This window comes from Arachis duranensis, chromosome 7, assembly GCF_000817695.3.
Source record: "Arachis duranensis cultivar V14167 chromosome 7, aradu.V14167.gnm2.J7QH, whole genome shotgun sequence".
Lineage (NCBI taxonomy): Eukaryota > Viridiplantae > Streptophyta > Magnoliopsida > Fabales > Fabaceae > Arachis > Arachis duranensis.
In genome coordinates, this window is record NC_029778.3 from 21,161,589 (window position 1) to 21,225,268 (window position 63,680).

Below are 63,680 nucleotides of genomic sequence, written 5' to 3' on the forward strand. Positions count from 1 at the left end.
TTTTATGCCAGTTCCAGCGTTAAACGCTGGAAATTCTGAGGCTGATTTGCCACGCCGGTTTGGGCCATCAAATCTTGGGCAAAGTATGAACTATTATACATTGCTGGAAAGCCCAGGATGTCTACTTTCCAACGCCGTTGAGAGCGCGCCAATTGGACTTCTGTAGCTCCAGAAAATCCACTTCGAGTGCAGGGAGGTTAGAATCCAACAGCATCTGCAGTCCTTTTCAGTCTCTGAATCAGATTTTTGCTCAGGACCCTCAATTTCAGCCAGAAAATACCTGAAATCACAGAAAAACACACAAACTCATAGTAAAGTCCAGAAAAGTGAATTTTAACTAAAAACTAATAAAAATATACTAAAAACTAACTAGATCATACCAAAAACATACTAAAAACAATGCCAAAAAGCGTATAAATTATCCGCTCATCAATATTGAAGTTAAGAGTGTTGATTCTTGAGGTACAGGAATTTAGAGAAATATTATGGTTTCTCTAAATTAAACAAGAAATTAATCCTTAAAGAAAAATAGATAGCAAAAAGAAAAAGAAAATAAAAAGTAAGGTCCAAGGCTCTGAACATCAATGGCTAGGAAGGTCAAATGTAATTAAAAGCTCAAAGAGTTGTTTTCCTAGCCATATTCTTGTGGTGTGAATGTGTCAAGGAATTCTTGAGACAGAGCACTAAGAGTCGAGACCAATTGTGAATAAAGACTATACCAAAGGCTCTGAGCACCACTAACTGGAAAAAATAAAAAGAAAAAAAATTAAAACTCAAAGAGTTCCCCATTTAAGTGCTTGTGGTGTTTTTATGTCAAATGCAGCTTGAGACAAAACATTTAGAAGCCAGGACTAGGCTCAAGGTGCAAAGAACCAAAGAAGAGATAAGAAAAAGTTGTCTTCAAGGATTAATCAAAGGTTAAAAAGGAAGAGAATTCATAATATTATCCGAGTTCTAGTTCTAAGAGACATTAACTATTCTGAACTTCAAAGGATAGTGAGATGCCGAAACTGTTCAAGAACACAGTGTCATTAACCCCACTCAGTGAATAGACAGGAGCTTAATTAAAAACTCAATTCTCGAGCAAATTCACTTCTCAGTTTTATATTATTTTCAATTGTTTGAGAACAAGCAACAATTCAAGTTTGGTGTTGTGATGCGTGAGCATCTTCTCTTTGTTTTCTTATTATTTTAGATATGAATTTATCGAGTTTTCTTGAGATTTTAGTGTCTGAAGCCTATCTGGATGCTACTTTAAGGCGTACTGTAGTTTTATTTATTTCGAAAAAATAGGGGCGAGTTTGACAGAGTTTTACAGAAGAAAGATTGAAGCTGCCAAGTTGGCGCTAAATGCCGAACCTGTCATTTGGCGCCAGGAACGTCGTAATTCATGCAACAATCAGGCGTTGGTGACACTAAACGCCGAGGTTGGCATTTAGCGCTAGAAAGACAGTAACGCTCACAACTTTCTCTGTCTCATCGACGCTAAACACCGAACCTGGCGTTTACTGCCAGCACTGCATACACGAATTTCAAGGACGGCTTCATTCGTGGAGATTTGAAGAATAATTTACTTTATTTTATTTTCTCTTGTTTATTTTTATTCCCAAAACACAATCTTTTAGGCTTTAGTAGTTTTATTTTATTTTATTTTCAAATCAATTAGGTTAGATATAAAAAGAAAAAAATTTAGCCCTTCGGGCTTCTTCTTTTCTCTTCTTCCTCATGCTAGATTTTACACACTTTTTACAAACTTAATTTTTCTCTAAGTCATGAGCAACTAAACCTCTCCTGTTAAGGTTAAGAGCTCTGTTTATTTCAATGGAGTAATACTATTGATATTCTACTTCTAATTAATGTATTGATTCAAATTCAAGGATTTGCTTTCATTTTTCATCTTAGGGATCGGGGTATATTTGAAGATAACCCTTGTTTTACTTGAGTTCTTGTTAAATTTTGGAAAAGTAATTTACTTGAACATAACTTGAAAGTAATTCCTCCTAAACCACTAATTGTCTGGACTAATTAACGTGATATGTGATATATAATCATCTTATATTTGGTAATTAGGATTTTTGAGGCTAATAAACTAGAATTGGACTTAACCCTTTAATCCTAAATTAAGTGACCAAGGAATTGGTGGTTAATTAGGTTAGAAGACATTAAATCACTAAGGAATTAGGGTTTAATCAATTAAGGTTTGCCATGAATTGAATCTTGCATGATTAAAATAGTTGGTAAAGATTATTAATCCGAAAAAAAATAAATATCTCTCAAACCTTAACTGTTTTCTCATATAATTTTCATAACCCGCTCATTGCTTGCTTTATTAATTCTCGAATTACTATTTAATGTTCTTGAATCCAAAGCACTATTTTTGGCTTGTCTGACTAAATGAATCACTTAATTATTGTTGCTTGGTCCATCAATTCTCGTGGGATCGACCCTCATTCACTTGAGGTATTACTTGGTACGACCCGGTGCTCTTGCCGGTTCAATTGTGGTATTCTAATTCTGCACCGGGTTTCTCAACAAATTTAAGCTTTGAAAATAAAATTAAAAGAGGACAAGATTCAACCCCCTCTCTTAGCCATTGATATTCATCATGTAACTAAAAGAGTTACACATAATAACTTTTTGGACTATGTTACGTGGAAACCAAAATTAGCCACCAAAGTCAGCCACTAGTATAAAATACATGTTGGAATATAAATATACATTAAAAATAAGTTAAACCAAATATGTATTGATACACAAATAGATTGGTGTCTGATTTTAGTAGCTAATTTTGATGTACAAATAGCATTTTTGTAATTTTGTTGTAAACACGGCAATAAATATAATTAAAGTTAGGAAGAAAGTATAAATTTTTTTTAGTTATTGCAATCAATTTGATAATGTTGAGCTCTCTGGCACTACATAATGATTCAATTCTACAAAGAAATTGAGTTTTAAAATTAAAATAACCTGCAAACCTACCTGATTTTTGGATTTGAATCCTTTAAATTTTGAAATTTACTTTAGAGTGTAAAGTGTAATCTCTCACCATTTATTTTATAAGTGGAACCAAGAGAAAATATGAGAGAGAAATCATTCAAGGGTGAAGGATCACACTTTACCTTCTAAAATGAAAATTCAAAATTTAGAGAATCCAAATTCCTGGTATTTACTTCCACCTTAATTTGAAGATACTCAAATAATTATATCTTGGAAGTTGGAACAAATCTAGAATCCATCATACTTGTAGATAAATAGAAGCCTCCCTTCCCGAGACCGAAGACCCAAAGAAACCCTATTACCCTACATATTAAGCACAGCCAGGAAAAGAAGACTGATTGCTTAGACCCTGATGCATAGTCCTATTATAGCTTCCATTCCGCGCGGTCGCGTCAGGCACGCGATCGCGTCACTCTGATTTCTTCCATTTCACGCGGTCGTGTGATCCATGCAACTGCGTGACTTCTCACTGGTCATCTCCTTAATTTCTTGTGTTCCTTCCATTTTTGCTAGCTTCCTTTCTAATCTCCAACTCATTCATGCCCTATAAAGCCTGAAACACTTAACACACAAATTACAGCATCAAATGGAATAAAGGAGAATTAAAATGCATAATTAAAAGTCTCTAGGAAGCAGTTTTCAATCATGTAATAATTTCAGGAAGGAAATATAAATGCATGCTAAATTAATGAATAAGTGGGTAAGGATCATGATAAAACCACACAATTAAACACAATATAAACCATAAAATAGTGGTTTATCAACCTCCCCACACTTAAACATTAGCATGTCCTCATACTAAACTCAAGGAGACCAAATAAATGAGTAAGGAAAGGCAAGACTCATGCAATGCACCTATGAATGTGAATGCAACTACATGCTAAAATGATTCTACCTACTTGGTGAAAAAGTAAATAAATCTTTCAAGAATAAATATGAACTGGATTTCACTAATTCAAATCACAAAATACAATACAAATAACTTGCAAGAAGAAGATAGCTCATGAAAGCAGGGAACATATAATTAAGCGCTTAACCCTTACTTGGTGGTGTATATCATTCTAACTCTCAAGTGTCTAGGGTCAATTCTCTCAATTTTCTACTAATCATGCTTTCTATAGCTTGCTCTTCATATAAAAATCAACAAAAATTTAATGCACCAATACACAAATCAAGAGGTCTTTTAAGGGTTGTAATGAGGTTAGGGTCAAGGTAGGATTGTATTTGGCCAAGTGGACTAAAATCTGAACCCTTAATTAACATAAACTTTCCACCTAACTTAAGACAATCCATTTAATTAAAATGCAAAATCTAACTTCCCATTAACTGTGCTTTCCACATGTTCATGCATCCTAAAATTGAGTTTAGTACATATGCATTGATACCAACACTTACTTTGGGGCATTTTGTCCCCTTTTATTAATTGCTCTTTTCTTTTTCTTTTTCACTTTTTTTATTTATTTATTATTTTTTTCTTTTTCTTTTTATTTTTCTCAATGCATATGATTGAGGTATTGAATGCAATAATATGTGCTCAACTATTATTTTGCATATTTTCACTAAAATATACAACACCCAATTATTCAAACCAAATATTTTCAAACCCAACTTCCCCACACTTAAATCATGAGCACTTTTACTAGTCTAAGCTAACCAAGGATTCAAATTAAGGACATTATTGTTTTCCTCTTAGAGTTAGTAATGAGCTAAAGTAAAGAACAAATGGGTATATTAGGCTCAAATTGGTTTGCAAAGGATAATGAAAGGGTAAGGCCATATGGGTATGTAAGCTTAGTGAAACAAGGGCCTCAATCATATCAATGCATGCATACATCAAACAATGGAAATATAGAATTAAGCAAGACAAAGATCACAATTTTAGAGAGAAAAACACACCAAAAATAAAATATTGGTTGATAAAATGCAACCAATCAAATAGGCTCAAAATCTCATTGGTTTTGTGTGTTTAGTGAAATACTATAAAAATTTCTTGAAAAAGAAAATATTACTTTAACCAAGTAGTAACTAAATGCACAAAATCAAATAAATATGCAATCAAATATGCAAATGCAACAACTAACAAGAAAAATAAACCATTGGTGTTGAGGTAGAAGAGTAACTAACCCATGAAGATCGATATCGACCTCCCCACACTTAAAGATTGCACCGTCCTCGGTGCATGCTAAGATGTGCAAGTGGACGGGTTGTGGTTCCTCAGCTAGTGCTCTTTTTGTTCCTTTCCTTGCCGGTAGTTTTGGGGGTAGCTTTCTCTTTGCCTTTCTTAGTGGCCATTCTGAAAAAGGGAAGAGAAAGTAAATTAAATTCTAAGGGATAGAGCAAGGAAGAGGAATGAGTGAGTGATAGTCAATGCACGCTATAGATCAATGAAGGTTACACATGGTCATGACAACATGTGAAAAGTTCATCAAAGGGAATAGAATAAGTGCATTAAAGGGTAAGTAGATGCAGGATGTTTATTGGCATGCCGGCAAGGGCATGAGTAGCATAGATCAAGCATCACTCCGTAACAAACTATCACATTTGTATTGACAATTAAAATCAATTAATATAATAATAAATGGAATTTGTGAAAAGCAGGCATTAAATAGAATAATGTAGAAAAGTGCATGATGCCATACGGGCTTTTTCACAAACACATAGCATGCATGGTAAATAAGTCATTGAAAGTATTAAATTGAACATGCAAGCAACCTTTTTTTTTTAAAAGTTATATAATTGTCAAACAATTCTTTGAATAATCCACAAGCAAATTAAATAAATATCTAACACCAATGAAGATAATGCAATGAATGAAACTATACAAATAAATTTAATGGAAGTGAAGAGGGATGAGAAGAAGAAAGTAAAAAAAGGAAGAAGAAAGAAGAAAAGAAATAAGAAGGGAAGAAAAGAAGTAGATATAGGGAAGAAAAGATAAGATATTTGGCGGCTTTGGATAAGTTGTGCGGCGCAAGCGACGCAAACGCGTGAGGGACGCGTTCGCGCGGTTGGCGCTATTGTCAAGTGACGTGGCCGCGTGAGGCACGCGATCGTGTGAGTGAAATCGTGCTACTAGCGCGAGTGCAGCCGCGCGCTCGCGCAACTTTCTGTTTGAAACTCATTTTGCCAAGATTTTGGGTGACGCGGTCGCGTGGGTGACGCGATTGCATGATAGGCCATATTATGGGGATTGATGCGGACGTGTCGGGCACGCGTTCGCGTGGCAGGGCTGGTGCTGCTAGCACGAGTCCAGCCAATTCTAGCGCAACTCTCGGCCATACACCCTTTTTTACGTCGAATTTGAGGCACGCGTTCGCGTGGGTGACGCGGACGCGTGGCAGGCATTGTTCCCACATGACGCGGACTCGTCAGCGACGTGGTTGCGTGGATCAATTTGTGCCAAAGGCACGCCTCCAGCCACGCTCTCGCGTGACTCTCTGTTTAATTATCCTTTCTTCAAAACGCACTGGTGACGCGGACGCGTCAGCGACGCGCTCGCGTCGCATGCGGATTTTTTTTATGATTATGCAGTATGCAGAGTGCAATGCTTAATATGAATGCTATGCATGATTCCAGGTTCAATAAAAATTCAAAAACAAACAAAACATATTAGAATTAAAACTGAAAAGGGACGATCATACCATAGTGGGTTGTCTCCCACCTAGCACTTTTAGTTAAAGTCCTTAAGTTGGACATTTGGCGAGATCCTTGTCATGGTCGCTTATGCTTGTACTGATCCAGGAATCTCCACCAATGTTTGTATCTCCAATAACCTCCGGGGTCCCAAACTAGGCATGTAAAGCCCTTAAGAAGCTTCAAACAGATTCTTAGGCTCCCGGGGTGACAAATGTCAGAGCAGATTCCAGGATCCCAAATCTTACTTTTACACCCATTTGTGTCGGGATCTGTATCTTTCCAGCTGGGTGATAAGTAATTTGAATTCTCACTGCAGCTACCAAACAGCTTCCTAGACCCATTCAGTTGAGCTTTACACCAACCTTTGCGTTTAAACTTAAAGCTTCCAACCATGATGAACCTTGCAGGACAATTCTTACCACTGACCATCTTCCTCTTACTCTTAATGCCACAAAGAGCTCTAAGTTAACCATCCATTTTCAGTAGCCCATATTCAAGTGGCATTAGAAAGCTAAGGGATATAAATTTTACCCACTTGAATGTTGTGAAGGATGATGGCAACTTAGGGGGAGGTGTTTCTAATGAATTTGCAAGCTCCACTCCCTTGTGCTCTTTTCTGATAACTACCACCTCTTTGCAAGCTTCTTCAATTTCAACCTCTTCCTCTTGGTAGCTTTCTTCCAATTCAATCTCCTTTTCATTGCTTTCCAAGGGCATGGGAGGTTGTGCTTCTTCTTCTTGAATCTCTATCTCTTGATCAACCTCTTCTAAGTCTTCAATTGTGATATGCCTTGGAGGTTGTACACCCTCCTCAGCATCAATTTCGAACGTCTTGGAAGGGGGTTCTATGACTGGACTTTCCCATGGAGGTTCTGCATCTCCTAAGTCTTCAACCACTTTTTCTTCTTCAATAATTCCGGCTTCCTCCACTTGTTCCAGTACAAAGTCATGCTCCGTATTATTCACTGGAGTTTCTAGTATCTCCTTCATGCTACGTTCTTCATTAGATTGTCCACGTGAAGCCATGGGGGTTCCTTGAGTGTTTGAACGTCGGGAAGCTAATTGATTTATCGCTTGCTCCACTTGATGAAAGGTTGCCTGAAATCGATCCACCGTTTCCTTGAAACGATCTTTTGTCTCTTGATGCGCTCGGCTATCATAAATAGGATCATAGTGCTCTTGGATTGATGGATATGGAGATGGTGAATATTGAAGTGGTAGTTCTTGTGAGTAATTGGGTTGGAATTGGGGTGGTTCTATATATGGTTCATATGGCTCATAAGGTGGTCGGTATGGTGGTTGAGGGTTAGGGTTATATGGAGGTGAATGGCGGAAAGGAGCTTGTGAGTATGGTGGTCCAAAGTCATGTTGAGGAGAGGGTTCATAGGCATATGGTGGTGGTTGTTGATAGTCCATTGGAGGTGGTTGTTGCCATGAGGGTTGATCAAATCCTTGTGGCTCCTCCCATCTTTGATTATTCCAACCTTGATGCCTGTTCTCATTGTAATTTCTTCTTCCTGCAACATAATTGTAACTAGACTCATAGCCAAAGGGGTGAGAGTTCATAGTAGTGAGAGAAAATAAAAATAAAAACTAACAAAAAGAAAATATTTTGAAAAAGAGATGATTTAAAAAAAAATTGAATTTTGAAAAATAAGATAAGATAAGATAAAAATTTTAAAATAAAAATCTGGAATTTTTTTTTAAATATTTACAATAACCAATAATAAGGCACATGTTTGCAATTCCCCGGCAACAGCGCCATTTTGATGAGAGAACTTTTGCGTGGTCTAGAATTCAGAATAAATTCCCCGGCAACGGCACCATTTGTAAGAAAGGTTGATTGCTTGGTTTAGTAACTATACTTACAACGAGAGTTTACTATAACTTCTAAACCATCAATCTTCAGTTCTTCAAAATGGCGCCGTTGCCGGGGAATTTATTCTGAATTCTAGACCACGCAAAAGTTCTCTCATCAAAAACCACCTTTGATTGCTTAGACCCTGATGCATAGTCCTGTTATAGCTTCCATTCCGCACAGTCGCGTCAGGCACGCGATCGCGTCACTCTAATTTCTTCCATTTCACGCGGTCGCGTGATCCATGCGACCGCGTGACTTCTCGCTCGTCATCTCCTCAATTCCTTGTGTTCCTTCCATTTTTGCTAGCTTCCTTTCCAATCTCCAACTCATTCATGCCCTATAAAGCCTGAAACACTTAACACACAGATTACGGCATCGAACAGAATAAAGGAGAATTAAAATGCATAATTAAAAGTCTCTAGGAAGCAGTTTTCAATCATGTAATAATTTCAGGAAGGAAATATAAATGCATGCTAAATTAATGAATAAGTGGGTAAGGATCATGATAAAACCACACAATTAAACACAATATAAACCATAAAATAGTGGTTTATCAAAGATCAACAAGGTGGAAAGCAATGGAGCAAGGAAAGAGAAGGAAGAAAACTTGGTTATGATGACAGCTGAATGGGAACCAGGTAACTGTATCATGGCTGAGGAGGCGGGCCTATACATGCCCCAACCTCAGCCATGATCATACTTAGCTGGAATCGTCGTGGAATGGCGGTATCCTCGACAATTCTAAACTTTTAAATTTATGTAAACAGAAAAAGCCGTCTATTGTTTTTTTGATGGAAACCAGAGCTAAGGATATTAAGATAAAAAGGATTAGAAGAAGGTTACATTTTGATAAGTACTTTTGTGTAGAATTTCGGGGCTTGTCCGGTGGTCTATGTATTTTGTGGAAAGATAATGTGAATATTAATATTTACTCTTGGTGTGATAATTATATTAAAACTAAAATTAGTGATAGCAAAGGCAATGTTTGGACTTGTAACTTTTTGTATGGTAATCCTATCTTTAGGAATAGAAAGAGGCTGTGGAAAACACTAACTGAGAGTAATATTAATCCAGAGGAACCATAAGCCTATTTAGGTGATTTCAATAATATTTTTACACAAGAAGAAAAGATTGGGCTGCACCCTAAACCTAAGGAACAGGTGGAAGAGTTTAAAAATTTTGTTAACACTAACCGTTTAATGGACCTTGATCTAAAGGCAAATGAATTCAAGGGAAATGTTTCAACATGCCACTTTAGAATCCCTCCCAGCTATTAGCTCTGACCACTGCCCTTTAGTACTTAATCTTAATCCGGTTAAAAAAGTAAATAAGTGTTTTAGATATGAAGCATTTTGGGACGACCACGAGGAATGTAAAGAAGTTATTCAAAAAGGAAGGAATAGGATAAGTGCACAAATATACAACTGGAATAGTTTTACTCAAAAAATTAAGCATTGTAAAGAGGATTTAAAAAGATGGAGTAGAAGGACCTTTGCTAAGGCTGATTTGGAAATAACCAAGTTAAAGGAGAGGCTAAAAGAGTTACAAAACTCTGAGTTCACAGAAGATAAGCAACATAGCATAGCACAGATTAGGGATAAGATTAGTAAGCTGTGGATGCAAGAAGAGAAATATTGGGGCGTAAGATCTAGACTTAAATGGGTTAAGTGGGGCGACAAAAACACATCTTTCTTTCACGCCACAACTATTCATACAAGAGATAAGAATAGAATTGATAGAATTAACAATGAAGAAGGACAATGGATTTAAGGAGATACTGAGATTTTGAGTTTAGTAGAGGATTATTTTTTAAGATTATTCAAAGCCTCTTATAAGGTGAACATGAGAGAGTGCATTAAGAAAATTCCTAAAAGAGTAACTGATGAGATGAATAAATGCCTTATAGAAGATATAAGTGATGAGGAGATTAAGAAAGCTGTTTTCAGTATGGGTGGTATGAAAGCACCTGGTCTGGATGGCCTCAATGGTAGGTTTTATCAAAAGCATTGGGATATTATTAAAAGGGATGTTTGTGAAGTGGTGAGGAATTTTTTTGTTGATGGAGTCATGCCGGATGATATTAGTGAAATCACCCTAGTTTTAATCCCTAAAATTAAGAATCTTGAAAACCTAAATCACCTCAGACCTATTAGCTGTTGTAACTTTATTTATAAAATTATATCCAGGATTTTAGTATTAAGATTGAGAGGTTTTTTAAGGAATATTGTATCTCCGATACAAAGTACTTTTGTAGGGGAAAGACTTATTCAGGATAATACTATTATAGTACAAGAGGCTTTTCATAAAATAGAAAGGAAAGAGAAAAATGTTGTCGATATGCTAGCCATTAAACTAGATATGAATAAGGCTTATGATAGACTTGAATGGAGCTTTTTGGAAAAGGTGCTCAAAGCTTTTGGTTTTGATGTGAAATTGATTAAGTTGGTAATGAGTTGTGTGAGGAGTGCAAACTATAGGATTAAAATTAATGAAAATTTATCAAAAAGGATAGTTCCACAAAGAGGTTTAAGACAGGAAGATCCTTTATCTCCCTATCTGTTTATTAATGCTGCAGAAGTGTTTACTATTTTGATGAATGAGGCCCAGAACAAGAATATTATCTTAGGAATAAAATTAGCTTCTAATGCTCCTTCATTACGCATTTACTTTTTGCAGATGACTGTATTATTTTTGCAGAGGCAAATGAAGAAGAGGTATACCAGATTATTCAAATCCTTAATTGTTATACGGAAGCCTCGGGGCAGAAAATTAACCTTCAGAAGTCGGGAATTTCTTTTGGTAATGCTATCCCAATCTAGACAAGGGTAAATATAGAAGAAATTTTGAGAATTTCAGCTTGGGAAAATCCAGAAAAATACATTGGCTTACCAGCAAAATGGAAAAGATCTAAAAACCAAGCTTTAGCATGGATAGAGGAGAGAATAGATAATAAAATTGAGGGTTGGAAAGAAAACCTTCTGAATCAGGCAGGAAAAGAGGTGCTAATTAAGGCAGTAATACAGGCAATACCGTCATATGCTATGAGCGTAGTAAAGTTTCCAAAGAATTTCTGTAATCGACTGAGTGCAAAAATAATGGCAGAAAAACTTGATGGAGGATTAGGCTTTAAGGACTTGGAGGTACATAATTTAGCTTATTTGGCGAAGCAAGCTTGGAGAGTTATCAAAAATCCGGATGCAACTTGGGTAAAATTCTCAAAGCTCTTTATTGTCCAAATGGCAATTTTTGGGAAGTTAAGAGGAGCAAGGAGGCTTCGTGGATTTGGAACAGTATTTTGGAAGGGAGAGACTTTTTGAGAAGGAAAGGTTGCTGGAGTATTGGTGATAGATCAGAGGTGAATGTATAGGCTGAGAATTGGATAGAAGGAAGTGGGAGATTAGAACTCCCAATTGGAGAAAGAAACATAAAGGTGAAGGAACTCCTGACAGATGGAGAGGGTTGGAATGTGAGGAAAGTTCATAACATCTTTCCGAATCAGGTTGGCGAGAGAATCATGAAGACACCAATAAGCCTAATAAATAAGCAAGATAGTCTGATTTGGCCGTATAAGGCAAACGGAGAATATACGGTAAAAACGGGGTATCATCTAGCAAGGGCAGAGAAGATAACTCAAGCTCGAAATCAGGCATCATCAAGTACGGATCTGAAGGAGTTATGGAAGACAATTTGGGGGAATGCATATTCCCCAAAAATTGAAAATGTTCCTTTGGAAGGCTTGTCATAATATTTTGGCTGTGAATTATAATCTATTTACAAGGAAAATTGTAAAAAATTCTACCTGTAGCATTTGTCAAGAGGCAGAGGAGACAATAGAATATGCACTATTACTATACCCATGGACTAGAGCAGTGTGGTTTGGATCCCAGATTCAATGTTCACCCACCCCTAGTAATATCACATCTTTCGCGATGTGGTTACTAGCAATAGTCAATAGATTGAAGGCTGAAGATGGATGTGGAATACAGAGTAGGATCAACAGTTTGGCATTCATAAGTTGGTCTATTTGAAAAACTAGGAACTCTTTTATATTTCAGCATAAACAGCTCAGCCCAAAAACAACAATTATTATGGCGACCAGCAAAGAAGCAGAATTCAGACAATCAACAGAGCAGAAAGAAAAAGTAAAAGAAGTCGTAAATAACAGACACAGGAAACAAATTACCTGGAGACCACCGCCAGATGGTTGGATGAAGATTAGCATTGATGCATCCTTTGATAAAGAAACTGGTCAAGCAGCATGGACAGTAGTGATAAAAAACTGTGATGGTAAGGTTCTATCTGGATCTACAATGAACTTCAAAACAATATCTCCATTAGCTACTAAAGCTCATGCCGTGAGGGACGCCATGATTCTTTCTAAAAATCTGCAATTAGGGAGATGTTTAATTGAGACAAATAATTTAGTACTAGTCCAAACAATTAAATCAAGAAGCAAGCTTTGGGAGATTGATGCAGTGTTAAATGACATATTCGAACTAATAAACAATCAGTCAGAAGTTGGTCTAACCTGGACCTCAAGGGAGGGTAATAAGGTGGCACATAAAGTGGTAGAAATGGCTTCTTCGAGAGCTTTAGGGCGACAATGGTGTGTGAGGCCTCCAAAGGAGTTAGCAAGAATCATCAAAAGAGATGAAAAGGAAACTGCAAGTGTCAAAAGGAAGATATCACAGGCCCAACGCAATGCCCAAATGGAATTCAGAGTTTCGGAGGAGATCAGAGATTGATGAATGGATAGCAAGAAGACCGCCGGTGAAGCATGGCTGCGGCTTTGTTTGCTTTTCCTCTTTCCTCTGTGGCTAACCTTCGTGTGGAGGACGTCAGAGAGACCTATTTGGACTTGACCCAATTGCACTTTGCTTGATCCAAAATCATTAATTAATGGAAGAAGGAGCTTGGAATCTGTTCGTTGCAACAAGGAGAGATAACAACAATAAAGGGAGCATCTTCCTGCAAATTGCAATGGTGTTGAAGTGCGTTGAAGTGGAGAGAAATTAGTTAGGATATTGGGTCGGGTGGGTCGGGGTTTGGGTAGGGTTTTTGAGCTTAGCTCAAGACCAAAAAAAAAAAGCACAATATATGAAAACGCAATTTTGAATTGAATTGAATTCACTCCTATTACTAATATAATCCTAGCATTAGTCACCAACATTATCCCAAAGACGAACTAATCTTAGCCTTCCAATCTTCCATCACAAACCATCTTCAGTCTTAATAATAGATTGTAGACTTAGAAAAACAAATTAGAAATAGGTCCAAAAACTTGAACCTTTCAATCACGTTACAAGTCAATTATCTTTGAAAACAGCGGAAGGCTCGCTATCTTACTGAAGTATGAACAGCAACAATGGCTCCTCTTACCGTCCCTTGAAGCAACTCTTACGAAATTAAGATGTGGCTAAATCATCCACAACTACGGAGTTTTGTTCGTTTTGCTTCAGGCGTACTTGGATTGCTCTGTTACGCTTTGAGTTCCTCCTTCAACTCTCTGTTCGGGAAATGGAACCTGCTGAAAACATTTCTTTACTGTGTCTTCAGTTTCATCATCTGCACTGCAGATTTGTTTGTTAAGGTATTGCATCCATAAGAGCTTTTGCAACCAAATGTTATAGAGAAATGGTTCAAGTAACTTTCATTATATAGAAAATTAGAATAATTTCGTGATTTTTCTAACAGGTATCACATGGGGCAGGCAGTCTCCGACTAAGTGAGACAATAAGAGACGTTTTCAAAAACTTGGAGAATCTGATTTACTGTGATTCAGCCATTGGAAATGTTACAGGAGGCATTGAAACAATCACTGCGAGGTAATGAATTGTCTTGGTGCCATGGTGAGAGTCATGCCCATGATTGAGAAAGCTTTCAAAGAATATCTTACAACAACTTGTCCTTCATTTCCTGCCAAGATAGCTTGGATAATAGAGCTGTTGGAGAAACACTTGGAAGCCAAGTACAAAATTTACACCGGAACTTGTTTGGATTATGTAGCCATGATTAATAACACTATGTATATAAGACTAAAGACACTCAGACATTTTCCCTCTGCTCGATTTATGGAAGGTGAATTATAAGGTACGGATGTAAGTTTACAGATGTTTCTTTTAATAGGATGAAAGAGAAATTGATAAAGGTAGGATTCACATTTTGAATAACAATAAAATAATAAAAAATAACTATAAAAGGAATTTATATTGTCTCTCTATACCACTCCAATCTGTATAGTAGAGTGCCCCTTTATGGAATTTGGCCGAGTCAAACGATATAGTTTTGCTGAAATTTCGGACGATGATTGGTTACAAAAGCACACAGAAAAACTCCGGCAAAACCTTGAAGACTATCAAAGAATCTCATGGAATTAAGTGCGTAGTTTTCGAATATTGAACGTAGGTTTGGTTGAGTTTTCGACGAGTAAAATAAAAAACCGATTACTTGAAATGTGTAATGAACCGAAGAGTTATGCACACTCGTACCTTGGAATTGAATCAAGCATCCAAAGAGAAAATAAGTTTACAAAACAAAAGAAGAGACGCACAAATTCTAACTTGAAAACATTAAAATTACACAAGGACATATCTCCTCTCTCAGCTACGGACTCATCCGCTTGTCTCCAAGAAAAAGGCGGTTGAGTCGATCTGGAATGTCAAGCATTCCATACTGGATATAGTCATAAGCAGCCTTACCGAGAACATCCTGGAGCCTTCCAACAAAGCTTCCATATGCTGGCAACAAAGTGTTTTCTAGGGATACTATTATCTCTTTCCGTATATTATTATCCCTGGCAAACCATTTAGACTGAGTGCAGCATATCTCCTCAAATTGAACATTGAACAACTTTAGCTTCTCTTTCATGGACTCAGCTGCTACATTATTTTCCAGTGATTCATTGTTATCCAGCTTCAATAAGCCCAGCAACTCATTCCATGAACTTCTTTTATAATCTTCAAGGTTTTGCCGAATTTTCGCTGTGCACTTTTTCATCCAATCTTCATCCCAAATGTTAGCGGCACTGTAGTTATCGCTCCTAAATCGGGCTATGGAAGGATGATGTAGTACCCTTTGTGTGATGAACGTGACATTATTCAACATGGCAACATGTCCCAAAGCAGGATCAGTGTAGGTTTTGCATTTGGCTTCTAAGTGGTTATCCAGCAACTCCATTATCCGAGCTATCTGGGAAGAAAGTGAAGGATAAGATCCCCCTCTATTAACGTCCATCGGATACTCTATGAAAGCCTTCCTAATTATATTCCAATTTCTCAATGCTACACTAAGACCTTGCATGATGTTGGAGGTAAGCACATCAACGTCACCTACAGCATCCACACTAGCTGAATCACAGCAAATCAGATTCTCCATGTCTTTGAAAACATCCCTAATCTTCTCACCCAATCTTTGTCGAGTCATCATTGCTTCAATTTTTAGTATTTCACTGTGCTGATCAGGGAACACCGATTCCAATCCAGGTATCATGTCACTCATGTCCCTAAACATTTCCACTTGGCTTACCAAAGTACTTCTCCAACTGTTTTCAAATGGAGTAGTATTTGCAACAGTATTTGCAAAGTTTAGGAAATAAACGGTGAGTTCTTTGCAAATCAACATGAAAGTTAGATCTTCAAGGGAGGAGAATCCAAAGAAAACACGATTGCAAAGTCTCCTTTCGGCAGGAAATAATTTGTGGATTGCAATACGAAAACCTTCTCTCCAATTTGTGTCCTCGTTGTTTGAGTCTTCCAACTCTAACTTGGAAAGGCACTGGTGCAAGAACTCTCTGCGACAACTGCTGTATAACTGGCACCACTCCTTCTCAAACCCATTGGCAGCCGCAATTTTAAGAGCTCCATTAAGGCGATTGATAATTTTCAATGGAATCACGTCAGTAAACAAGTTTTGGTCATGCTGAATGGAATCTACCAAAGACTGGCCGTAAAGCAAGCCAAAAATTTTCTCGTTCTGTTTCTTAAGTGCTTTTAAAGAAACCAACAGATGCGGCTTTATAAGAGCAAAATCAGCATTGGCTTTTTGTGAATGTGAATCCCCATCAGGGGTTGCTTGATCTTGAATATTGGCCTCTGGTTGTGTGCAAACAGGAGCACTACCGCTGCTAGCATTGGATTCTCGTGGTTGTAGTGAACCTACCTGAATGATCACTTGAGGCTGATCTTGGAGTTCAATATATGCATTTTCTTCAGGTTGTAGATCATCTAACCAAGAAAGGAAAACGATTAGGAAATAACTGAAACCTGCTCCAGCTATACCCAACACCCATTTTATCTTCATGAGTTGTACTATCAGAGCTCCCAAGAAGAAATATAGCATGTCCACTTCAAATCCGCAGCGAGTGCGTCTTGACAAACTGAATGACATCACAGCAAACGCAGCACAAGAAGCCAGACCATATGCATCCGGCTTCCCCTTGGCAGCTTTATCAAAGAAAAAGGAATAGAATGAAGTGATGGTCAGTACAAAGAATGCCATGTGAGCTTTTATCCTAAGATTACTTGAGTGTTCCCATGCCTTTGCAAATAACACAGTAACACAGATGATGAAGCTCAGAACGCTATAGAGAAACGTTTTGAGCAAGTTCCACTCGCCAAATAAAGAGTTGAAGGCAGAACTCATAGCATAAAATAAGAGGCCAATCACAGCTGAAGCAAAACCCACAAATCTCCATACCTTTGGCTGCTTCAGCCACCGCTGAATCTTGAAGACCAAGGACGCCATCTTGAGTTGTGATTAGTGCCTAAGAATTACTAGTTTTACATACTAGTACTGTTACACAGTTAGGCTTTTTTTGTAGCCCAGGATCAGAATTTCTCTTCCTTTTCTCATTGGAAATTTCGCAGAAGACTAATGCCTATTATTTGTTTACCAAGTATAATTTTAATTTCATTCGTTGGAGCAATTACGTAACGGGGTTCAAGAGTCTATTTACCCACCTGAATTTTGTCATTTGCTTCTTGTCATAATCATATATTTATATGCATGTTGGAAGTTTCTTATCACTTCCCTTGTTAATGTTCTACATATAAAAAATACATTGTATGATTAAGACTTAAAAAGTATTAAGTATGTATCAGCTAACGATTATGCTTAAGTTGACTTAGGTTTCTAAACTTTCTTTGGATACCTTTTTCTTTTGAATTTTGTTGATTACTTTAGTTGTAGTGGTTGGTAAATTATGGCTAAGTTTCACCAATGTGATCTTTTCTGTATGCATCAAGAAAGACTTTATTACCTATTCAAATAGCATCCATCAGCTGTTGCACTCCAAATCAACAAGAAAATCACATTACAGTATATAACGTAACAGCAAGTCATGTGCTCGAAAACTGTAGTCTTATACAGGGACGCTGGGATTCTCTTATTAGAAATTTAGTGTTACTTGTAATTTACTCACTGAATTTTCACATCATGTACATTTTAGATTTTAGCTTCTGAACTTTTAAATTTGCAAATTTACTTCCTGAACCCTTCCAAATTGACGATGTTGACAACTTTTTCATCAATTGATAACCAAGTTATGGGTGTCAACATTGTATATCTAGAAAATATTTACATGGTAATTTGCACATAACCCTAAGTTTAATGTGGTATATGTTGAGTAGTAAGTGCCATGGAGGAAAAAAATTAGTCTGGCGTCTAAAAAAAATGGAAAGTAAGGATATATAAGTGAGAGATTTATAAATCTAATATTTTAAAATTTTGAGTTAGATATGATATATATTTTTTTTGTATGCTTTTACTTGGTTGAAAATATGTACTTCATACATAGAATTGGTTTGGCAAATTTTTTATATTCTAAAAAGAGTCTATTAAAATTGACTTTTAAAATATAATTTTATAAAAGTTATAATACCTACTTTTGATAAATCAAATTAAAGTTTTAGTTTAGTAAAATATTTTATAGAGGTAAGTATTTTTTTTATGTTTAATAAATAAAAAAGATTATGTATTTTTATTTATAGCTTCTAAAAGTTAGAAATATTTTTTAAAATATTTAAAGAGATATTTTTTAAAGATATATTTTATATTTATCATAATTAAAAAATCTAATATAACATGATATATTAATAAAATATAATAACCTAAAAATAAAAACAAAAGATAAGTAAAGAAATGAAATTATGGGCCTATTTTTCTTTTTTCTTTCTTCTTCGTAATCTTAATCACACACATAGAAACACTTTCTCACCCTTATTCTAGATAAAAAATTTGACAATCTCATAATGTTTAGGTTATTAAATGGTTTTAATAATAAAATATATTTTTAAATTTTTTAATATTTATTAAATAATTCTTATTTAATATTATTTATAAATTAATTTTTTCTATTATTTAATTTAAAAATCTCTTTTTTATTTTATAATTATTATTTTATTATTTATTATTTATATTTATTAACAATTAGAAACAACAATAAAATAGATTTTTTATCAATAGAGACCTCCATAAATATTTAAGTAATGTGAATTAATGAAAAGAAATTTTTTTGATTGGTTATATCTGTAAAAATAAAAAAAATTGTAATTATTGTTAATTCAATTAATTTATTTAATACCAATAGATTGATAAGAAACGGATAATGTCAAAAAATCGATTAAAAATATAATACAACTATTAAATTTTGTACTAGAATATAAATTTTTTCGTATTCAATTGATTGGTTGAAAATACAACGCAATCATTTGAAATCAATGAGAACTATGATTCCACGATCCTGTTGGTCATAACATCACCAAAGCAAAAAAAGCTCCCATAGCGGATATTAAATATCGAAGAATAAACATTTGCATGTTCGAAGATGTTTCCGAAGGGCTTGAAGGTCCAAGTACCGTCGGAGCCAAACTCATTCCACCACCGCTTGAGTTAGAACTGCCATCAAGATTCAATGCCATAAATGATATAAGATTTCTTTAAAAAAGTGTAACAATTATTCTTGAATCAAATAAACTGAGGTATGGATGTGCATGGATTAAGATTTTATACCTATTTTCATGCTCAAATTGATAATCAAGGTGTTAGACAAAAAATATTATTACTTAAAAAAAGTTATTTTAAGTAAATAAATATAATATAATATTATTATTAATTTATGAAGTCAGTTTTAATATGTTTTAAGAGAAACTTTTAATTAACACTAGCAAAGGAGTAATTTTATGCAAAATTTGAATTACCTGGATTATAGGGTATGCTATGTGCAGGAACAGTTAGCAATATAGAACGTTAAAGTAAGGTGTAAAACAGTTGTCAAAGAAATAAGTGCGGATGGTTATTCAAATTTAAAAATTGATGAAGATTCTAGGAGTAACTGTCAGTTGACATTAGATTATTCTATAAATAAAACTTTGGACAAATATTATAATCAGTTCAATTCAGTTCTTCTTGAAAAATACTTGAAAACTCAAAAACGCTCTCAGCCTCTCTAACATCACAGAGTAAAATTGGGAATCTTAAGTAATTCTTCTGAAGTTTGAACTCAAACTTGTACTTTATTTTTATTTGTTCCCCTTCATCATCTTCTTCTTCCATTCTCTTTTAATTTCTGCATTTTATTTTGTCTCCGGCACTTTGCATGTTTTTTTTATCTTTAATTTTATTTTTGAAACTACAATTGAGACTTTGAGACACCAACAAAAGGAGTCGTTTCCGCTCCTTGAATTAAGATCGTGAAACAAAAAATCGAGTAAAACAAATTGGCACGCCTAGTGGGACATTGTCAATAGATTGCAGTTTGTCAAAAAAAAAAGAGAAAAAACCAGGAGTTTTGAATTGCATATGGTTATGTAGTGGTAAGATTGTGTTTTCAAAGACTAAAAAATCAACGTCAGTTGACATGTCAAATACATCTACAGCATCTTCTTCTACTTTCAGTGATAAAACAAGAGGATTTAGTCCAAAAATTTTTCTGTGATGTCAAACGCAGAGCTTACCTTGCCGTCAGTGAGGCATGATGGCATTGCCCATGCCCATCCAAGATTAAATGCAACTCACATAAATCCCATAGAGTGGGCCGCCTTATGGGTTGCCACCGGAATATGTCCCTTCCATGGTGACACAAGGATTGTCTATGCCTCTCTACTCAATATTTCAAAATCCTCCTTACCAAAATCTACATGTCATGTCAAATGTAACAGTTTTTGGGGTGTCAAGTTCACGTACATCAAAACAGAACTTGCCACATGCCATTAATTTAGGAAATAACAACGCATATAATTCTACTACACCTACTGCTATTAGGGCAGAAAATTCTAAGCCTGTGTTTTCTGACATGTCAAGAGCAATGCTTGTTAATCAATCTAGTCAAACTGTCGGATCTTTAGCAAACATTAGGCAACAGATAGGTGAAAGCCACCATGATCTAGTATACATGTTAACTCATCAAATGGTGATTGTTTTGAGTATTTTCTTAGAAAACACAAATATTAGAATTGAACAATTAAATAGGCAAGTTAATAGAATTTCTACTGTGGTAAACTCAGAAGAAAATGACAATTATGGTTTAGGATTCGATAATGTCAACCAAAATGATGGAGCAATTTCTAATTATGATGTTCATATGTCTAGACATGGTCAGAATGCTGATAATATGTTGGAAAAACTTATGCAAAATAATATCGGGGGAGGGGGAAAGATGTCAATCAAGTGATTGAACAAATTCTAAAAAGATTAGGATTTAATGTTGGATTTGCAAATTAACCTCAATTTATGTCTCCTTTTCCTGAATTTACTGAATTTATCCAACAAACTGAATTGCTTGAGGGGTGAAAGTTTTCTAAGTCATTAACTACATTTCTAGGAAAGATGAAAAATCGTCAGTAGAGCACATTGCTCGCTATACTGTCGAAATCAACGAAGTGGCATCAAATGAGTATTTAAAGATGAAATTCTTTCCCTCTTCATTGACAAAAAATGCCTTTATATGATTTTCTAATTTAAAGCCAAATTCAATTCACTCTTGAATGCAATTAGTAAAAGATTTTCATAAACAGTTTTTTTGTAGTGAATTAAGAATTAGTTTAAGTGATTTATTTTTCATCAAACACAATGTCAGAGAATCAATTGATAAATATGTGGCTAGATTAAAAAATATGAGAAATAGATGTTTTACTCCAGTTTCAGACTCTAAAATTGTCAAAACATATAGCTATAAATGGATTAGAATTTGGAGTTAGGAAGAAGTATATAAATCAACACTATCATGACATGACTCAACTTACTGAAAATGTTAGACAAATTGAACAGTTGAAAGTTGAGAAAGAAGCGAAGTATAAAGAGATGATAAAAGAAAGATTGAATATTCATCAAACATCTTATTAAATAAGTCATATAGAAGATGATCGAAAATAAATTTTTGAAGTACAAGATAAATGACTTTTCTGCAAATAAGGGATAATTTTGATAAACAAATCTTAGACAAAAATAATCTTTCATTGACATTTGGTTATTTAATTCATAGGTACAAAAACCTAATTGACTTAGAAATTCTATTGAGTCTATTAGCGGTTAGAACCAAAACTATTAAAATGTTAGTGTAGAGATTTTATAGGATTAGAAATTTTATCAAATCTAATTAACACCTAGAACTTAACATATGAAAGAGACGACTTCACGAAATTAAGATTCTGTTACTTCTAAAGTTAGAAAAATTGTGTTAATTAAAACAGTGAAAGTGTATATGTCAAAAATTCTCAACCGAAATGTCAAAGGTTAAAATAAAAGTCAATTGACACACATTTGATGTGCCAAAATTAGAACAGATATCATTTGATACACTTAAAAGTTTCATAAAAAAGAATAAACTCCATTAATAGTTCAACTATTAATGTAAAAGTTTTATAGGCTTAAAAAAATTCTGTTAAGTCTAATACCAATAGGCATTCAATTTGTTAAGTAGATGTAACCAAAGTGTCAATTAATTCTAAGTGTCAAAGATAAGATAAATGTCAACAAACAACTAAATTTTTTCACTTTTCAATCATTGCATATCTTTAAATAAAAAATCTTGGAACATTTTGTTAGACAAAAAATATTATTACTTAAAAAAAAGTTATTTTAAGTAAATAAATATAATATAATATTATTATCAATTTATGAAGTGAGTTTCAATATGTTTTAAGAGAAGATTTTAATTAATACTAGCAAAGAAGCAGTTTTATACAAAATTTGAATTAGGTCTAGATTATATGGTATGCTATGTGTAGGAGCAGTTAGCAACATAGAGCGTCAAAGTAGGGTGCAGAACGGTCGTCAAAGAAACAAGTGCAGACGGTTATTCAAATTTGAAAACTGACAAAGATCATTTTAGGAATAACTGTCAGTTGATATTAGATTAGTCTATAAATAGAGCTTTGGACAAATATTGTAATCAGTTCAGTTCTTCTTGAAAAATACTTGAAAACTCAAAAACGCTCTCAACCTCCCTAACATCACAGAGTAAAACTGGAAATCTTAAGTAATTCTCTGAAGTTTGAACTCAAACTTGTATTTTATTTTCTATTTTTAATCAAAGTTCTTTATTTTTATTTTTTCGTCTTCATCTTTTTCTTCAATTCTCTTTTAATTTCGGCATTTTACTTTGCCTCTGACACCTTACATGTTTTCTTTTTATCTTTAATTTTACTTTCGAAACTACAATTGAGACTTTGAGACACCAACAAAAGGAGTCGTTTTCGCTCCTTGAATTAAGATCGTGAAACAAAAAATCAAGTAAAACATACGGAGATTGATAAACGATTATAATTGTAGAATTTGGTAATTGAAAAATAAATTGATGATAAATTATGCACCAATTATTAATCTTAGTATTGAAAAAGAAAAGATTAGCATATCCAAATCAAAATAAAATTGAAGATAAAATTCTAAAGATAAGATAAATGAATCATAAAATAATAATTTATAAAATAAAAAATAGATTTTAAAATTAAATAATAGATGAAAGATTAATTTGTAAATAAAATTAAATAAGGACTATTTAGTAATTATAAAAAAAATAAAGAGTAAAGTACCATTTTGTCCCCAACTTTTGGGTTAAGTCTCAAGGTTGTCCCTAACATTTAAATCATCCTATTTAAATCGCTAATGTTTCAAAATTGGCTCAATGTTGTCCTGTCGTTAGGGATCTGTTAACAGAATTAATGACGGGACAAAATTGAGACGCTTTTGAAATGTTAGGGATTTAAATAAGATGAAAACGCTGGGGACAAAAACGATACATAGAAATAAATTTTAAGTTTATCTTTCAATAATATCAATTTTTTACGGTACATAGTGATTCAATTATTTTTTAATCACATCTAAGTAAATTATGTTTAATCACATTATTTTCATTCTAAATAAATTTATTTTTTTGTAATTTTACTCTTAAATATTTTTACTCATCATGAAAGGTTTGTACAATAACTAATACATAAACTTACTTACAAGTTACGAAAAAGAAAAAGAAAATTATACATGATGAGTTTATGTACTACTCATTATTTTTTTTTTCTTGGAACATCCTTAGTCTCATGAAGAAGCAAGAAGCAAGACATAGTTGCTTGTGCTTCATCTGAGGCTGAATATCAAGGAATTCGTCAAGCTATAAAGGAAGGGCAGTGGCTACTTTATTTACTTAGAGACCTCAGAATTCCTCATTCGGAGCCTTTCAATCTGTTTTGTGACAATCAATCAACTCTATATATTGCAGCTAATCCAGTTTTTATGAGAAAATCAAGCACATAGAAATAGACTGCCATTGTTCGAAAAAAGGCACAAAAGGGAGTGGTGAAGCTTCTACCCATTACTTCAGTACAACAAACAGCAGATTGCTTTACAAAAGCATTGGCTCCTGGACCTTTTGATGCAGCACAGAGAAAGTTGAGGTTACTTGATTTATATGCTTCTCAATCAAAGCATGTATAAGGATCAAAAGTATCACAACTTGAGGGAGAATATTGAGCAATTTTTGTAAAGATGCAAGTTGTGAATCTTCTCTGGTTTCTTGGCTTCTAACATGAGGGAGGAGATTGAGTAGTTTGAGTATTGATAGAAGTTGTGAAACCATATTAGTTGTATTTAACTTAAGTTAGTTAAGAGTTAGGTATGACTAACTCAGGTTAAATATTTAACATAGTCTGTTAGAACCATAGTTAATTAATAGTTAGAGTAGATGCTATATATATGGTAATTAGTGTGCTCCTATAATTTTAAAATATGAGAATCACTATTTTCTCTGTTTCTAACTGCTTCTCTCTAATCTCTTGATCACTAACACGAGTTCTCACAATAATGTTGAGCCCTCTGACTTCGCATATGTTCCAATTCCACATACTATTGCAACTTGTACTTGAACCAGCCAAATATGAAAAATATAAGTTCATAAAATAAAGGGAGACTTGAACTGATTTTGAGTTCTTGACCAGAAAACCTAAGTACTTATACAAGGGCATAACTCCTTTTGGATCGAATTTTGTGGCAACCTGTTTTCTAATCCAACTCAATCTTTTCCCGCTTTTTCAGCTACCGACTCATCCGTTTGCCTCCGAGAAACAAACGATTCAGCCGAGCTTTAATTTCAAGCATTCCATACTGTATATAGTCATAAGAAGCCTTGCCAAGAACATCCTGGAGCCTTCCAACGAAGCTTCCATATGCCGGCAACAACATGTTTTCTACGGATACTATTATCTCTTTCCGTATTTCATAGCTAACAAACCATTTAGACTGAGTGCAACATATCTCCTCAAATTGAATGTTGAACAACTTTAACTTCTCTTTCATGGACTCAATTGCTACATCTTTTGCCAGTGATTCGTTGTTGTTGTCTAACTTCAACAAGCCTAGCACCTCATCCCATGAGCTTCTTTGATAGTCTTCAAGGTTTTTCTGGAATTCTCCGGTGTGCTTTTGTATCCAATTATCGCCCAAAATTTCAGCGAAACTATATCGTTTGACTCTGCCGAAGTCCATAAATCGAGCAGAAGGGAAATGCTTCAGTGTCTCTAGTTTTATATACATAGTGTTATTCATCATGGCCACATAATCCAAAGAAGTTCCAGTGTAAATTTTGTACTTGGCTTCCAAATGGTTCTCCAACAGCTCTATCATCCAAGCTATCTTGGCAGGAAATGAAGGACAAGTTGTTGTAGGATATTCTTTGAAAGCTTTCTCAATCATAGGCATGACTCTTACTATTGCACCAAGACAATTCATTACATCGCAGGTGATTGGTTCAATGCCTCCTGGAACATCCGCAATGGCTGAATCACAGTGAATCAGATTCTCCAAGTTTTTGAAAACGTCTCTTATTGTCTCACCTAGTCTCCTCCTTGCCTTGATTGCATCGTTTCTCAGCGATACACCGGCCTGATCAGGAAATAATGATTCCAACTCGGTAATCATGTCATTCAACTCCTCAAACATACTCACCACTCTTCTAAACATGGCTAGAGGCGAACGGATGTCAACTACTATTGTATTCACAAAGTTTAGTAGATGAGTTGTGAGTTCCTTGCAAGCCAGCACAAAAGATAGATCCCCCACTGAGGAGAATCCGAAGAAGACGCGATCACAAAGCCTGCGTTCATATAGAAATAGTACACGGAGGGCGATTTTAAAAGTTCTGTTCCAACTTAGAATGTTGTGTGTGATGAAAACATTATGGTCCTCACGTGTGTGTTTCAACTCTAATTCTGAAAGAAACTGTTGCAAGAACTCCCTGCGACAATTGCTGTATAAGTGGCAGCACTCCTTTTCATATCCAGCAGCCAGTGCCATCTTAAAAGTTTCGTTGATGTTGTTGATAATTTCACACGGAAGCATGTCGATTAACAAATTGTCATCGAGATCAAAAGGCTCCATCAGGGACTGGCCGTAAAGTAGGCCTAAAAGTTTTCGATTCTGCTTCTTAAGTGCCTTTAGAGAAGACAAGAGGCCCGGCTTGATGAGAGCAAAATCATTATTGACTTCTTGCGAATGCGAATCAACTTGGGTGATTGCGCTGTCTTGAGTAATGCTAGAATTTAATAGCGATTCTGGTGGATCTACTTGAATGACATGAGGCTCTTCTGGGACTCCATGATATCCATTCGCTCCTTGTTGAGCATCCAAACCGCTATGGATCATGATGAGAGCATAGCTATAACATGCTCCAAGTATCCCAAAAACCCACTTTATCCTCGTGAGTTGTATTGTTAGAGCCGCGAGAAAGAAATAGAGCAAGTCCAGTTCAAATCCGCAGTTACTATGCCTTGACAAGCCAAGAAACATCACAGCAAAAGCAGCACAAGAAGCTATAGAGTATGCATCTGGTTTTCCATTCACGGCTTTATCAAAGTAGAAGGAGTAGAAAGATGTAATCATCAGAACCAAAAAGGCAAGATGAGCTTTTAGTCGGAGACTTCCTGGGCCATGTGATACCTGTAAGAAAAAATCACTAAATTAATCTACTTATTCATATAATGCAAATATTTATAAAATATTTTAACAACCATCTCTCTTAAAAGTTTAAACAGTTGATTCTATACTTAACACGCCACTGGTGCAAAAGCCTCTTCTTAAATAAAGAAATGTGAACAGCAAGAATCTCTTTTGACATTTTGGTAATAAAAGCTCTTGTCTACTGCAGTTTGTTATCAAGATCAGTATAAAATAAAATGGAGCAATACCTTTATAAACAAAACTGCAGTGCAAATGATGAAACTGAAGACACAGTAAAGAAATGTTTTCAGCATGTTCCATTTCCCGAACAGAGAGTTGAAGGAGGAACTTAAAGCGTAACAGAGCAATCCAAGTACGGCTGAAGCAAAACGTACAAAACTCCATAGTTGGGGATGCTTCAGCCACATCTTTATTTGGTTAAGCAAAGGTCCCATTATATATTTGACTGCATACGAGTATTCGTAAGAGTTTCTTCAACGGAAGGTAAGAGGAGCCATTGTTGCTATTCATTCTTCCGTAAAATAGCGAGCCTTCCTCTGTTTTCAAAGATAAACGACTTGTAACGTGTTTGAAAGGTTCAAGTTTTTGGACCTATGCCCATTTTGTTTCTCTTAGTCTACAATGTATTATTAAGACAGACGATGGTTTGTGATGGAAGGCTAAGATTAATTCATCTTTGGGATAACGATAGTGACTAATGCTAGGATTATGCCGTCATTCGAGTGAATTCAATTTAATTCAAAATTGTGTTATATTGTGCTTAAAATATAGGATTTCTTTGGGGCTATGGTCTCAGGTTGATAAAGGGGGCTTCTATTATCTACTAGTACGACGGATTCTAGATTGGTCTCAGGTTAACTGATTTTCACACCTTTAGCCATCAGTGAACATGTATTCAAAAATAGTTTCAGAATTGATAATGTAAATCACCTATTAACTCTTTTATGGACGGACAAAGTTCAATATGAAGTTCCATGCTAAAGTATAGATACAAGTAAAGGAATGCAAAAACTGAGTTTGTATTGTGAATGGAATTAAGTCCAATACCTGAGATCATATGATTATATCCAAACCCGTACACTCTGAGATAACTAACTGCCAGCATGGCACTAACAAACTATAACAGCTATAACTGACTCCAACGGATTCTCTACTAGCTGACCACTTGAGTGATCTTCATCTGCTTTCTGACACATTTTTATGCGAAGCATGCTAAAATTCAGCATTTCACAAGTCATATTGATAATGATGAGCTCTCTGGTGCTGTTATGATCCAATTGTCCATTGCCATTGAAGGCCAATAATGATTGATCTATCATATCAGTGTGGAAAGGCTTTGACGATAGATATGAATAAAAAGATTCAGATGATGAGTTCCTCTTTATAGTGAATCTAGGCTTGCGATAATGGGCATGAGTACCTTTGTAGTTTACATGAATAATTTCCCCATCAATTGTTCTCTCTACTTTCTTCTTAACTTTGCAATTGGGATGTGCGCATCTGTAGCAGCTTGTCTGATTTCCCCTTCTTAATGGGTTTTCTTCATATTTTCTCCAACTGTATCCATCATCATGCATTTGTTGTTCGCCATCGTCGTAACTCGATTGGAAGGCATTTAAGTAGTTGTCATCTCCACTTTCAATTACTCCATTTGCAGCGTCGATTTCTACTGTTACATGGTCTTGCATTCTCAGCGTTCTGGATTGTGGTTGAGGTTCCGATTTGGAACGGAGAATCATGAGAGTAGCAAAATATGGCTGCAACGATGGAGAGCATCAAGTTGATCTTCGTGAGTTGAATGGTTAGGCATCCAAGGAAGAAATTGAGGAGCTCAGCTTCAAAGCCAAGATCAATTTGCCTTGACAGGGACAAAGACATGAAAGCGAAAGAAGCACTCGAAATCATGCTTAGTAGGTCCGGTTTTCCATTGTTAGATTTATCATCGAAGAATGAGTAGAGAGAGGTTAGTAGCAAAACCAGAACACCCACATAAGCTTTAAGCAAGAAGCTCTTTGAAAGCCTGCATTTCTTGGGAAATAGCATCATGGTGCTGATGCTGAAACTTAACAGGGTGTAAAGAATAGTCTTCAACAAGTTCCATTCTCCAAATAGATGTTTGAAAGAAGAACTCATAGCATAACAGAGAAATCCATTGACACTGGCCACAAATCCTGTAACTCTCCATACCCGTTTATGGTGTAGCTTGTAGGAATTTCGGATTGGCATGCCGCTTAAATTTTTACAAGTGTTTCGTCATATTTGTTTCTTTGTTTTGATCTTTTATTACTTGTTTCATCGAGAAAAAAAGAAAAAAAAATTGAAATTTTAGCAGGTGTATGGATTCTTCCTACTCTAGTGGCGTCTTTACTCTTCCATTGCGACTAGTTTGACAAATTTGCTTACACTTCTTTGATTTTTGTCACATGTATCAGAGTCCTTTTTTATTTTTATTTTTTGACTTATGGAATAATATTATCTTTCTACGACAATATCCGTAATTCAGTATATCACAACCCTATTTTTTAAGTTAGTTTTTAGTTTTCGCCCGTAAAATAAAGTCATTCTCACAAGTCACAATTGGGGATTGGACTTGATTACTTGACCATGCAAATCAAAACAATAAATTAATAAAATAAAATAAAATAAAATGAAAGGGGTGATGATTTTGACTTTTTGAGTTTACAGAAACGTGGCGAAGACATGAATCTAGAGCTAATTATTTGAAGTATGTGATGACGGATGAGTTGATTTTTGGGTATCATTGAAGTGCTTAGTTTAGCACCGTTTCGAAGGAGAATTCAGTTTGAGTATACCATGTCCGATAAATTTCAGGTACAACCTTTGAAATAATAATAATAATAATAATAATAATAATAATAATAATAATAATAATAGTAACAACAACAATAAGCTATGGTTGGCAGTTGGCTCATGAAAGCCTTTTTTTTATTTTGAATGTCAACCAAATATTGCTGAAAGTAATTAACTGCACCCGTATAAGAAATTAATAACACAATAGAACAGGTTGTTTGTGTGCCGGTCCACAGAAGTGATTCACAATTAGAAACGAAAGACTTGAGTGTTAGAGTGGACCACACACACGAATATCCAAGGGTTGCAGAGATAAGATTAGTGTCTATTTCTACTGTTGAAAGTTGACAAGAGTTTATTGATTCCAATTTGGTGTGCTAGTTGACATGTACTAATTACTAAAATAACAACTCACCCGCAAAACACGTTAAAAAAATAACAATTATCAAATGAAAATTGCAATTGTAGAGTCCTCCTTTCCTCTACAATTATTACAAGAAAAAGTAGGCTCGTATAGCAAAACTGTAACAAAATTAACATGAAGCTCATCGAAATTAGGAGATGGCTGACGCAGCCACATGTATGGAGGTTTGTTGGTTTGGGTTCATCAGTAGTTGGTTTATTCTGTTACGCAGTTAGCTCCTCCTTCAACAATCTGTTTGGAGAGTGGACCTTTCTGAAAATATTTTTTTACACTCAACTCAGTTTAATCATCTGCATTGCAATCTTTTACGCTAAAGTTTGGCAAAGTTCAAGGAGCCTCCGGTTCAAAGGTCACATGGCATTTTTAGTGTTAACCATAACCTCTGCTTATTCCTTCTTCTTGGATAACAAAGCTGTGAAGAAGAAACCAGACGCATTTAGCTTGATATCATGTCGCTTTGCTTGTCAAGACAGATTCCTTGCGGATTTGAAGTGGATCTGATGTATTTCTTTCTCGGAGCTTTAATAGTACAACTCATGAAGATAAAGCTATGGTTAGGTATTCTTGGAGTAGGATTCAGCTATACTCTCAACATTCTTCGTTCTTCTTTAGATGAGAACTTGCATGAAGGAGCAGGACTCCAAGAAGATCAACGTAATGTCGTAATCCAAGTGGAAGAAGAAGAAGAAGAAGAATCCATTTCTCCTCAACCACCAAGATTCATGAGTGTTATTCAAGAATTGCAGAGGGCTAATTGGGGACTTGTTGAGGTGTTATGGTGTCATTTGAAGGAATACCTTGTGGACAAAGATGATCAAATTCCGATTCCAATGACACTGGTGAATGACCATAATTTTCTTATCAATGCGCTTCCGCCGAAAGCAGTCGACGACCTCCATGAAAAGGTTAAGCTGATGATGGATTCCGGGTTCAAGAATGAATGCTCGAACCAGTATAATAGCTGGAGAAGGGAGTTCTTAGAGATGTGTCTATCAATGTTGCGGTTAAAGGTTACCAACAAGATTGAAGGAGTTGACGAGAGAGAGAGGATTAGGAGGTGGGTGAAAGCTTCAAACGTGGTTCTGAGGATTGTATTGCCCAACGAAAGAAGACTCTGTGATCAAGTTTTCTTGGGCTTCTCTTCCTTTGCTGACGTCACTTTCATGTTGTTTTACAGCGATGTCGTAACTACCTTGCAAAAGCTCGCTAATGATTTTGTAACGGAGAGGCGTTCTTCGTTGACTCGTTTACCGAGCATGGTGAAGGTGGTTGGTACACTGCAGGATCTCATTCCAGAGCTTGATGATTCAGTGTTTGCTGCTCAACGCAGTGAAGCAGTCTCCATCATGGAGTTGGAGACATTAGAGGAAGCAACCAAGGATTATTATTGTACAAATATAGAGAATCTAATCTAATTTAATTAACATCATTTGGCTTATTTTTGTTATACTGACAAAATTTATGTAAAGTTTTTTCTTTATATTTGTCTTTTTTACTTAAACTCTGTAAGTCTGATATTGTAGTTGGTAGTTCTTTAATGTAAAGTTCTAAGGTTAATAAATTACCATTCTAAGGGTGTGGAATTGAAATAGGGAGTAAACGTTCATAACTCATTTAAGTGTGTGAAAATAAAAACGTACATAAATCCTTTTATTTAACCCATTGTCACCTTATCTATTTAACATCACGTTTGTATAAATATGATTATTTGTTTTCGTACATCATATTTGCAGGCATCCTGCTCATATTCAACATTCATATTGATAATGATGAGCTCTCTGGTGCCGTATCATGATCCAGTTGTCCATCGCCATTGAAGGCCAATGATTGATCTATAATTTTAGTATGGGAAGGTTCTGAAGGTAGAAGTGAATAAAAAGATTCAGATGATGAGTTCCTCTTTATAGGAAATTTAGGCTTGCAATTACGGTGGGCATGAGTACCTTTGTAGTTTACATGAATAATTTCCCCACCTATTGTTCTCTCTACTTTCTTCTTAACCTTGCAATTCGGGTGTGAGCATCTGTAGAAGCTTATCTGATTTCCCCTTCTTCTCAATGGATTCTCTTCATATTTTCTCCAACTGTATCCATCATCCTGCATTTGTTTTTTGCCATCGTCGTTACTCCATTGGAAGGCATTTAAGTAGTCATCATTTGCAGCGTCAATATCTACTGTTACATGATCTTGCATTCTTAGTGTTCTCACATGCGATTGAGATTCCGATTTGGAACGAAGAATCATGAGAGAGTAACAAAAGATGGCTGCAACGATGGAGAGCATCAAGCTGATCTTCATGAGTTGAATAGTTAGGCATCCAAGGAAGAAGTTGAGAAGCTCTGCTTCAAAGCCAAGATCAATTTGCCTCGACAGGGACAAAGACATCAAAGCGAAAGAAACATTCGAAATCATGCTTAGTAAGTCTGGTTTTCCATTGTCAGATTTATCAGAGAAAAATGAGTAGAGAGAGGTTAGAAGCAAAACCAGAACACCCACATAAGCTTTAAGCAAGAAACTCCTTGAAAGCCTGCATTTTTTGGGAAATAGCATGATGGTGCTGATGCTGAAACTTAACAGGGTGTAAAGAATGATCTTCAACAAGTTCCACTCCCCAAATAGATGTTTGAAAGAGGAACTCTTAGCATAACACAGAAATCCATTGGCACATGACATAAATCCCACAAATCTCCATAGCCTTTTCTGGTTTAGATGGTAGGAATTCTGGGTTGGCATGCCGCTTAAATTTACAAGTGCAGGACCTTTCAATTGTGTTTTTAAGATTGGTGAAGTTGTAGTAATAAAGGTCTAAAAGTCAAATCGCGTGTTTACTTGGACTTTGAAATTGTTACTTGATGAAGTTGCCAATCCAGATTCTACCCATAAACTGAGTAGCCAGCAATTTTTGTATTTTGTAACTATCAATTTGGCCATTATATCTAATGATGGAATATCACTCATTTTTTTTTATGATTAAATACTCGTCATAAAATACAAAAGTTGTTGGTCCTAAACTTTTCCTATACATTATACATTGAACTTGGACTAAATCTTGAACGACAAATTCTATATTCTTCCATATTATGTAAGTCGCGTTAACTGTTTTTCACGTTAGATACATTCATTGCAATTTTTAATTTAAATTTTAAAATTAATAATAAAATAAAATTCTAAACTCTAAATTATAATCTATAAATTATATTTAAATTTTAAATTCTAAATTAATTATTATAAACACTACAACCCAAATTTTAAAATAAAAACTAACATTAAATTAGCAAAATAATTAACACCAGCAAAAATATTCATTTGTTTTCATAACACAAAAAAAATAATCTTAAACCATATAAATAAATAAATAAATTTGAAAAAAAAGTCCACAACCAACTAATAAAAATCAGCCAACTTCGACCAATATATAATTATGAGATCACAAAACAAACTTATTTATTGGCTAAATCTTTAAAATAATTTTTGAAATTAGTCTGTACACTAAAATTATTTCTGAAATTAGCAAATATGACATATATTAGTCCTTGCCTTGTTTTTCATTAATGATTTAATGCTAGTGATACATGTCACATAATAATTTAGTCAGCGATAAAAACAAATATTATAATTGACAACTCTATTAACATTAGAAATTTAAAAAAATTCAAAAATTATGTTGTAATTTAATTATTTTTTATTTGTTTTTAAATTATGATCAGATTTTTATTCACTATTTTTTATTATATTAGTTTTAATTAATTTTATTATTTTTTATTGTAAAAGAAAAGTTCGGCGAGCTACTTCTCCGATGTGCGAATCCGCCATAATGATATAGTTTAATATTTTAGGCCTGATTTACATGCACACAAAAGAGAAAAGAGGATTGCTAAATTTTTCAAAAGAATACAAGGCAATACTTGAACTGATATGATCCTACATTCCTATATATCAGCCCAGGGAGTGACTCAGAGAAGGGGGCGGTATCCTCACCAATTTGATTGATCACAAAAGAATAACAATGTACAGTCTCAATGTCAACCCTTCTTATACTATTTCTTTCATTGGTTCTACATTATTATTATTATTATTTTAATATAGTGATAATTCTTCTGCTAAAATAGTCAATAGTAATATATACATTTAAGAAAAAAATTCTAACGGTCTCTAACAATTATTTCAAAAGACAACGAAATTTTTAATAAAAAAAAATATTCTTTTCGGTCTCTAATCTTTACTTTTATGGGATTGATTAGCCCCTATGCCAAAAGAAAAGTCAATGTTTTTTTTTGGTACATAAACTAATCAGTCCCATAAAAGTAAATATCAGGAGGCGGAAAGGACATTTTTTTGTTGTCCCTTTGAGGTAATTGTTAGGTGTCGAATTGGGTATTTACTCTATATTCAAATCCTTTTAAAACACTTTTTGATCAAGTATCCACACTGATATTCAAATACTCTCCGAGAGAGACAAACCTCTGTGCCGAGTGGTTAGTCAAAAATAATATGAACAAAGAGATAGGAATAATGAATTAATAGTCAAAATCGTCTTTAAAAAATACATCGATCTTCATTTTCGCCTCCAAAAAATAAATTAATCAAATTCGTTCTCCAAAAGATAACTAATCTGGCCGCGTTAGTCCTTCCGTCATTTCTTGCGTTGAGGTGGTTAACGCTCGCTGACATGACTCGTTAACTGCTAGCATAGCAGACGCCAAGTAGAACCCTGTTATTGTTGACAAGATAAGTATGTTAGTGCTATTCAAATCAGTCCTAACGTGAATGAACTCTAATCTCAAATTCAATCATAAATAAATCGTCATCAACACTTGGATGGCCATATACTTGGGTAGACGTTGAAAATGTAAGGTTGTCGTGATGATGGAGATAAAAAATGGAGGTCGCAGTGGTGGTTTGTTGTATCTGTCACATGACAGTCATGGTTTCAGCGCTTTAATGCGAACGAGGAGGAAGACTCATGACAAATCATGTTTCTATGGGTTGAAAACTGCGATTAAAAAATTTGAGACCACGGAGAACCTAGATAGATTGTTCCATACATGTCTAAGGTACCAGGTGAGTGGTGCTGAAAAATGTTAAAGATTTCCTATCTTTTTCTCTGTTGTTAGTTTTTTTTTTGGAAATTGCAGAAGGGAAGTCACTACAATTACTTTAAGTGAATTGATGATAATGACTACTAAGAAGTGGCTGAAGGTGGTACAAAAATAGATGCAAGGACTGATTTAGAGGTTGAAAGTGGCTAGATGAATGGAGGGTAAAGGTGGCATGGAGATTGGGCATCTTAAAAATTAAAGTTAGAACCTTAAAATTGTTAACGAGTTTCATGTTTATGGTAGTTGTAATTAGTGTGATATTTTGTTGTTTGATATTTACTTTAAAGTAAACCCTATTCAATGCATTGGCATTGTGTGTAAGAATATGTTGAAATGTAATCGTGTATTGAATTGCATTGTTTGAATGAGAATAGATGTTTAAAATTGGTTGTTTAAGATTAAGTCTATTAAAATTGTCAAATAATGCAAATAAGTCACTGTCACAACAAAATATATTAAGACATAAACAATCTGAATAGTAATCTTAATATTATCTTGTCATTGAAGGTTAATTGTCACATTATTTTAAGAAATACGACGTAACACAAAAAGGTTTTAATAACACCACAAACTTAAAAAGAAGGCTACACGCCTACACCCATAAAAAGGGCATACACAATTTGCAAAACACAGATAACCACAATGTTTAACATGGTAATTCAATTGTCTTATACAAAAAACAGAAAGTAACTCCATACAAAAACTCGTTAACCACAACATATTTTTACTAATCAAATTTTTTTATCCTTCTTTTTTAGATGCTTGAAGTCTAGAGTAGACACAAAAGTAAATTGGTGAGTTAATAGTCAAAATAGTCTTTGAAAGATATCTCGATCTCCATTTTGGTCCTCAAAAGACAAAATTAATCGAAATTGTCCCCGAAAGAAATACGACTTGGTCACGTTAGTCCTTCCATCAGTTGGATGATGACGTGTCACGTTAAATGTCACGTGGCATGATGACGTGGTGGATTAATATCACGTGTCACAAGATGATTGGTTGACGTGTCAAATCAGTGACACGTGGCACGCCACCTGTCACTTGAGGACCAAAATAGAGATCGGGATATCTTTCAAGGACAATTTTGACTATTAACCCTTAAGTTGGCCAATTTTTTAGTAGATGCAGAACTTGTTCCTTTGATTATTTCAATAAAAATAGCCACAGCCCACAGGTATAGTTGCAGTAAGTTTAAAGGAGGACCTTGCTCTTGCTATCTCTTTAATTACTTGTAATTTAGGTGGCCTAGCTATCACCTGATTCTACGGAAGAAAAAAATGTTAAAAATAAAACTTTAAAGTGTGTATCTCTTTCTATAAATCTTTTGCAAGTTGGAAGGGATAATTGAATTTTGCAAAAATTGTACTTCCTTCACAATCAACTATCCTATCTTCAACCTTAATAGAAGGAACTTTATTAATCTGCTCCAAAAGAGATTTCTTGCTTGTATCCTATTACAGAAGAAACAAGCATAAGTTTAACAAACGGCCTTCTATATGAATGAGTTAAGATTCTAGCACAGGAAGGAGTGAAGGACCAACTCATTCAAGTTAAACTTGAAACACAATAAGTTAAAGCCGCTGGAAAAAGAGCGTGACCCGTTCATTAAGAAAGTAATTCAGATTTTCCAATATTCAAATTGCAAACTCTTCCATATATAATTTAGAAATCCTCTAACATAGCAAAATTTTGAATCAGTGACTTATTAATTTATTTTTCACATTCTCCCCTTATATGCTAACATTTAGAGGCTAATTTTTTTTATATTGATTAAATATATGTGTAATACATTGTTATTGGAAGATTAGTTGTTTTTCTTTGATATGGTATTTTTTTTATTGGTGACATGTACCCCTCAAATCTCGGCGATTACCTTTTCCACCGTAACTGACCAAATATCTCGGAACTAAGGGCATACTCCAAACGTAACTTGATCATAGTCACACACAAGTCAGGTATTATCTTCAGCCCGTTACTAACAAAAACGGAGCTCACCAGGAATATCGGAACAGACACAAGAACGTAAGCCCTCCACTTGTCTATAAAAGCAAATCAAGCAACTCATATGAGATCAGGTCACAACACTCATCTAGTTATATAATCTTTATTCCTTATAACTCACATACTTACTTGAGCGTCAGAATCCTTTTTGTAGGTGCTCCCGCCGCCGTGTTTTAGAGCACCGAGGTTTATTCGCAACGCTACCCCCAGACGACGTATAACTCAGCTTATGAACTGAGCGATTGTTCGGAAGACCATATACCTCGGCTCACCCAAAATGGAACATTTGGCACCCACCGTGGGGCCCGAATAGTTAATCTAACCCTGCTATTTCTTCCATATTTGTGCTTTGTTCTTCTCTTTGACACAGGGTTCCTCAACCTTCGAACATGGCCGATAACGGAGTCAACCAACTCACTCAAGCTGAGCTTTTGGCCCAGATGGCTGAGCTACAAGCTGAAGTCAGAAGGCTCACCGAACTATCCACCCAAACAGCCAATAAACATGATGAGAATGGTTCCAAAGGCTCAGTCAAAGGTAGCACAGACATATTCAGCGTTAACCCGCCAAAGCAGAAGCTGACCTTAGATAACCCCTTCTCCGAAAAAATCAACAATTACCAGATGCCAAAGAATTTCACACTGCCTTCCTCTCTCGAGCCATATAAGGGGATTGGTGACCCCTGGGCTCACATTAAGAAATTTCCCTACTTACCTTGACGGTGCTGCATTACTTTGGTTTTCAAAATTACCTGCAGGTTCGATCTCTTCATTTGAAGAGCTGGCGAAGTCCTTCATCGACTACTTCACAGCAGCACGGATATATGTACACGGATCAGATTACCTCGACACCATCCGCCAAGGGCCACAAGAAAGCTTGAAAGACTACATGACCAGATTTGCAGAGGCAACCATGGAGATACCAGATCTGGACCCTGCTGTCCACCTACATGCCCTTAAGGCCAGTCTCCGACCTGGAAAATTCAGAGAGACAATCGCGGTTACTAAGCCAAAGACGTTGGAAGAATTCCAAGAAAGGGCGACCAGACAGATAGAGATTGAAGAGCTCCGTGAAGCCAAAAGAACAGAAAGAAAACCTCCTAAGAAGGAGAAAGACAGAACGACAAGGTCGGCGAATAATAAAGACTCTAGGAAGCCCTTCAAGCTCACCCCAAAATTTGACAATTACACCAGATTCAACACAAAGAGGGAGAAGATAATTAAAGAAGTACTCAACGCTAAAAACATAAAACCTCCAGCAAGAGCAGGAAGCTATCAAGACCAGCAATTTGTTGACAAAAGCAAACATTGTGCCTTCCACCAGAAGTACAAACATACAACTGACGAGTGCGTGATGACTAAAGATCTGCTAGAGAGATTGGCTCGACAAGGCCTCCTAGACAAATACATCGAAGGAAGAAAACACAAAGAAAGCAGCAGGGACCAACAAGACCACCATCAAACTCCGGGAAACAAGGAAGACAATAAATGGTCAAACAACACTCCACCAAAAGGCATTATAAACTGCATATTCAGAGGATTCACGCGGGGAGGCGAAACAACCTCGGCACAGAAACGAAGCTACCGCACAATGCTGGCAATCGAAGGAGTAGCACCACCAAACAAAAAAGATGTGTCCGATCTCAACATCACCTTCAGTCAGGCAGATATATACTCGGCCACTCTGAACTTAGACAATCCAGTGGTAATCTCTATCCAAACAGGCGAGCTGTTGGTAAGAAAGGTCCTTTTGGACCCAGGTAGTAGCGCATATGTACTTTTTTATTCTACTTTTCTAAAAATGAAACTATCTGAAAAACTCATGCAACCCTCATCCGAAGAACTGGTAGGATTCTTTGGAGAAAGGATCCCGATCAAAGGTTACATATGGCTAAAGACGATGATGGGAGAGGACTCATTATCACGAACCATTGATATACAATATTTGATAGCTGATTGCCCCATTCCTTACAATATTATTCTCAGAAGACCTGCTCTGAACATGTTCAGGGCAGTAATATCCACTTTACATCTATGTGTTAAATTTAAGGCACAGGACGACAAGATAGCTACACTCCACTCAGACCGCCAACAAGCTCGGGAATGCTACAACGCAAGCCTAAAGAGGTCAGACACAAGACAGAAATATGAACAGGAAGTCAAAGCAATTCACACCACAAAAGAGGTTTTGTCCCTAGCCGAGCCTGACCCTTGAGGGGACACTCAAGAAAGGCCTCAACTAGCGGATGAGCTCGAGAAGGTTCCGCTGACATCAACACTAGAACAAGTCACATACATCGGCCAAGCACTCCAAGGACAAGAAAGGTCGGAACTCATAAAGGTATTACAAGCCAACGCCAATCTATCCGCATGGACCCCGGCAGATATGCCAAGCATCGACCCGAACATCATTTGCCACAAGCTCGCCATTGACAGAACAATCCGACCTATAGCCCAAAAGAAAAGGAATCTCGGAGCAGAAAAATTAAAGGCGGCCCTAGAAAAAACCAGAAAACTCCTCAGTGCCAACTTCATCAAAGAGATCTGCTTCACCACATGGCTATCAAACGTGGTAATGGTAAGGAAAAACTCAGGTAAATGGCACATGTGCATCGACTTTACAGATCTAAACAAGGCATGTCCAAAAGATGTCTATCATTTACCATGCATTGACAAGCTTGTGGACAATGCATCAGGTTTCGAAAGCTTAAGCTTCATGGATGCATACTCTGGTTACAACCAGATCCTTATGCATCCAGAAGACTAAAGCAAAATAGCTTTCATAACTGAACATGGAAATTTTTGTTACAAAGTAATGTCATTTGGTCTAAAGAATGCAGGTGCAACATACCAACGTCTAATGGACAAGGTCTTCTGCAATCAGATAGGTCGGAACATGGAAATCTATGTCGACGATATGGTCGCCAAGACCACACCAGAACAATCCCACTGTGAAGACCTCAGAGAAGTATTCGGACAAATCCGTGCATACAACATAAGGCTTAACCCTGATAAATGTGCCTTTGGGGTACAAGGAGGCAAGTTCCTCGGGTTCATGCTGACCTCACGAGGAATCGAAGCAAACCCCGAAAAATGTGATGCAATACTTAACATGGCGAGCCCTAAGACAATGAAAGAAGTTCAACAATTAGCAGGGAGAGTGGCTGCTCTGTCACGATTCTTGCCAGTGGTCTCAAGCCGATCATATCACTTCTTCCAGACAATAACAAAGAGTAAGAAATTCAAATGGACAACAGAATGCGAGACGGTATTCACCGAGCTCAAAGGCATTTTATCATCACCACCAGTGTTGCAAAGACTAGAAGTCGGTAAACCTTTATACTTATATTTATCTGCTTCCAATTATTCTATAAGCTCGGCTCTCATCATTGAGATAGGAAAAATACAAAAGCCAGTATATTTCGTCAGCAGAGTCATGCAACCAGCAGAGTAAAGGTATCTGAGAATAGAACAGCTAGCCTTGACACTGGTGACAACAGCGAGAAGACTCAGGCACTACTTTCAACGCCACCCAATAATCGTAAGGACGAACCAACCACTAAGGAAAATACTGACAAACCCAGAACTGGCCGAACGACTGACCAAATGGTCTATAGAGCTCTCTGAGTTTGATATTCAGTTCCAATCAAGACCGACCTTGAAAGCACAAATCCTCGCAAACTTCATTTCTGAGCTAACGCCTGACGAGAACCACTACAACAAAGCTTGGGAATTACATGTTTACGGGGCATCAAGCCGAGAAGGAAGCAAGGCAGGAATAGTTCTGAAAGAAGGAGACAAGGTGATAGCCAAGCAATCCCTCCAATTCCACTTCTTGGCAAGCAACAATCAGGCAGAATACAAGGTGCTCATAGCAGGACTCAAGCTCGCCCTCAACCTCCAAGTGCATAACCTGACAGCACATTGTGATTCCCTCTTTGTGGTTCAATAAATCCGAGGAAAATTTCAGGTAAAAGATCCCTTGCTGGAGCAGTATTGGCTCATAGCAAAGGATCTCATTTCAAAATTCATTTCGTTCATCATATTACATGTGCATAGAGAAAAGAACGTTAGAGCAGACATATTATCTAAACTTGATCATAGTTTTTGGAAAGCGCCCCTACCTCAAAATGCAATTCCATAACCCAAACGCGTCACAGAATCCTTTCCGCCTAGACTCGAAATCACCGGCAACCAAAACCTCAGCTCCCAGCCACTTTTGCAATAACCATAGCAATACTAATCGCAATATACAACAACCGAACTCAATCTCATAGCAATTAACACCACAACCTCAGCGTATGATAACAGAACAGTAACAAAAGGGCTTTCAGATCGAAACGCTTACCGAACCGAAGGAGAACCGGTTGAACCAAAACGACGGCGGTCTCTGAACCGGTTTGGCGGCAGCCCCGGGAGCCATGCCAGGCAGCAACGGTGATCAGACTCCGGTAGTGGCGACTGAAATCAATATGCAGTGATTGTAACGTTTCCAAAAACTCAGGAGAAACGAAACCCAATACTTAAAACCTTACCGGCAGTGGAGCTCGATGGCGGCAGCGGCATTCCCGGTGGTTGAGGCTCAGCCAGAAGCTCCGGCAGCTAGAACAGCGTCACGGCTTCTCCCTCCTTCGGTAGCAACAACAATGATGTTTTCCGGCAACCACCGGTTTTCGGCAGCAGCAACAAAAGCTCCAGCTAGGCACCACGAAGCAGCAGATGGCAGTGCCGTTGGCCAAGGTGCGGTGGTGGAGACGCCCTCAACCGCGGCAAAACGCGGCAGCTATGGAAGCTTGATGGCGGCAAACACGAATCGGCGCTCACGGCACGACAGCGGCGGAAAAGGGTCCCCTTTCGCGCATCCCTCTCTCTCTGTGCGCGAAGATGCGACGGTGGCCACACAACTCCTCTCCAGCGATGGCGGCCACTCCTGTGTTTGGCGCAGCGGCGACTAGGGACTGGGTGCAGCTTTAATGGCGACGGCGGAGCAGAACGGCGCGGTTCCCTCCTCCTTCGCGACCTTCTCCCCCTCGCCTGAGCTCCAATGCGACGGCATCGCCTTCACGGGCAGCAGTGGCAGTATAAAGGCTTCTTCCATGCCCGCGAAGATGACGGCGGCGAGGGGTGAGGCACGGCGGCAAGGTGTGACATGGCGGCGGCGAGCTGAACGGCGCTAGAAGCCCCCTCCCCTCCTTCTTCTTTTTTCCCGATTCTACTTTCCCTTTCTTTTCCTTCAGATACTGCATATGTGTGTGTTCAGGTTAGAGGGCAGCAGCTGCTGCTGCTGGTTCAGGGAGGGGAAACGGATATTGGGTCAGGGTTTTAGGGTTAGGGTTTTTTTTTTGGGTAATTTGGTAATTTTAACAAAATTAGGGTAATGGGGTTAGTTTTGTAATTTCAAATAAAATTGGGTATAATATAATAATTGAAACCCAAATTAAATCCAACACTAGTTATATATATAGAAAATACTATTTTGCTCATCAATATTTACAAATTACTTTCAATAAGATGCCCAAATCCAAAAATTAGAAATAATATACTTAATTTCTTTATTTTTCCAAAATAGCAATAATAATATTTAAAATATTACTTATCTAATCCAAATCATATAAAATTCTTATTATTTCATAACTATCAACTTTATACTTTAAATATAGAAAATAATCCAATAATTATAAAATTGGATAATAATCATAACTTATCTCAAATCCAATAAATCAAAACTTGCCTTAATTATCTATAATAAAATAATCTCTGAAATTAAGGCTATAAATAACTGTAGGATTTGAAACTTGATCATAATAAGACTTTTCAAAGATTCTGGGTCTTACATCCTATCCACCTTATAAAAAATTTTCGCCCTCGAAAATTGATACAAAACAAAAGAAGTTTCATAACAGTTCACCCTTGAATACATTTCAGGAATAAGCAAAAATATCTCAACATATAGACTTATATACGATTTTCAAATACTTGGGTGGTCGTATGCATAAAGATACAAAGGTAGGAGTGTGATTGCAAAGCAAAGCTTACAAGATAGGCTCAATGCAAAAGATAACATGGGTTAATCATGTGATAGAAGGGCAAAGCATCAAAGGCTATAAAACAGGATGGAGTTAAAACGACGTGCTTAACCTCCACACACTAATCTCATATCAACCTCAAAGTTTCAACTTTCCAACTCCATCAAGCACTTTACAAACCCCAATTTCGATCATTAGCCTGACAACCACAATCCATTCGCAAGGAACAAAATGCCCACAACTCATACGTTGCACACCTACCGCTTCAACTTTCGTATACACATCACGTCTTAAGGAACTAACGTATCGCGTTACTACGTCTACAAGTCGCACGTGATATCAAAACAATTCTCGAGTTTACTCAGAAGGATACAAGATTTAGAAAGGAGAGTCAAGTGTCAAGGATAGTACTCATAGATCCGAGGGAATGTATCCAATCCCAGACAACAAGGATGATCAAGCAAATGAAGTTTGCTAGAAATAAATCAACTGACAACCTCAAAGATGACCCTTGGATCAAAGAAATTCAATAAGACCAATAAGCAGAAAAATCAGTGCATCAGTTTGAAACAATTTCAAGCTGAGCCGAAGAAGCATGAGGTTTGCAGAAGAGAAGATTTTAAACCCAAGACAAAGCTCATAGAACTCAAGAGCATGATTAAAATACTTCCGAACGCATTGTTCACAAAAGAATCGAAAACTTGCAAAAATTCACTTCGCAATTTAGAAGAAATATTTTAGAAAGATAATTAGATGCACAACTTAACCAAAAGCAGTTCATAAAAACTCAAAAGTAATCAAATGCTTGTTCATAATTCTCAAAATTTCATATCCAAACAAGCGTGTATAACATTTATAGCAAGTACAAAAGAGGAAGTTAAACTCTTTTTAGAAAAGAAACTCCGAGATAAAATTTTGCTTACAATTTGGTAAGAAAATAAGTGGTGCATTATAAACGAATGTGTTTCCATTAAACAATGATACTTTTCAAAACTTCATTTAAAATAGCGCATGTCAACTTCAAATCATCTTTGTCAAAATTGAACAATGCATGGTTTCAATTTCAATCAATCATCAGAAAAATAAATTCAGTTTAGAACTCTCTCAAAGAGAACTCAAAATTTCTTTAAAAGTTCAAAACAAGACTCCAAAGTGTTCTTGAAATCACCATCTCAGAAGGATATTCAAGGAGATTAGAATGTACTTAAAAAGGAGTGAAGCCATATAAGAAAAGATCTTAAAATCAAAGTAGTTTAAACAAGATCCACTAGGCATGAGACATCAAACGAGCTTTCAATTGATTCAAAAGATTACAAAAGTCATAGAAAAAGACAACTCAATCATTTAAAATTTTTCAATGATAAACCTTTGACTAAAAACTCTTGTAGAGATAATGAGAGAATAAACAAGGCACTATCTTGAAACGAATCAAACTGACTCACGTAAGGATGAGATTCACAAGAGAGGACAAACCAAGATCAATGGTAATGTTCACAAGATTCAAAGGATTAGTTAAAAACAGGGTCAAGCATGACATTCATGGAGATGGAGAGCTTAAGAGAGAATGAGTCCGTTCATAAGAAGAAAGCCATGAGTCCAACATTTTCAAAAAAACAACAATGGCATAAATCATGTGGTATGCTAAATCAAACTCAAATAAAAATGAAGTAAGTAAGGTTTATCAAACAAAACTCAACCGGGACAAAAGCGAGAAATCCCCTTTCTTTTCAGAATTTCTGAAAAATACCCAAATACATAATTAAATGAAGATATGCACTGGAGCTATAGTACAATTACTATAAAGTCAAATTGTAATTTTAAAGTAAATGCAGTTCCGTAAACCAGTAAAAGTACAGGCGAGGTATTAGAAATAAATAGTTGTCAAACTGTGTAAGAAATCTTCAAAGTTTCATATATAGATAAGTATACATCTATTCAACAACAATTTTCATAAAAGTCTCAAAACTGGCTGTAATCACTGTCAAATAAGAGAAAAATCGAATCAACAATTTCTCTAAGAATGGACTCGAAATCCCGGAGTTAAAAATGCACAGCGCATTAGGACAAGTTCAAAGCCATATCAAAGAATACATGAATCAAGAAAAACTCAAACAGAGAAGGCAGACACAACAAGGATTTCAAACAAGCATATACACTTAGGATCAAACAAGAATACATATGAATAGAGGAATAGAGTGGAACATCAAACTACTTTTCAAGAGGTGTAGCAAACAAGAACTTCAAGTTAGGGTATGAAAGAACAGGTCGACTCGAATAGAATTTCAAGACACACAACTGAATAGCCTCGAGAAAAAGTTTCCAACGTTCCCAAAACCCGCGATTCGCTTTACTCAAAACTCGAATTTCATCTATGATAACCCATCAGTGCTTTCATATACATAATTCACTAGTATTAAGCCAGCCAAACTTAATATTATGATTTATGCAATGCAAGACTAACAGCGTTAATCAATAGATCGTCATGTGCATAAGGCTCTAATTCTCGTCATTTGACAAGACCTAATACATGACAAACGTTCAGATTATGCAACTGAAGCATAGTTGGTCCATTCTTCAGGCTCTACAGGAAGAACTGTTCTGATACCATAATGTAACACCTTAACTACCAAAGCTCACGCTTCCGGCTGCGCAACTCTGATAGCTCGGACATTACGACGACACTTATACTATTTAATACTAAAATATGAGCCTGTTTAAAACTTTAAACCACAAAACCGCTCCCAAGAATACTTTCGTTCGACAAAGTACATCCATAGATATCATACAACTTACAAAAACTCTTAAAAGATACATCCATATATATATACATACATATATATAAGTAATATTACAAACATTATCCAGTACAATTCCTATCCCTCTCACAGAATATATCAAGATAAAGGCGAGGGTACAAAAATAATAATCTAAAGCAATACAGAGCATCTCAATAACACATAATTAAACTCTTCATAACTTCTGCGCCCAAATCCTGAAAGGGGAAAAATGGTGAGAACATCATCCTTGAAAGGGTTCTCAGTAGAGGGTTTTTGGGAATTACTGTAATAGGATACATGAAGATAAACCGTACCAGTGATTAATAACCATCTTATGCCTCTTTTCAAAAACAACAGTTTACAATAAAAGTAAAGTCAGAAATCTTTTCTGAAAGAGGAACTGTTCAATTCTGAAAACATCAAAGCATTTCAAAAAGGTTTATCTATACTGAACCAAAATAACCTTTCATATCTTATTCCAAACCAGAACCACAAAACTGAAATCAACCATCGGTCCATCTCATTCAACCACGGCCCTAGGCCCAAACAATCCAATCCAACAACCGATCACCACAAACCAACAGAGTCCCAGTTGCAAACACAGATAGGAAGTTCAAGTACAAACAAACAGTTACAACAAGTAGAACAAGTAGTAGGTAATCACAAGTAATCACATAAGCAAACCAAGTATAATATGCACACCCAAACAATGTCACATAGATGCATATGATGCATGCCTGTCCCTAGTGGCTGATGATATCATCTGTCGGTTATAGAGCCAACCCGACAAGTCCTGGTAGCTAACCATTGGACTGTCCCTCTGTCGCGCATCCCCAACTTGAGTTATACTCATCATAAACTTGATCATAAACATGATCTATATCCATCACCCTCACTGGTGAATATTTCGGGGGCGAGCTCATCCGGGACTTTCACAGTGCCCGGCCACACTTACGACATAGGGTCCTTCACAGTGCCCGGCCACACTTATGACATAGGGTCAACAGAGTATTAAGCCTCAACCTGGAGAACGTGGTGGCTAGCCACTGCTACTACCCGGGGAAACTCGTATCTCAGATAGTGGAAGTGCAAATCACAATTATCAATAATTCAACATATATATGCATTCATTCTCATCCATGGATCAACATCCATCTCAGCCATCCGGCTCACGGTTCAGTCCAGAACCAGCCAATATTCATAGCATACACAGCCATTCTGGCTCACGGTTCAATCCAGAACCAGCCAATATTCATAGCATACACAGCCATTCCGGCTCACAACAAAACAGCACTTCCACATTCAACATCATCAATTCGCAAAATCGGCATTTAAGCCATAAATCACTTTTTCTCAAATCATCTCACTTTGAAATCAAGTTTCAACTCTTTTCAGCCTTGGCTTTAGAAATCTCGTTTCTCAAATCATCTCAGGCTCATAAGCCAAATTTACTCAAAGTGAGTCCCCTTTCTTTAAAACAAAGCCACTTTCGGCATTTTCTTTCCAAAACTTCCAGAACCATGGAAAGGTAAAGATTTATTTCAAAGTATTCAAAATCACCCACCTAACAATGGGATTTTATAACAAAATTTCTCGGCAGAGTCCCAAGCCTTTAGGGAAGGTCATCTTACATCAATTCCTTAAAATTCATTGAAACTCTTAAAATCATAAATTCTCGGTTCAAGTAAATAAAACTGCGTTTATTCTGAAACCGAACCATACAAAATCACAAGTTCCAACCCGGTCCAAAAATCAACTCATTGAAACAGAACCGGTTCATTTGAATCAAACCACTTTCAGATTTCTTTTTGGACCCCATTTTTCTAACTCTTCCAAAATGCCTCAAACTTGATTACTCAATCAAAAGTCCAGATTCCTTTGAAATCACTAAAAACTCTTTTTTTATATTGAAATCAATATTAAAGCATCATTCTTTCCTTCAGTGATTCAAACGGTAACAATAGTTCAGTTCTAAATAAGCCAAACTCAACGTATAAGGTTCATCAAGTAAATTAAGCTTGAAAACATAAATATCCTCTTAATAAATCAAATAATACAATTTCTCAAATTCAACCCTTTTTAAATAACCTTTCAAACAAGACTAAGATTTTATAAAAATTTCGGCAGCACCTCCCCTAAAACTTGGACTTTTGCCACCCGGTTCGGGTCCCAACTAAACCGTTCCTCATTCCTTTTCAACAACACAAAACCAGAAATCAATTCAAAGCAGGATAAATCCAACAATCGCCTCAGTGGCGTATCTCAAGGATACCATTTAAAAATTAACTCAATATCAACCGATTTAACTCATTTCCAAAGCTTTAAAGAAACGGTTCAGAAGTAAATCATTTGTCCAAAACCAAGTCAATTAAAGTAAACCAGGCTGAATTCAAAAGTGCATTTGACTTCTCAAATCATCAAAATAATTAACTCAAATCAAATCAATCCTCAACGAATTAAACTTAGATTTCAAATCTTTAAAGAATCAACTTCAAACATTACAATTCACAAAGCCGCACAACAATTCAGCCAAACCAACATCCATAATCACTCGAGTCAATCAAATAATACATAAGGCAGATACAATCACCAAATACACAATATCTCACATCAGTATCCATATGTAATAATTCCACTACATAAAAGATAGTTTTTGGAAAGCGCCCCTACCTCAAAACGCAATTCCATAACCCAAACGCGTCACAGAATCCTTTCCGCCTCGACTCGAAATCACCGGCAACCAAAACCTCAGCTCCCAGCCACTTTCGCAAAAACCATAGCAACACTAATCGCAATATACAACAACCGAACTCAATCTCATAGCAATTAACACCACAACCTCAGCGTATGATAACAGAACAGTAACAAAAGGGCTTTCAGATCGAAACGCTTACCGAACCGAAGGAGAACCGGTTGAACCAAAACGACGGCGGTTCCCTCCTCCTTCGCGACCTTCTCCCCCTCGCCTGAGCTCCAATGCGACGGCGTCGCCTTCACGGGCAGCAGTGGCATTATAAAGGCTTCTTCCATGCCCGCGAAGATGACGGCGGCGAGGGGTGAGGCACGGCGGCAAGGTGTGACATGGCGGCGGCGAGCTGAACGGCGCTAGAAGCCCCCTCCCCTCCTTCTTCTTTTTTCCCGATTCTACCTTCCCTTTCTTTTCCTTCAGATACTGCATATGTGTGTGTTCAGGTTAGAGGGCAGCAGCTGCTGCTGCTGGTTCAGGGAAGGGAAACGGATACTGGGTCAGGGTTTTAGGGTTAGGGTTTTTTTTTTAATAAAATTAGGGTTAGGGGTATTTTGGTAATTTCAAATAAAATTGGGTATAATATAATAATTGAAACCCAAATTAAATCCAACACTAGTTATATATATAGAAAATACTATTTGCTCATCAATATTTACAAATTACTTTCAATAAGATGCCCAAATCCAAAAATTAGAAATAATATACTTAATTTCTTCATTTTTTCAAAATAGCAATAATAATATTTAAAATATTACTTATCTAATCCAAATCATATAAAATTCTTATTATTTCATAACTATCAACTTTATACTTTAAATATAGAAAATAATCCAATAATTATAAAATTGCATAATAATCATAACTTATCTCAAATCCAATAAATCAAAACTTGCCTTAATTATCTATAATAAAATAATCTCTGAAATTAAGGCTATAAATAACTGTAGGATTTGAGACTTGCTCATAATAAGACTTTTCAAAGATTCTGGGTCTTACAATTTGAAATTAATTAGTAAGTTGATAAATAAATAATATTCTTAAAATAATTATAGTGAAATATATTTAGTTTTCAATTATTACTCTACCTTATTTTATCAAAATTTTTATACTGTCCTTATTCTTTTTACCAAACTCAAACTCTAATTTTTTTAACATTCACCTCACCCTTTACTATCTCTCAGCCACCACACACAGAGTGAAGAAGAAAAGAAGACAAAATTTGAGAGGAAGAAAGAAAAAAAGAGGGGTAGAGAGAGGCAGCGCTAGTGGGAATCACTGCCACCACTATCGCTGTGAGAGAGAGAGAGAGAGAGGAAGGGGCATTTCTGTCGCTGCCAAGTCGTAACGCCGCCGCTGCCATTGGAGTCGTCATCGATTAGAGCCCTTGTCGTCGCCGTCAAGACTGCCGCTGTCAAAGTAGAGGAGAGAGAATGAGACAGACAAAAAGGACGTTGTGGTTGGAGCTAGATGCTTTTGTCGGAGTCGAGCCAGTTCACTGTCGCCGTCGTCATCGTTGCGACTACAGGCAAGAATGTCGAATAGAGAGAAGGAGATGCAGTGAGCAGAGAAAGGGAGTGGATCTCTTTCTGTCACCATCGGTACTGAGCTATTGTTCCACTACTGAAGGAGAGTTCATCGGAAAGCTACTGCTATCCTGCCCGGTCGTGCTCTATCTTTTATTCTTCCTTTATTGGATCCTTCCGTCGCTGCCCTTACCCTTTGAAAACACCGCAGAAATTGCTTTGCACCTCTGTCTATTCTATTTCACCACCATTCTAGCCTAGTTAGTGATTATTTGTTCTGTTTTATTTCTGTCACTGTTTTATCATTGCCATTGATGATATTGTCATTGCTCTGCCTTTAGTCGTTGCTGCCATGTGCCACTGGCTTGCCACTTTTGCTCCGTTGTGCCACTGTTTGCCATTTTGCCTACCAAAAAAAAATATTGTTGGAACTGCTGCTGCTCCAGTCCAAATTCTGCACTATTTCGTTCTATTCTACTTCAACTATCCTCACCCTTTAATTTGGCACTCTGGATTTGGTCTTTTCAGTCTCTTAGAACTATATTATAAGTAGGCTTTACGTTTATAATTACTTTTGGTTTATGCTATTGCCAGCATTTATATATATTTATGATATTATACTTGAATAATTTCAGTTTTATTATAATAGATTTATTAAAGTAAATAATTTATTTATGTGAAGCTTACACTTTAAGAATTTTACATGAGAGTGTATACATGTTTGATAAAGTTTTGCATTATTTTAGAATATTTGATTTTATTTGAATATATATTTTTGAAACATTGAATTATTATTGATACTCACTTATATACTTTGAGATTATAAAATATATTTGACATTTCTTATGATTGAAAGAATTTCTTGTGATAAAGTATTATCTGATTTAATTTAATACCTTACATATTTAAAATATCAAAGATTTGTTGTATTTGAAATTATATGTTTTGAATTAGTTTGGGAGCCTCATATTAGATAACCGTAGTTAACGGCAGTTATGACGTTAATTTAGATGCATCTGACTCGAACCTCAGCTAGCGCAAAGACATTGTTAGTCTAACGTGTAGGTCACACGTTGGATTTGTTATTCCGTATGGACACACGAAAGGAAAAGGCTACCCTTAGAGGTGGAGCCGCCTAAGTGTGGACTACTTAATTTGATTTCTGCACTGAAAACTTTCTTATTAATTCACTTATTTTTATAATTTACTATTTTTGATAATGTTTATATGGTCTCATGTGGATTGTAGATATATTGTCTAATCACTAAGTTAGAAAACTCACTCTATTTTTCTAAAAATATTTTTCAGGAACAAATACTCGAAATGAGACTTTCTATTTAAGAAAAATTAATCTGCAATGATGAGTACCTAATCTTTTTCGAGTTCCTAGATGTTGTATGCTTCATATGTCATCAACAGGATCTAACTATATTGATCTATTTTATGTATTTGTTAAAATAATGTATAACTATTCATTCTAGTATTTGTAAATTTATTAAAAATATTTATAACTTTCTTATTCAACTTATATTCGAATTTGTTAGACTTATTAGGGAACAATTTTTCTGAGCGGTAGTTATGGCTCATTTTGAGCCGTGACAGAGTGGTATCAGAGCTTAGATAAACCTGTGAAATATGGAGCAAGTGTCCTATGATAGGATCACAATTGTATAGATAGAAGCGCGCCTATTTATACGAATTGTGGCACTATCAAAAGTCTATAGGAATGTCATCATTTCCTTCTATGTCATCTTTATCTTCTAGTTCTTGTTATCATATATCATCTGTCGCTTCTTGCCACCTCTTTCTTTTTCTTTGTATCCAACCTTGAGTTATTATTTAGTAATTTTTCTTGAACTTGCTTTTACAATGATTTCAGTTTTAGTTTTGATTCGTGATTTTTGCCTTTAGCTAGTTTTAATTTTTCTCTTTTTTGTAAATGTATACTATAATCTTCTTCGTCTTTGTATTCTATATGATTCCTGATGCCAGGATCACATGCACCACTTAGAATATTCGATTGGTGTTTGCTGTGAATTACTATCTAATTCCTTAATTTATAAAACACTATTTGCATTTGTGGATTGCATGGATTTGCTGAGTTATTGATCGAGATGCTTTGTTTTGGATTTGATGAGAAATATTGGAGTTTTGCTTCTTATGTTGATAATCTTTAAAGTTATAACATAATTTTAATTTGTTTTTTATTCTTTCTTTCAAATCAATAATTTTAAAAATTGTTATTTAATTATTCAAAGAGAAGGACTATGTGATACAACATATAAATGGAGTGTTATTGTTGTTTGTTAGATTGGTCATTTTCTCTGATTAGGTATAGTGAATTGTTTAGATGATCGGTTAGCTGAATCGAAAGTCTTTTTAAATCCAGAAGTTTAGTTGTACTTTTCTAATTTAATGATTTGGTTCTGTTGTGTTACTGTGTTGTTGAACATGACTTTTCTGTCACGAAACTATTTTTCTAATTAATAAGGCAAGATCTAGATTGGGAACGTTTACTTTTTATTAGTGATTAAACGATAATTTTACTTTTGATTAAGATTTGAAACTTGAGAATTTTTTTAATTTTTGTTTTTTTGAAAATTTTCCTATTCTCAACTATTGTTCTTATTCTCAGATATTTAAGGAGATTGATTTTCTTGATTTGTAGTGTCTTTGTGAGATTGGAATTGTAGATCTTAGATATTGAAAAATACTACTAGTGATTTCTGGCAAAAAGAACTAGATATCTAATTTTTTAAAGTTGAATAAATTCTTTATACGAGTTTTTTTCATTGTTACATTTAATTAATTATTATAAACCATACTTTCTTATTATGTACCCCTTAATAACTCTAGTTTTAAATTATCTGATTTTCAATGAGACCTAATATTTCATGATTTATATTTGGTTGGGTTTGTAGAATAAAATAGTAAAGTAAAATTATATACTATTTTTATCTATCTTAATGTGATAATATAGAATTCATGTAAATTTTGCTGCTTCTAAATTAAAAACAAAAATTAATATTAAAATACCCGAAATTTTATTAGGATAATCACAACATATAAATATTATTATAGTTAAGTTTTCAGCAAGTTAAGATTTTATTATTAAAGGATTGGCAGTTTAAAATGCTTATGCTCTTGTAACAAAATTTTTGTTATTTTTATTATTAGCATTATTAAATATTTATAAGTTACAACTTTTTTTTAAATATAATTTTATATTTTTTTATGGTACCTGATATTGTTGCTGAATTCTTTATCTTTAGTCATTAGAATAGGTTGTTGCATATAAATTATTATTATTATTATTATTGTTGTTTGAGTGATGTATGTTGATTAATATCATTATTGTTTATAAACAGTAAATTCTTGCACATTGATATAGTTAAAATTTAATTTTCTAGTCAATAGTTACTCAGTAGTATTTTGTCAGTTTTTCTGGTACCCTTTCTCTTTTGGTACCCTTTCTCTTTTGTTTTATTGTTGTTATTATTAGTGTTTTAGATTTGTTTGATTGATTTAGTTTTTGTTATTAGTAGTTATTAGTAGTGCGTAATAGTACTATTTTGTAATTGAACTTCTGAATTTCTTGATTTGTATATACTTATTTTTTTGTGCTTGCTTGCCTCAACTCTGAGTTGAAAATTTGTGAAGGACTCCATATATAAAAAAAGAGTTTTTTTTCTCATGATATAATACATTTTTGATCTAATATACCATCGTTTTTTTATTATTTCTATCAAAGTACTTTGATTCAGATTTTTTTGTTAGGGTGCGATTTCTGACACACTTCATTATTTCTGTATATCATTGCTTGATTACGATCTTAAGCATCCTTTCACATTCTTGCAAACATCATCTATGATTTTTGCTTTTCTCTTCGTAAGTTTTGTATCCTTTTGAGTAAACTCGAACTTATTTCAGTGTCACGTGCCATTCTCAAATATAGCAAGTGATACGTTAGTTCTCTAGGATACAGTTTATCGATGCTGAAATTGGAAAATTTGTAATTCTAAGGCTTGACATGAGACTGGTTGCTACCATGGATATATACAACAAAACCAAGAAGATTATGAAGCAAGAGTATATTTTGAGGAGATTGAAGAACGAAGTGAAAAGTGCCTTGTATATCTGAGTTGTCAAGGAAACGGAAATAGGTGAATGTCAACTGCATCGTTTTAACACAAACCTATCTTGTAACTTTTTTCACCCCATTATACTACTTTCTCATGTTTGGTAAAGTGCTAAATCCATATAACATTTTTGCATATTGTATAAATTTTCGAGGACGAATTTTTTTTATAAGGGGATAATGTAAGACCTCGAATTTTTCAAAATTAAAATAATGAGTTATTTACGATTTATTATATTTATTTAGAATTTTATTTTCAGAAAATTATTTTATTAAGAGTAATTAAATCGAATTTATGATATTTTGAGTTTAAAAATTATTTTAAATTTATATAAATTTCAAAATAATTAGATATTTTTAATATTTAAAATATTAATTTAAAAATAATCAAGATTTGATTCAATTTGAATAATTGAGATTTAGGATTTAATACTTTAATTTTATAAATTAAAAAAAATTATATTATCTCTAATTTTAAATTAGAATACTTATTTAAAATTAATTAATAAGTTAATAAACAAAGAATATTCTTAAAATAATTATATTGGAATACATTTAGATTCAATTACTACTCTATCCATTAATTTTATCAAAATTTTTACACTATTTTTATTATTTTTACGAAATTCTAACCCTAACTATCTCTTAGTCACCACACACACACTGAGCAAAGAAGAAAAGAAGACAAAATCTGAGAAAGGGAGAGTGAAGGAGGAAGGAAGAAGAAAAGAGGGAAGAGAGAGGCGGTGCTGGTGGGAGTTACTGCCACCGTTGTCGCTGTGCTTGAGAGGAGCTAGAGGAGTGAGTGAGAGAGAATGACGCGCACAAAAGAGAGAGAGAGGGAGAGAGAGAGAAGAGATGAGAAGAAGAAGATGTGACGGGGGATAAGAAGGAGGGGGCGTTTCTATCACCGCCAAGTCGCAATGCTGTTGCTGCTGTCAAAGTCATCACTGATTGAAGCACTTGCCATCGTTGTCGAGACTGCTATCATCGCAGTAGAAGAGAGAGAGAATGAGAATGGGACAGAAAGAGAAGGGTGTTGCAGTTGGAGCTAGATGCTTCTGGTCAACATGCAAATAAGAAGTTCTCTTCAACATGCAAGTGAGGATCAAATTAATAATAATTTTTATATTAGTTTAACTAGCAAAATATTTTTTTAATTAATACGAATAAATATTTTAAAATTAACTTTTATTATAAATTTTAAATTATAAATTTCTATTTTAAATTTTAAATTCTCTTAAAAAAGTAAAAGTAAAAAGATAATTTTATAATAAGAATAACTAATATCGCCTATTAAATCTACTTTATCTACTATATATTACTAATTTTTTAACTAAAATGTACCACATATCACTCTCTCATTGAAATTAAAATTTATTTTCTAAAATAAAGAATTTTCTCTTTCTCTCTCCTTTTCTTTATCCCTCTCATTCTTTAATTTCACCAGCTCTATCTTTTTTTATATATCATTATCAATGGCTAGTTACAAATTGAACAATTAAAATATACAATATGATATTCTTTAATTGTAATTAAAATTAAATTAAATTAAAATTAAAATTTAGATATAGCTATATTATATTACAAATTTAACAACTACACTACAAGATTCAAGTTGATTTGCGGCGATTTTTTCTAATTTGTGGCGATTTAAAACTTCCACAAAAAGGTTGGTTTGTGGAAGTTTATCAAACCTCCAAAATTTGTGGTGCACGAGCTTATTTGTAGCGGTTTTACAGAACCCCAGGACATAATTTAGTAGCAGTTCTTTGTCTTCTTTGTGGGGGGTTTTGAGTTGAATTTTTGTGGCGATTACTTGAAATTTTTGTGGCGGTTTAAAACCCTCACAAAAATTAAATTTTCAAATAAAAAAATTTGCAGCAAACTGAATGGTGCAAACCATTTAAAATTGAAACTAAACGGATCAGAAATCTATAAACCACTATTATTGATTTAACAAATTACATTAAGTGTAAAACCCGGTCAAATCGTAATTAATTAAATAGTAAATTAAATAGGAGTGAATATGGTTAGAAAATTTAGCAATTGAAATTTGATAATTTAAATATGATATTTGGACTCATTGAATTTTTTTGAATCGGAAAACAATTTTCTGAATAAAAATACGCACTGAAAATTTGACCGGCAATACCGACTGCGATCTGTCCGGTACTATGACCGAAAAAATTAATTAGAAGTAAATAATTTTAAGAAATAAGAATTTACAATTTGGGAAGCCAGAAATATTTAGAATACGATTTAAAACTCTAATCTTAAAGGTTTTGACCTAAAATTGGGTCAACAGGTTAAACCAAGTGAACCGGGTCCAAGTGGACTCAAGACCCAACATATATATATATATATAGAGCATTATTAAGCCATTTCAGTAGCATTTCTCCCCCCATTCTTGTGTTCCACGGTGAGCAAGAAGAGAGAAAAGGGAAATCAAAATCCTAACTCTCTTTGATCTTCAAATCACCATAACTTTCTCTCTGGAACTCCCATTGACGAGCCATTTATGACCACGCGTCGTTCTTCTCATCCTCTACAATTCTATCTAAGTTTTGTGGTGAGTATTCTACTATCCTCTTCTCAGTTTTCATTTTTCTCTTTAAATTTGAATTTGGTTTGGGTTTTGAAGAAATCTTGTGATTTTGGTTATTTATGAGTGCTCTAGTATGAGCCATTGGTGAGTTCCATCAACCAATTTCGTGGGTTAAGGTAAAGAACCCTCTAACCCTTGTGATTTATCAATTTCATGAACCCTAGGTTGATTATAAGTGTGAAAATTGATTATGTTAGAGTACTGGGTGATTTTGGTGCACAATTGGAAGATTGATATTATTTGTGGGGTCTTGGTGAGGCTTGGAGCTAAGGGTTGGTGGAGACTTCCAAGAAGAAGCTCAATTATTTTGGCTACAAGAGGTACAGTTTAAGTTTTATTTAAGTACCGTGTGGTGTGATGAAAATTTCTAGACTAGATGCCTCTAGGATTAAGTTTGGATTGTGTAAATGGTTGGTACTAATATACATAGTTGATATGTAATGTAAATTAATGATTGGATTGAGAATTTTGTGAATTTGTATGTTTAGTGTGTTGAAGATTTAATGAATTGGAATATGAATATTGGTTTGTAGAATATGCATTTAAATTATGAATTTGGGCCAGAGGCCGTGAATCTTGGGCCGGAGGCCGGAAAGAGGTAAGAAAGGTAAGTTGATGTGTGTATTGTGTGATGGTATAAGAGATTGGATAGATTTTAGATATTGAATGTGTGAATAATTGGTTTGATTATTGAAAAATAAGGTTTGAGGAATTGAGGTGTGGAATTTGATAGTTTTGGGTGAAATTGTGTAGATAAGGTAGGTTTGGTTTTGGTTGAGTGTAATTATGTGAATGTGTTTGGGTTGTGGTCATTTAGATGAGTGAAAATGAATTTGGCTTGTGAACATTGAAAAAATTGGTGATTTCTATTTTTGGGTAAAAAAATTATTTTTGACCAACTTCGGCGGTTTATAACTTGGTCCTCAGAGTTTGGAATTCTTCAAAATTAAATTTTTATAAAAGTTTATTCAACAATCTTTCCAACGGTTCAGAAATGGTTGAAAAAGGAATTTTGTAGAAGAAGTTATGTGTGGCAGAAATTTAAGGTTTAACAATAGAATTCTGCAGCTTTTAACTTAGTAAAATTTTTGGCAAATCGTGCTTCCACGCGCACGCGTGGCCGACGTGCACGCATCACTCTCAAGTTTTACTCCCCCACGCGTGCGCCTGGCCGACACGTACACATCGTTGCACTGATGCGAATGCCCCGTAGAAAATTCAGAGAGTTGCGTGGGTACTGTGCTAGTTTTGTGCGAGGAGCACGAAACGCACCTACGCGTACGTGTGGCTGACGCGCACGCGTCACTCTGCTTTTTTGACTCCCATGCGTGCACATGGGCGACGCACGCACGTGATCCTATTTTCAGCAAAAGTTGATTCTGAGTTTTTAAAGCCGAATTTTAGACTTTTAAGCCTCCATTCTCACCCTTTAAGTCTTAAAGCCTTATAGTAGGCCTAAAAATGAGAAGAGACTAGGAAGGGTGGTAGCTTGAGGGTAAAGTAAAGGGAGTGTAACGATGAATTATGATTAATGATAACTGTATGAGTTGCTGAGGGTGATGATGGAAGTGCGGTGTATGCCGTGAGCCAAAGGGCTGTATTTAATAATGATTATTGGCTGGTTATGGGTTATGATATGAGCCGGATGGCTATGATAAATATTGATTTATGGTTGGAAATGAAAATATGGCTTTGAATGATTGTTTTATCTTAAGCTCTCTTTCTCGAAAGTGCGACCCCAGAGAGATGAAGTAAAGTGAGGATCCCCTTCCTTGTTCCTCCTAGTAATGTAAAATTGCCCCAAGCGAGATGGTGGGAGGTTAGGATCCCCTCCTTGGTTCCCCCTGGGCATATGAGAACGTACCTCCTGCATAGATGCAAGGGTTGTGGTTGCGCCCCACTTGCTCCAGGTTGGTTAGTATAGAGGCTCCTCGGGTGGATGCAAGGGTTGTGGTTTCGACCCACTTGCCCCGGATTATGATGAGTGATGTATAAAATGTGCAATCATGTGATGTATAAGTGACGATATGGTCATGATGAATGATTATGGAATTTTATGAATGAATGTGAAATGATTACCTGAGATACGAGTTTTCCTGGATGAAAGCAGTGACTAGCCACCACGTGCTCTAGGTTGAGACCCAATACTCTGCTGACCCTATGTCGTAAGTGTGACCGGACACTGTGAAAGTTCCGGATGAGCTCGCCCCGTGGATAAACACCAGTGTGAGTGTTGTGTGATTAGGATTATGTTTATGATTGAGAATTACTCGAGTTGGGGATACACGACAGAGGGACTGTCCAATGGTTAGTAATCAGGACTTGTCGGGTTGGCTTTATAACTGACAGATGAGACTCATCAGGCATAGGAAAGACATACATCATTTGCATATGCTTGAATTGTTTGGGTTTTCCTATTTATTTTGGATTTCTATATCATATATGCTATGTTACCTGATTATGTGCTACTTGTTCTAATTGTACCTTATTATGTATTACTTGCCTGTATTGCTTGTGTTAGTACAACTGAGAGATCCCTCATGCTGGTGTTGGTTGACGCTGAGGGCTGTTCTTGATGAGATCAGTTGATGATATAATTGAATAATAATATGATTATTGAATGAGATAATTTGAGCTCCCTGGGTGGATGCAATGAAGTAATTTCACTTGCTCCAGGTGAGGATATGAAGTATTAATATAGAATTATTGAGACAAAATAACTGGTGATGGTTTTGTTTATGATTTTGATTTTGATTCGTTGGAGAGTTAGAAAGTTGGGAGGCATGAGGAATATGAATTAGATTTAGCTTTCCCTTATGACAGTTGTCTGTTTATGGATTAGCGAGAACATAAGATGAATATTTGGTGAAAGGAAGTTTAGGATGCTCAGTGAGTTTTTATTGCAATGCATTGTATTTATTTATCAATTTTATCGTAATGGGAACCCATGGGTCGGGGGTTCTCATTCCGTATATATCTCTTGTTTTTCAGATACAGGTCCAGATGCTCAGAAGTGAGATATGGTTCATCTGAGAGACGGCGAAGATCCTTATATTCTTTACTTTATATTTTGCTTAGAATCTCTCCACCTTTATCTTGAAAAGCTTATAGTATGTATTGAACTCTTTTGAACTTGCCTATAGAGGCTCTTATGTTTCTTTTGGGAGAGAATAGGAGATTCCGTTGTCAACTATTGTTATGATGTACCCTAGCCGACCTAAACTTCGCGGGTCGCGACTAGTGGCTATTTACTTATGTTATATATCTATACTATCCTTCTCTTAATCTCCTTTATGCCTTTATCTGTATATCGCTTTCGATGCCACACCTTATCTTTTAGTTGTCGATGCATGAGTGATACGACTTCGCGATTTTATTTTTACTCTTTTCAAACTTATCGATTAATACTCCTTTCAATTATACTTATAATTATGTATTAAAAATCCAGCTGAGAGTCGTACCACTGTAATATCATTGACTTATGACTCGAGTATAAGGATTTGAATATTAGGGTGTTACATTAAGAACAAACTAAACTGAACTCAGTTATTTGGTAGCCAACCCAACGTGCTAAAGAAGCTAGTTTGCCATTAAGATATTATACTGCTAAACATCTGAAATTTCTAAGATTTTAGGAACCGCATAATCCTTTAATGTCTCTACGTGTCTGCAACCATAACACGAAAAGAAAAAAATAAAATAGAAATGGGAATAAGGGATATAATACTACCATCATACATATATAACAACACGCAGAAAGTAACTCACATTTGTTTTTGGTCATCATTGGTGTATGAAAATTCGAAATACTCGGCAACTGAGTATAACTGTGATATGAGATTTTTTAATCCTAGGAAGTGATAAAAATATGAGAAATAGTTAGCAAACAAAATTATATAATAAAACCCACTTAATAATGGAATCATACACTAGATTAAAGCAAGAGATGCATTATACAAACAGGCACTAGCCATGACGGAGGTATAGTCAAGGAACAAACTTTGCCACATAAAAGGGCATTACACATGACCAAAGTACCTTGAGACTATCATCAAAGATCAAGCTTTAAAAGGGCTTTAATAACAAAATCAGCAGCATATAACATAACACTATACACTATGAGAGACAATTCTAATTTCCACACTATACAAGACAAGAAATTGAGCTGAACAACACAACATTCTATCACTTTGTCTGAATCTTCACATATACTCAATTTTAAAATCAAAATTCAAATTAACACTCAAAAAGCAAAGCCCACCCAAATACTTAAAAACCTACATTTGCACCTTACAATGAGAAATCAACTTGTTAAAAGCTTCAGCTACAATATTGACAAATTTGATGTGCTCAGATCAGAGCTCCTTGTAGCACCTTTCTTCAAGATATTTTGCTATCTAGCGGGAAAAGTATATTTCAAGAACTTCAGCAACAAATTCAATTAATTGAAGGATATTCATATTATTCTCCTTCCCCCTTTCTCAAACTTCTATATGAATGAAATGAAAAAGAAAAGATACTTTTGGAATCTGAAAAGGATTTTTTGTAGCATATTCACACAATTTGGCAATCTTCCTTTCACTTGGGGCTCATCCTGAGAGACATCATAAAACATGAGTGTCTGGGCTCCATCACTTATATAATTGAATGGTAAAATGTAAAAAAATACCACTCAACAAAATTGTTTGATTTATTAGTCTGTTAGAACTAGAATCATATCTCTTCAAGCCTATATATATACATATACCATTGTGCGCTACAATCAAGAGTAATTAGCGGCGAAGCACACATAATTAACAAGGAGGTTTAACATGAGCAAAAAGATAATATTCAAATTTACTCATATTTGACTTATTTAGAAAAAAATGGAAATTCTATGCTTAAACCTAGCTAGCATGATTTATTTGAGACTTAATGTTAGGTTAGGGGTTCAATTTCATCTTGTACAACTAGACAAGGTATCAAAAGCCAACCACTAATTTCTCACCTGCTTCAATATGCTTAAAACCTATGGCTGTAAATATTTCTGTTCGTCTACAAAAACATAGATTCACAATATCTAAGCAAACCAAAGATATTCAAGTTTCAAATTTGTAATACCAATGCATAGAAATTAAAACCACTAACCTTATTGATGCTGGAAACTAATTCCTGCAATGCCTTCATTCTTTCATCAATCCTCTCACGATGTAACTGCATTGCATACGAGTAAACATGACAACATGCACCGCACCTTCCAGTACGACTACCTTGTTACGACTTCACTCTAGTCACTAGCCCTGCCTTCGGCATCCCCCTCCTTACGGTTAAGGTAACGACTTCGGGCATGGCCAGCTCCCATAGTGTGACGGGCGGTGTGTACAAGGCCCGGAAACGAATTCACCGCCGTATGGCTGACTGATCATCAATGGCGCCATCAACATGGTACGCTCAATTGCAATCTCAACTCTTTATCACAATTTCGCACAACTAACCAGCAAGTGCACTGGGTCGTCCAAGTAATAAACCTTACGCGAGTAAGGGTCGATCCCACGGAGATTGTTGGTATGAAGCAAACTATGATCATCTTGTAAATCTCAGTCAGGTAGATTCAAATGGTTATGGAGGATTAATGACTAAAAGATAAATAAAACATAAAATAAAGATAGAGATACTTATGTAATTCATTGGTGAGAAATTCAGATAAGCGTATGGAGATGCTTTGTCCCTTCCGTCTCTCTGCTTTCCTACTGTCTTCATCCAATCCTTCTTACTCATTTCCATGGCATGCTGTATGTTGGGCATCACCGTTGTCAATGGCTACAGTCCCGTCCTCTCAGTGAAAATGTTCAACGCGCTCTGTCACAGCATGGCTATTCATCTGTCGGTTCTCGATCATGTTGGAATAGAATCCAGTGATTCTTTTGCGTCTGTCACTAACGCCCCACAATCGCGAGTTTGAAGCTCTTCACAGTCATTCAATCCTTGAATCCTACTCAGAATACCACGGACAAGGTTTAGACCTTTCATCTGATTAAGGAATCCAAGAGATATGTGTTCGGTCTAAGGTAGAACGGAAGTGGTTGTCAGTCACGCGTCCATAGGTGAGAATGATGATGAGTGTCACGGATCATCACATTCATCAAGTTGAAGAACAAGTGATATCTTAGAACAAGAACAAGCGGAATTGAATAGAAGAACAATAGTAATTGCATTAATACTCGAGGTACATGATGAGCGGATAATTTGTACGCTTTTTGGCATTATTTTTAGTATGTTTTTAGTATGTTCTAGTTAGTTTTTAGTATATTTTTATTAGTTTTTAGTTAAAATTCACTTTTCTGGACTTTACTATGAGTTTGTGTGTTTTTCTGTGATTTCAGGTATTTTCTAGCTGAAGTTGAGGGACTTGAGCAAAAATCTGATTCAGAGACTAAAAAGGACTGCAGATGCTGTTAGATTTTGACCTCCCTGCACTCGAAGTGGATTTTCTGGAGCTACAGAAGCCCAATTGGCGCGCTTTCAATGGCGTTGGAAAGTAGATATCCTGGGATTTCCAGCAATATATGATAGTCCATACTTTGCCCAATATTTGATGGCCCAAACCGGCGTTC

At 35.5% G+C, this 63,680-nt stretch overlaps 5 protein-coding genes, 1 long non-coding RNA gene and 2 pseudogenes across 6 annotated transcripts; 3 read left to right on the plus strand and 5 right to left on the minus strand.

Annotated features, from left to right (window-relative positions):
• Positions 1-8,621: 8,621 nt before the first annotated feature.
• Positions 8,622-13,366, minus strand: LOC127740704 (uncharacterized). Its single transcript, XR_008001522.1, has 3 exons — positions 13,023-13,366; positions 12,678-12,879; positions 8,622-8,840 (listed from the first exon to the last, which is right to left on the minus strand). It is a non-coding gene; the product is annotated as an uncharacterized LOC127740704 (long non-coding RNA).
• A 391-nt stretch (positions 13,367-13,757) lies between these two features.
• Positions 13,758-14,591, plus strand: LOC127740589 (uncharacterized). Its single transcript, XM_052251682.1, has 2 exons — positions 13,758-14,084; positions 14,189-14,591. The coding sequence occupies exons 1-2, from the start codon at positions 13,905-13,907 to the stop codon at positions 14,321-14,323; spliced, it is 315 nt and encodes a 104-aa protein (XP_052107642.1). The 5' UTR covers positions 13,758-13,904; the 3' UTR covers positions 14,324-14,591.
• A 358-nt stretch (positions 14,592-14,949) lies between these two features.
• LOC107458238 (exocyst complex component EXO70B1-like) lies at positions 14,950-17,400 on the minus strand. The gene has a single exon (XM_016076433.3). The coding sequence runs from the start codon at positions 17,234-17,236 to the stop codon at positions 15,098-15,100; it is 2,139 nt and encodes a 712-aa protein (XP_015931919.1). The 5' UTR covers positions 17,237-17,400; the 3' UTR covers positions 14,950-15,097.
• A 7,612-nt stretch (positions 17,401-25,012) lies between these two features.
• Positions 25,013-27,366, minus strand: LOC107458271 (exocyst complex component EXO70B1-like). Its single transcript, XM_016076478.3, has 2 exons — positions 27,160-27,366; positions 25,013-26,911 (listed from the first exon to the last, which is right to left on the minus strand). Exons 1-2 carry the CDS (start codon positions 27,364-27,366, stop codon positions 25,013-25,015), a joined length of 2,106 nt encoding a protein of 701 aa, XP_015931964.1.
• Positions 27,367-27,854: 488 nt separating this feature from the next.
• Positions 27,855-29,158, minus strand: LOC107458237 (uncharacterized; annotated as a pseudogene).
• A 1,042-nt stretch (positions 29,159-30,200) lies between these two features.
• LOC107458236 (uncharacterized) lies at positions 30,201-31,763 on the plus strand (annotated as a pseudogene).
• Positions 31,764-31,790: 27 nt separating this feature from the next.
• Positions 31,791-32,920, minus strand: LOC107458235 (uncharacterized). Its single transcript, XM_016076431.3, has one exon. It carries the CDS (start codon positions 32,898-32,900, stop codon positions 31,923-31,925), a length of 978 nt encoding a protein of 325 aa, XP_015931917.1. The 5' UTR covers positions 32,901-32,920; the 3' UTR covers positions 31,791-31,922.
• Positions 32,921-37,656: 4,736 nt separating this feature from the next.
• On the plus strand, positions 37,657-39,481 carry LOC107458222 (uncharacterized). The gene is made up of 2 exons (XM_016076420.1): positions 37,657-37,942; positions 38,025-39,481. The coding sequence occupies exons 1-2, from the start codon at positions 37,657-37,659 to the stop codon at positions 39,479-39,481; spliced, it is 1,743 nt and encodes a 580-aa protein (XP_015931906.1).
• The last annotated feature ends 24,199 nt before the right edge of the window (positions 39,482-63,680 follow it).

Coding starts and splice junctions, on each gene's coding strand:
- LOC127740589 (XM_052251682.1), top strand. CDS start 13,905: ATGTGGCTAAATCATCCACAACTACGGAGTTTTGTTCGTTTTGCTTCA. Junction 14,085..14,188: donor CTGCAGATTTGTTTGTTAAG/GTATTGCATCCA, acceptor TTTTTCTAACAG/GTATCACATGGGGCAGGCAG.
- LOC107458238 (XM_016076433.3), bottom strand. CDS start 17,236: ATGGCGTCCTTGGTCTTCAAGATTCAGCGGTGGCTGAAGCAGCCAAAG.
- LOC107458271 (XM_016076478.3), bottom strand. CDS start 27,366: ATGGGACCTTTGCTTAACCAAATAAAGATGTGGCTGAAGCATCCCCAA. Junction 26,912..27,159: donor CTGCAGTTTTGTTTATAAAG/GTATTGCTCCAT, acceptor TTTTTCTTACAG/GTATCACATGGCCCAGGAAG.
- LOC107458235 (XM_016076431.3), bottom strand. CDS start 32,900: ATGCCAACCCAGAATTCCTACCATCTAAACCAGAAAAGGCTATGGAGA.
- LOC107458222 (XM_016076420.1), top strand. CDS start 37,657: ATGGCCGATAACGGAGTCAACCAACTCACTCAAGCTGAGCTTTTGGCC. Junction 37,943..38,024: donor CGAGCCATATAAGGGGATTG/GTGACCCCTGGG, acceptor AATTACCTGCAG/GTTCGATCTCTTCATTTGAA.